Raw genomic sequence first — 60,948 nt, forward strand, 5'->3', positions numbered from 1 at the left:
CAAGGATACTTTAATTTTCCATTTTGGAAGTATCACTGATGTATCTGGAAATCTTAGACCAACTGTTTTCATATAGCACTTGGAGGCTCAGTTTTACCTCCAGTGGCTTGCCTATGAAAAACTTCTGTTGATTCTTGGTCACTTTGATGATGGCTATCTAGCCTCTTTGTTAGTCTTTTAAAAATATTTTGTCATTAATAATACTTATGTTGGTATCCCATTAGTATGCAACCTTCCAAATAAGTTCTTCCCCTTTTTAATTTCAGAAGTACCTTAGAAACCAGTCCTCTCTCATATGTCACCTGCCCCAAGGATGAAAGCCATTCTGAAAAACATTGAGTTTTTCTAGGTATTTCAGATAAATTCCTCAAATGTATGTTTGAACCCATATGTCTTTCTCTCATTCTTCATTGTCAAGTTTTTCTCTCTTTTCTTTCCATTCTCTGATTTCTTTCTCTGTGTTTTCTTCTTAGAATCAGTGTCATGGCGACTGAGGCTCTGTGATATCACCAGTGATCTCATTGCTTCTCCCCTACCACTCAACCTGTCAGCGGGTACCTGGTGCCTGAGCTCACACAGCTCACTCTGTGGGGGCCCTAGTCAAGCCCATTTGGACACTCCAGGACAATGCCAAGCTTCAGCCATTTAGGATATTTTACTTCCAAAGAGAAAATGGCCTTTGGGCCTGGAAGTCATTGCTAAAGGAAACCAAGGAAAACCAGGTCCTGATTAGGTTTTTGGATTCAACTCTGGGAAGAAATCAGCACTGGACCTGAAGGTCATTGGCAGGAAGTCATACACCTGTGGTCACCCAGACCTCCTCAGGCTTTCTTTTTGTTAGGGAAGATGATGTAGAAGGTACTGCAGCTAAGCCCATGGGCTGTGTTGGGTCAGGCTCGGCTTTGGGCGCTATGTCTCAGACACCCAGCTCCCTGTCTCTGTAAGTCTTCCCCAGGTCATGTGTAAAGGCCCTTGGGGTTGCTGTGTTCCCTGTGGAATTTGGGCAAAAGAGGAAGTGGCAAAACATACATACTTGGTCATTTCCTAACTGACTTTAGATCGATGATATCCAAACTTTTGGAGTGGGTATAAATAGTGGTTAATTTCACCTCGATGCCTCTTTTGTTCTCTCCAAACTTGCCCTGTACATTAAATGATGAATTTCTAAGTGAAAGTGAATTGATTTAATTTTGAGTCTTTTCTGGGACTTTGAGAGTCTCACATGCATCTTTGATATGATTGTTGATCTCAGATCTGAGTGATGAATCCCTGACTCAGAAGTTGGGCAGAAATAAAACTTTAATGCACTTGGAGGCAGTGACCCAGTTAAGCCCTAGTTTATTCTGACAATGCCTCAGTCATACCCATAACTGTCTTCACTCACTCCACTGTTTATCTACATTCACACTGTATTTAGAGCACTCTTTTAGAATTTCCCTCTGAGTTTCCTCAAATATTCATTTATTTTAAAATGCCTTTTTAATTATGTAAGTTAGACTACATATATATATGTATATATATTATATATATATATATATATATCATTATAAAAACCTAAAAAAAGATCAGAACAAAAAAATGGTGTAACATTAATATTTGGTACTTATCCTCCTATTTATATTTACATTAAAAATTGAATTATACTATAAATGTTGCTTTGGAACATACTAAAAAAGTATACAAGCCAGAGTGAATCTTTTGCCATGTTAGTAAACATGAGTCTATGTAATCACTAATGGGAGCATAATATTCCATTTTATGGCTACAGCATAATTTGTTAAAGCAAATTCTCCTGTTGGACATTTAGATGGTTTGCATTTCTTTTTTTCTATTACAATTCTGTGATGACGTTCCCTTACAATGAATTACTTTAAATGAATTCCTGGTCATTGCGCTGACCAGGAATTGAACCGCGACCTCCTGGATCATAGGTCAATGCTCAACCGCTGAGCCACACCAGTAGGGCCAAAGTTACTTTTTATGTAGACATATTTCTCACTCTTTCTTTTCATGTTTATACTTTCATTTTATGTTTAGGCCTAACATCTTGAGATTATATATTTATAACATGTAAGATGTAGAATTGAAAATGTTTCTATTTGTCATGTTTATATAAATGTTTATATAACTTTAAGGCTTTTATTTGCCATATTGCTAGGTTGCTCTCCAAAAGTGCTGTCCTAACTTACATTCCAACTAGCAGGTTGTCAGAATGCTCAATTTTCCTCACATTTGAAACACACACATGCACATGCACACACACACTATTATAATTCTTTCTAAAAATTACCATGATAAATATTTAAAAGTAATCTTATTATTTTAATGTGTATTTATTTCATTAGTAATTAAGCTCAATTTAAAAGAATATTTTATTGGTCATTTTGCCTTTCCCCCCTTTTTGCCTATTCTTGTATGTAATTTCCTTTTCTATTCATGTGTTCATTTTTATTGATTTAAAAAAATTACTTATATTTTATGAATATTAGCTTTTATTATTTTGCTTGTTCAATACATGTATAGTAACTCTTTATACCAAAGTTTTTTTTTTAAACATGTCTTTATTGATTTCAGAGGAAGGAAGGGAGAGGGAGAGATAGAAATATTAATAATGAGAGAGTCATTGGCAGCCTCCTGCATGTCCCTACCGGGGATCCAGCCCGAAACCTGGGCATGTGCGCTGACCAGGAATTGAACCGCGACCTCCTGGATCATAGGTCAATGCTCAACCGCTGAGCCACACCAGTCGGGCCAAAGTTATTTTTTATGTAGACATATTTCTCACTCTTTCTTTTCATGTTTATACTTTGATTTTATGTTTAGGCCTAACACTTTGAGATTATATATTTATAACATGTAAGATGTAGAATTGAAAATGTTTCTATTTGTCAGGAACAATCAACAGTACACTTTATTATCACACATTTTCACCTTTTTTCCAAATCTGCTAAGAAAGATAGATGGCGATAGAATGAATGAACCATAAGCCCCCAGAGGGAAATCATAATTAAAACAATCAGGAAAAGAGTATCTTACACTTATATTAAAGATGTTTTGGATGAAGTTTTGCTTATGTAAATAATTTATCCAGGCAATTGTTTGTCCATTCAGTTCATTTTACTTCTGTGAAATAGAACAAACTCCTCTTTTGTCATGAAACTCCCAGAAATCCAGCCCTTTCAAGTCCAGACAACCTCAAATACTTGATTCTTTCCTAAAGGAATATAATTACAGTTGCACTTAACTTTGATGACTTTCTAAAGACTATAAATGTAGCTCTATAAATTGCATCTTATTTCCTTATTAACTTTCATTATATTTTAGAGAGTTATCTTAAAAAACAAACAAACAAAGCCCACAGATGGCCAATGGTAAAAACAAAATGTTTAATCAAACCAACAGTTGTGATTATATATTTTAAATAAGAGAAGATCTTTAGAGACATTTTGAATAATGAAATATGTCACACTGCAAAAATACTGAAACAAAATATGGTTCTAAAACCTGTCAATTAACACTGAATTTGCAGCATTGAGAGTTAAATCCTGACTAATGCCTGAACCATTGCATTTGGCATCTATTTTAATCTTATTTTAGGTAAACATTAGTCACTAAATTCCAAATTCTTATTTTGGGTGCTCTCTAATCTACTGAAGTCAGCCCTTCACCTCTCCAGGTTCATTATCTGTGGATTCAACCAACTGAAGATTGAAAATACAGTATTCTGAAAAAAAATTACATTGTTGCTGACATGTACTGTGTAGTTAGACCTATGGCGGTTGCATCTGTACTGAAGGTGTGCAGGCTTTTTTTCCTTGTTCTTATTTCCTAAACAATATAGTATAACAACTATTCACATAACATTTACATTGTATTAGGTAGTACAGTTATGTACCACTGAACAACAGGATACATTCTGAAAAAAAGTCATTAGGCAATTTTGTTGTGCTAACATCATAGAGTGAGTACACTCACATGAACCTATATGGTCTAGCCTACTACACACCTATGCTATATGGTATAGCCTATTGCTCCTAGGCTACAAGCCTGTATGACATGTTACTGTACAAAACAACACAAGAGTAAATCAAGTACAAGAGAAAATGATTCAATCAAGAGACGTGGTAAACAGATATATGAGACTGCTACTGACGTAACACAACCTACTATTTTACAACTAACTTTTTTTATAAGCAGAAAGGGTACACTCTAAGGTAATGATAAAAAGTATAGTATAGTAAATACATAAACCAGTAGCATAGTCATTTAATATCTTTATCAAGCATTCACTGTAAATTGTATGTGCTATACTTTTATGACTAGCAGTACAGTAGGTTTGTTTACACCAGCATCACCACAAACACATGAGTAATGCATTTTTCTATGACATTGTGCTAGCTATAATGTCACTAGGTAATAGATATTTTTCAGCTCATTATAGCCTTATGGGACCACTGTCATATATGCAGTCCATTACTAACTGAAATGCTGTTATGTGGCACATGCCTGTATAGGTAACATAGAGATGATTTAAAGTAGAGGAGAGGATGTGCATAGTTATATGAAAAGGGACTTGAACATCCACAGATTTTGGTATCTGAAGGGGTGGGGTGGGGAAGGTGGGTCCTGGAACCAATTCCCTTTGGATATTCAGCTAGAGCAATTAGGTTGTTTCTTAAAATCCTTAGAGTGAAAACAAGAATTATTCTTTGGAAGTAGAGTGATAAGGTCACATCTGCAAGGTTGAACTTATTTCATAAAGAAATACTTCCTTTTAGTATACTTCCTTTTAAAAAACTCAGTTATAGGAGAAACAAGATGGCAGCAGACTGAGTGGAGGCTACATTGACTCTCTTTGGAGACCAATCTGGATTTACAACTAAAACGTAGAAAAACCAACCCGAAAACCAACTGAAGACTAGCTGGAGAGCACCCACATAACCAAGGGGGAAAAGTGGAGACCGCATAGAGACTGGTAGGAAGTGCAGACGCGAAAGGGCTGGCTGGATTCCCATAGGCAGCTGCTGAAGGTCCAGAGGGATATCTCAGGGTGGGGGGTTCCCACTGAGAACTACAGGGCCTAAACCCCAGGATGGGCTTCCCAGCCAACAGCACCAGAACTGAGAAAGATGCCCACATAACATCTGGCTGTGAAAAGAAGCAGGGTTTCTGTCTGGCAGGGAGAGGCAGCTGGAAATGCAGACACCCTCTTAAAGAGCCAACACACAACATTTCGTGTGTAGCTGCTCTCCTTGGGCTCTGGCGAAGGGGGAGCAGAGTGGACTGGAGCTGCATGAGGAGAGTCTGGGGTTGTGGGCTCTGGAGAGTGAGATCAGGGGACACCCATCTGGATTTCTGTGCCAAATTATTCCCCAGACTGTGGAGGACATTTTTCTCTGGTGGAAAATTTTTAGCTTTCGCCTGAGGGGGAAAGCAATTGCCCCACCCTGCTGGAAAACCTCTCTCCTTACCCTGTGGAGTTTCTACAGCCTGAGGCTCATTAAAAGAATCAGATTAATCATCCTGCAGGCAGAGGCAGACCTCAGAGTGTTTTGAGTCTGCCTGATCTGCTTCTGGACCTGGGCCTTGGAAAAGGAGACTTTGGTGTGCATCTTGGTCCTGTCCAAACTCACCCAGCCCCAGCAGAGGAGACCTCAAGCCTAGAGTTGTTGATAGCTTCAAACAGGGTACTTAGGGCCAGTCACAAACAGTGTTGGACATTGGCCTGTACCAGACACCCTCCACAAATACTGAGAGTCCTAGCAGATCTACCTAATACTTAGAAACAAATCCAAAAAGGTAACCAAAATGGGAAGACCAAAAAACAAGCCCCAAATGAAAGAATAAGAGAAGTCTCCAGAAAAAGAGCTAAATGAAGTGGAGATAAGCAATCTCTCAGATATAGAGTTCAGAATACTGATTGTAAGGACACTCAACAGCATGAAAAAAGATACGGAAACTATGAAGGAAATTAAGAATGATATAGCAGAAATAAAGAATACATTGGAAGAAATAAACAGCAGATTAGAGGAAGCTGAGGATGAGATCAGCAAGTTAGAAGACAGGGTAGAAAAAAATCACTCAATCAGAGATCCAAAAAGAAAAAACAATGAAAAAACAGAAGGACAGTCTAAGGGAGCTATAGGACAACATGAAACGTAATGATATTCCCATTATTGGAGTTCCAGAGGAGGTTGAAAGTAAGCAAGGATTAGAGAATCTGTTTGATGAAATAATGGCAGAAAACTTCCCTAACCTACTCAAGAAAAACACATAAGTTCAGGGGGCACAGAGACTCCCAAGCAAGAAGAATCCAAAGAGGCCTACACCCAGACACATCATAATTAAAATGCCAAGAATTCAAGACAGAGAATATTAAAGGCAGCAAGAGAAAAGCAATCTGTTACCTATAAAGGAGCTCCCCCATAAGGCTGTCAGCTGACTTTTCATCAGAAACTATACAGTCCAGAAGGGAACGGCATGAAGTATTCAAGGTAATGCAAAACAAGGATCTGAAACCAAGCCTACTCTATCCAGCAAGATTATCACTAGAGATAGATGGTGAACTAAAGAGCTTCTCAGACAAAAAAAGGCTAAAGGAGTTTATCACTATAAAACCAGCATTACAGGAAATGTTAAAGGGAGTGCAATAATTAGAAGTAGAAACAGAGAGAATCAGAAACATAAGCATAAAGAAATAAAATGTCAGTAGATAAGTATCTTTCAATAATAACCTTAAATGTAAATGGATTCAATTCCCCAATAAAAAGATATAGAGTGGCTGAATGGATAAGAAAACATGACCCAAATGATCCAAATATATGCTGTCTTGTCTACAAGAGGTCCATCTCAGAACAAAAGACACACACAGGATGAGAGTGAAGGGATGGAAAAAATTTTCCATGCAAATGGAAATAAAAAGCTGGGATAGCAATACTCATATAGGACAAAATAGACTTCAAAATGAACACCATAATGAGAGACAAGAAAAGTCATTACATAATACTAAAGGGATCAATCCAACAAGAGGATATAACCCTGATAACCATATATGCACCGAATATAGGAGCACCTAAATTTATAAAAAAAACTTCTGGAAGACTTTAATGCAGAGACCGACAGCAATACAGTCATAGTAGGGGATTTAACACCCCACTGACTTCACTGGATAGGTCTTCCAGACAAAAAATCAACAAGGAAACAGTGACCTTAAATGGCACGCTAGATCAGGTGGATTTAATTGACATTTACAGAACATTCTACCCCAAAGCTGCAGAATATACATTCTTCTCAAGTGCACATGGGACATTCTCAAAGATAGACCAGCATGTTTGGACACAAAACAAGTCTTTAGAAGTTCAAAAAGACTGAAATCATATCAAGCATCTTCTCAGGCCACAATGGCATGAAATTAGAAATCAACCACAATAAAAACACTCAAAAACATTCAAACACATGGAGGCTAAAAAATATGTTTTTAAACAACGAATGGGTTACCAAAGAGATTGAGAAAGAAATAAAAAACTTCCTGGAAACAAGTGAAAATGAACACAAAACAACAACTCTAAATTTATGGGACACAATGAAAGCAGCCCTGAGAGGGAAGTTCATAGCACTACAAGCCTACCTCAAAAAACAAGAAAAACTTCTAATAGACTTTCTAATCCTACAACTTAAAAACTTAGAGAATAACAAGAAAAGCCCAAAGTAGGAGGAAGGAAATAATAAAGATCAGAGCAGAAATAAATGACATAGAGACTAAAAAAAAATACAAAAGATCAATGAAACCAAGAGCTGGTTCTTTTTTCTTTTTTTAATATAACTTTATTGATTTCATAGAGAGGAAAGGAGAGGGATAGAGAAATAGAAACATCAATGGTGAGAGAGTTATTGATTTTCTGCCTCCTGCATGCCCCCGACTGGGGATCAAGCCCACAACCTGGGCATGTGCCCTGAATGGGAATGGAACCCCGATTGCCTGGATCCTGGGTCGACGATCAAACGCTGAGCCATGCCCGGCTGGGCCATGAGCTGGTTCTTTGAAAAGATAAACAAGACTGATGAACCTTTAGCCAGTTCATCAAGAAACAAAGATAGAGAACCCAAATAAAATCAGAAACAAAAGAGGTGAAGTAACAACTGACACCACAGAAATACAAAGGATTGTAAGAAAATACTATGAACAACTATATGCCACCAAGCTGGACAACCTGGATGAAATGGACAAGTTCCTAGAAAAACACAACCTTCCAAAACTCAATCAGGAAGAGTCAGAAAACCTGAATAGGCCGATAACTGCTGATGAAGTTGAAGCAGTAATCAAAGGGCTCCCAGCACACAAAAGCCCTGGCCCAGATGGCTTCACAGGGGAGTTTTACCAAACATTCAAAGAAGAATTAGCACCTACCCTCCTCAAAATATTTCAAAAAATCCAAGAGGAAGGAACACTTCCAAGCTCTTTCTATGAGACTAGCATCAGCCTAATTCCAAAACCAGATAAAGACACTACAAAGAAAGAAAATTACAGGCCATTATCCCTGATGAACATAGATGCCAAAATCCTCAGCAAAATACTAGCAGATCAGATCCAGCAATACATTAAAAAGATCATACACCATGACTAAGTGGGATTTATTCCAGGGGTGCCAGGCTGGTACAATATTTTCAAATCAATAAATGTGATACATCACATAAACAAACTGAAAGACAAAAATCACACATGATCATATCAATAGATGCAGAAAAAGCATTTGATAAATCCAACACCCATTTTTGATTAAAACTCTCAGCAAAGTGGGAATAGAGGGATCATACGTCAACATAATAAAGGCCATATATGACAAACCTAAAGCCAACAACATACTCAATGGGCAAAAACTGAAACCATTTCCCCTAAGAACAGGAACAAGACAGGGGTATCCACTTTCACCAGTCTTATTCAACATAGTACTGGAATTCCTAGCCACAGTGATCAGACAAGAGGAAAACATAAAAGGCATCCAAATTGGAAAGGAGGAAACAAAACTGTCATTATTTGCAGATGACATGATATTGTATATAGAAAATCCTGAAGACTCCACCAAAAAACTACTAGATTTAATAAATGAATTCAGCAAGGTAGCAGGATATAAAATTAACACCCAGAAATCAATGGCATTTTTATACACCAATAATGAACTCTCAGAAAGAGAAACTAAAAAAAAATCCCATTTACCATTGCAACTAAAAAAATAAGATATCTAGGAATAAACTTAACCAAAGATGTAAAAGACCTGTACTTGGAAAACTACAGAACACTGAAAAAAGAAATAGAGGAAGATATAAACAAATAGAAAAATATACCATGTTCATGGATTGAAAGAATTAACATCATTAAAATATCCATATTACCCAAAGCAATCTATAAATTCAATGCAATCTCTATTAAAATACCAACAGCATATTTCACAGACCTAGAACAAACACTTCGAAAATGTATATGGAACCAAAAAACACTCCAAATAGTCACGGCAATCTTGAGAAAGAAGAACAAAGTTGGAGGGATCACAATATCAGATATCAAATTATACTGCAATGCCACTGTAATCAAAACAGCCTGGTACTGGCACAAGAACAGACATATAGATCAGTGGAACAGAACAGAGAACCCAGAAATTGACCCACGCCATTACAGTCAATTAATATTTGACAAAGGAGGCATGAACATACAACAGAGTAAAGACAGTCTCTTCAATAAATGGTGTTGGGAAAATTGGACATGTACATGCAAAAAAATGAAACTAGACCACCAACTTACACCGTACACAAAAGTAAACTCAAAATGGATAAAAGACTTAAATGTAAGACATGAACCCATAAAAATCCTAGAGGAAAACATAGGTAGCAAAATCTCAGACATCTCTCATAGCAATATATTTGCTGATACATATCCCAGGGAAAGAGAAACAAAGGAGAAATAAACAAATGGGACTGCATCAAAATAAAAAGCTGCTGCACAGCAAAAGAAATCATCAACAAAACAAAAATAGAGCCCACTGTATGGGAGAACATATTTACCAACAACACATCTGATAAAGGGTTAATATCCAAAATATATAAGGAACTCATACAACTTAACAAAAGGAAGACAAACAATCCAATTTAAAAGTGTGCAAAGGACCTGAATAGACACTTCTCCAAAGAGGACATACAGATGGCTAAGAGACATATGAAAAAATGCTCAATGTCTCTAATCATCAGAAAGATGCAAATTAAAACCACTATGAGGTACCACTTCACACCTGTCAGAATGGCTCCATCAACAAATCAACGAACTACAAGTGCTGGGGAGGGTGTGGAGAAAAGGGAACCCTAGTGCATTGGTGGTGGGAATGCAGACTGCTGCAGCCACTTTGGAAAGCAGTATGGAGTTTCCTTAAAAGATTAAAAATTGACCTACCATTTGACCCAGTGATCCCATTTTTAGGAATATATCCTAAGAAACCCAAAACACCAATCACAAAGAACTTATGCACCCCTATGTTCATAGTAGTGCAATTTACAGTAGCTAAGATCTGGAAACAGCCCAACTGTCCATCAGTAGATGAGTGGATAAAAAAGCTGTGGGACATTTGCATCATGGAATACTATTCAGCTATAAAAAAGAAGGATCTTTTATTCTTTGGGACAACATGGAGGGAACTGGGAAGTATTATGCTAAGTGAAATAAGCCAGTCAGAGAAAGACAAGTACCACATGATCTCACTCATATGTGGAATCTAATGAAAAAAATTAACTGATGAACAAAATAGACCCAGAGACATAGAATCATGGAACAGACTGAGGGATTTCAGAGGGAAGGTGGGGAGGGGAGAGTGGATGGGGAGAGATTAATCAAAGAACTTACATGTTTATAAGCATAACCCATGGACACAGACACTGGTCTGGGAAAGGCCTTGGGGTGGGGTAGATGTGGGGTGGAGGGGATCAATGGTGGTAAAAAGGGGACAGCTGTAATATTTTCAACAATAAAGATAAAAAAACTTTAAAAAAAAAGAAAGAAAAGAAATTACGTATCTAATAAAAAATAAATAAATAAAAATTAAACAATTATATATAAAGAATTCAATTTTCTTTAGAAAATTTTATTTCTTAAGTAAGACTAATCCATATGTAGTGAGTGATATTTAAGATGACAATGGGCTTTACTGTTTCCTAACCAAAACTACTGCATTCTCTAGAAAAAGATCTTGCTTATAACTTATTAAGATAAGCTGTGATGGAACTTACTTTACTCTTACCTCTGATTTATGTTTTATGAACAGGTATTTTAGTCCCAAAGACTTTCCTTAGGGCAGCCTTCATCTCCTTGTTCCTGAGGCTATAAATCAGAGGATTGCACAGGGGTGTTATCACAGAATAAAACAAGGTCACAATTTTCTGCATTTCCACTGAGTGTCCAGATCCAGGACTCACATACATCACAATAACAGAGCCAAAAAACAGGATCACCACAGCCAGATGAGAAGCACAGGTGGAGAAAGCCTTGTGTTTGCTCGCTGCTGAGGGCATTCGCAGCACAGCCAGAATCACCAGAGCATAGGAGCAAAGGACAAAGAGAAATGTGCCAACTATGAAAATAGCATTGAATGTAGAGTAAATGAACTGTGTAGTCATGTCTTCTGAACAGGACAGCATCATCAGTGGGACAGGATCACAGATAAAATGGTTGATGGTGTTTGGGCCACAAAAGGGCAACTGTGAAATGAGAACAACTGGGGTTAGGAAGAGTATGAACCCACATGACCATCCAAAGACGATGAGGCCAGTGTATAGCTGTTTAGTCATGATATGTGGGTAATGCAGAGGACGGCAGATGGCCAGGTACCTGTCAAAAGCCATGATGCAAAGGAAGAAGCCCTCATCACACCCTAAAGAGAAGAAGAAGTAGAACTGTGCAAAACAGCTCACAAAGGAGATGGCCTTGCTCGTGGAGAGGAAGTTGGCCAACATGTTAGGGATGGTCGTGGTGTCATAACATATTTCCAGGAAAGAGAAATTCCCCAAGAGGATGTACATGGGGGTGTGAAGGCGCCGGTCCCACCACACAGCGCAGGCAATGGCTGCGTTCCCCATCAGGGTCAAGGTATAGGCTACCGAGAACAGCCCGAAGTAGAGGAGCTGCCTTTCTGGGCTCGAGGGAAAGCCCATGAGGATAAAGTGACTCACAGAGTGGGTGGGTTCTCTGCCGGACACATTCATTAGTCTGGAAGACATGGAGATGACATTGGTTACTGCACTTTAATGGAGTGTGCTGGTTCTTCCTGAAAACACCAAATTCTTTACAATTTTTAAAAATACACAATGAGATTTCTGTTAAAGCAACAAAACTGTGATCATCACCATCTGTTCCCAAGAGTATGACTTTGTTTTGATAAGATGCAAATAAGTGAAAACATGGCTTGGGGCAATCATGAAACCAGGTCAGGATACTGGATTACACCAGTACTAAATTTGTAATTTTGAGTATGTTACTTCTATTTATTTTCTCATCTGTTTACCATATAGATTATAGTACATGCAAATCTGTGTACGTAAAATTTCTCTCCAAAGCATTAGACAAAAGTAGTTTATTATAATTACTAATATTGATAATAATACCAAATAAAATACTACTTACATTAAGATATTTCAAAAGGTTCTGTCTCACTGAGACACAGTGAAAGGGCACAAGGAATAGTCCTCTTTGTGCTTGTTAATGGCATTGTAGAGTGATGACCCAAAGGGCTCTCTGGGTCCAGCATAGATGGGATATTATATGACCATACCCAACACATGTTTGGTATACAAGACATGCTTTCTCTCTATCCAGCTGTTGAATTCAGCTCCACACCATGGGGAAGAGCCTTACACTTTGGCACCTAAAATTTGTTGGTTGAAAACTTTGAAAAAGTCTCCTGTGAATGTCAGAACTAAACATGCCGCTTGGGGCATCTGATTTAGGGAGAACACTGCTCTGAGTGACTGGACTATTGAACGTGACTAGAGTTCGCCAATGTTATTCCAAAAAATGTTGTGAAGTAGAGAAAAATTGTTTTGATTTGTGTGCATGGTATTTCCATATTACTTTCATAGCTGCTTTCTATGTTTGGTCTTTTTCCCTTTTTACACATATCTCTGGTACACTTTTATACCCATTCTAAGCATTTTCTTTTGAGCCAACCATGAAACATGAAATGCCTCACTCATTTCTGCTCTCCCTTGCTCCCAGTTTGTTGTTACTCAATCAGAGCTTTTATACATCTTGTTTCCTCAGAAGCGTACTCTTGGCTTTTATGTTCGGCATCTAAAGTGGAAGAACTGCTGTTAATGTATTCTCGTTGCCCTTGGGGCTATGCAGATTGTATCAAGTCTGAAAGCAACATGGTAGGTCAGTCTGCTTGTTTCCCATAGCAATCACATCATACCAGGTGGCAATGCAGGGCAGGCACCAGAATTTATCAAAGTGTAAGAGGTTTTGTGTGTGTGTGTGTGTGTGTGTGTGTGTGTATTTTGTCCCAGAAAACATAGATTCCCCCTTGATCTGTTGTGATTGTGGAGTAGATTAAAAAATTTATTTAGGATTTTTTATTGAGAATAATTGTATGATTTTTCTCAGCTGAGGTTGCTGTACAGTATCTGAAAAAGAATAAATGTCATCTTCTCCAGAGACAGCAAGCTATGGAGCTAGTGAATCTTGACCATTTGCTAGGTTTGAAAAATAAAGTGCCTTTAACTTAAGAATATTTAAATTGTACTTAAGTATATATAGTGAGTACAAACTAGACAGAAGCAAAGAGAAAAAAGGCATAATATCAATGTTAATGTAAGAGGCAATTAATAATAGATGTTCCAAAAATACCCACAGATTATTCTGCTGCTTTTATTGAAGAAAATCTCACTTAGCTGCCACACAGTCTTAGCTGTTATATTCATAACTCATTTGACTGAATTTTTAATTTTTGAATCATTTAATTTTTGTCTCTTACACTCTGACCTGTGTCCTGATACCTTGTTGTACCCCACTTCAAGCACGCTTAGTTATTTTCACCCATAATTGGACCCTAATAGTGGTATATCAAATTAGTGTCAATACTCACCCTGATTTGGTCTCCTCTTACAGTATTTCTTGGGAGTATATAGTCACAATCCAAAGAAGATCCTATATATGCAAGAAACAGAAAGCACACGGATATCGAATGGTTTTGACATTTAAGGAAAAGTCATTTCACATAAAACTAAGACATGTTAAATTAGTGCTACATGTAATTAAGAGCAATATATGTGTTGGAGAGGTATGATGTAAGAGTGGTATCAGAGATTTGTCATATTTTCTCTATTGAACTAGTAACAAAATTGATTGTGATATTGATAATAAATCCACCTCCAGAAATTTATCACACACTTTCACACAAAATCCCCAGGCCTCTTTGTAAACAATACTCATTAATATTTAAAAAGGATAAGAAAGCTTTATAAATGTATTTCCCAAGATTCAGAGAAATGAGAAAAATTAATATTTTCAAACTTTTCTTCTGAATTTGATTTTAACCAGGTATTTACATTTTCAGAGCAAGAAGGAAGCACTTTCTGGCAAATCCATTTATGCAGAAAATTCACTTCTTATAATAGGGAATGCAAAGTTTTAACTCACTCCTTGGATACATGTTGAGAATAAAAGTCAGAGAGTGGGAATAAAATGTTACCCCACCGAGTGAAAAGCGTGTGAGGGACTTCTGGAGAATTGGATGATCCAGTTTGTAACCTTCCATTACTAGCAAAGAGTAAATTAAAGATTAAAAACTCATATTTATGGTAAAGATGAAAGCCCAGATGAAGGTATTTCTTAAACTTATTTCCTTGTCATGCCTTTTGAGATTCGGGACCCTCTCCCCTGATGAGAGAGTTTTTTAATTTTGTTTACTTACAATGAAATCCCAAGCCCTGCTATTCCCCAAGGAATAATGCACTTACAGAACAAGGTTTTTCTCTTCTCTTGTGCTGCTACTAACCAGGCATTGCAAAGGGGCCGTAGCAAATAATTAAATGGTAATAGAGCTGTAATAGCTACAATAAGATGATGTACCATTAGAGTCCCTGTTTCTATTTTGAAGAGAAACAATTATTTACCAATCAATATTCTCAAATTTGTTATTTAGAGACATTTCAGTTGCCATTTTATGATAGCCATTAGAAAAATGACATTTTAAGTGCTAAAACTGGCTGAGGGTTATTCAATAATGTTTATAGAGTACTTAACGGACACCAGGGATATAGCAAGGTAAACAAAATAGAAAAAAAAAATCCTGCTTACCCAGAACAATTCAATTGAAGGTGAGAAACAATTTCAAAAAATGAAATGAATAAATAAATAAGTGAATTATAATTTTTATTATAATTATATATTTTTTAATTTGAGAAAAATGAAGTGCAGGAATGGCATGGAGTGGAAATGGGCAGGACTTGGACTTCTAAATAGGGTTTTACAGAAAGCCTAACAGAGACATTAGCATTTGAGCAGAAGCTTAAAAAAATGAGGGAACAAACCAAGAGGATATCAAGAGGGATTTTAGGCAGAAGGAAGAGATAATGCTAGGAACAGGAAGTAGGAGTGTGTTTGTCTCATCAGGAGGAGAACCGGGAGGCTGGTGTGCTGGACTAGTGTAAATGGGGGAGAATGCCCCCTGTATGGTACTCAGTCTGTTATCTCCATTTCTTCTTTGTATAACATCTGTACTTCATCATACTCTTTTTTAATTTAAAAAGTATTTTTAGATTTATTGAGATATAATTGACATATAACAATGTGTGAGTTTAAGATGTATTTGATACACATATATAGTGAAATAATTGCCACCATAGCATTAGCTAACACATCCATCACCTCACAGAATTACCATTTCTCTTTTGTGGTGAGATATTTAAGATGTACTCTTTTAGCAACTTTATATAATACAGTGTTGTTGACAATCACCATGATGTACATTAGATTCTACAAACTTATTAATTTTATAATTGAAAGTTTGTATTTTTGGTAAACATTTCCCCATTTCCCATACCACACACCCACTGTCAACCACACATCTGTTTTCTGTTTCTATTCGTTCAACTTTTTTAGATTCTAAAGACAAGTGATACAACACAATATTTGTCTTTCTCTGTCTGACTTATTTCACTTAACATAATGCCTTCAAGGTCCATCTGTATTGTCACAAATGGCAAGATTTCCTTCTTATGGCTGAATAATATTCTGTTGTATGTATATCCAATATCTTCTTTATCCATTCATCTGTAGATGGACCCTTAAGTTGTTTCCACATCTTGGACATTGTGAGTAATGCTGCAATGAACACAGGATGCATGTATTTTTAGACTCTATTTTGTCTATTTCCACTCTGATCTTTATTATTTCCTTCTTTCTACTCACTTTGGGCTTTGTTTGTTGTTCTTTTTCTAATTTTGTTAGGTGTAAGGTAAGATTATTTATTTGAGATTTTTCTTATATCTTGAAGTAGGTCTGTAATGCTATGAATTTCCCTCTTAGTACTGCTTTTGCTGTGTCTATAGAGTTTGAATCATTGTGTTTTTATTTTCATTTGTTTCAAGGTAACTTTTGATTTCTTCCTTGATCTCATTGCTAAACCCATTCATTGTTTAGTAACATGTTATTTAGCCTCTATGTATTTGTATATTTTTCAATTTTTTTCTTGTAATTGGTTTCTAGTATCTTACCCTTGTGGTTGGAGAAGATGCTTGATATGATTTCAATCTTCTTAAATTTATTGCTAAACCCATTTATTGTTTAGTAACATGTTATTTAGCCTCTATGTATTTGTATATTTTTCAATTTTTTTCTTGTAATTGGTTTCTAGTATCTTACCCTTGTGGTTGGAGAAGATGCTTGATATGATTTCAATCTTCTTAAATTTATTGAGACTTTTTTTGTGGTCTAACATGTGGTATATCCTGGAAAATATTTCATTTACACTTGAAAAAATGTATATTCTCCTGCTTTTGGGTGAAATGCTCTAAAAATATTAATTAAACCCACCTGGTGTAGTATGTCATTTAAGGCCACTGTTTCCTTGTTGTGGCCTCTATCCATTGATATCAATGGAGGATTAAAATCCCCTACTGTGACTGTATTACTGTTGATCTCTACTTTTATGCCCACCAATATTTGCTTTATATATTTATGTGCTCCTGTGTTGGGTGCATAAATGTTTACAAGGGTAATGTGCTCTCTTTGGATTGATTCCTTTTATCATTATGTAATGTCCCCTTTTGTCTGTTATTATAGTCTTTATTTTAAAGTCTATTTTGTATGATATAAGTTTTTCTACCCCATATATTTTTTTCATTTGCATAAAATATCTTTTTCTATACCTTTACTTTCTGTCTGTGTGTGTCTTTCATTCTGAGGTAAGTCTCTTGTAGACAGTATATGTATGGGTCTTGTTTCCTTATTCATTCAGCCACTCTCTATCTTTTTTCTTTTTTATGAAATTTATTGGGGTAACATTGGTTCACAAAATTATACAGGTTTCAGGTGCACAGTTCTACTACATATCATCTGTATACTGTATTGTGTGTTCACCACCCCAAGTCAAGTCTCCTTCCAGCACCATTTATTCCCCCATACCTTCCTCCACCTTTTCCCACCTTCCCTACCCTGGGAATCACCACACTGTTCTCTGTGTCCATGAATTTTTTCTCTTCTTTTTTTTTTGCTCACCCCCTGCACCCCAAACTCCTCATCCCAAGAGCTGTCAACCTGCTCTCTAATCTGTCATTTTTTCAATATTAAAATTGCATATTTGTTATCACAGAATGATTAAATATCTACATTCATAATTAACTTTCCTAAGGAAGATTAAGTATCTTTTTAACACCCCTCTATAGTTTTAAGCAACATTCCAAAATAGTAAGTTTGAATCCAAGTAATAACACATAAGTCCTCAGTTATAGAATAGCTTGATTTCCTTTGGAAAAAAAGAATGCTTTGGGATGGTTTTTCAGTACATGCACCAGAAAAAAAGCAAAGTAAGCCATAAAAACTGATTTTTATATTTGTGGACCAACTTTTTAAGAATTTTACTTATTTTATTTTTTCCATCACCATTTATACCCCATATCCTCCTCCACCTTCTCCCACTCCCTCCTCCCCTAGTAATCACCACACTGTTCTCCATGTCTATGAATTTTTTTCTCTTCTGCTTTTTTCTTTTTTGCTCACTCCCTGCACCCCCTATCCATCCCCTGAAACTCCTCCTGCCCCCACTGCCAAGAGCTGTCAGCCTACTCTCTACCTTATGACTTTTGATTGGAGTATTTAAGCCATTTACACTTAAACTGATTATTGGTAGTTATGTATTCCCATTTTATTCTTTATAATTATGTTCCTCCCCCCTCCTCCCCCCTCCTTCTTAAAGAAGTGCCTTTAGCATTTCTTGTAAAACTGGTTTGGTAGTGATGAACTCCTTTAGCTTCTTCTTGTCTGGGAAGCTCTTTATTTCTCCTTCAGTTTTAAATGATAGCCTTGCTGGGTACAGTAGTCTTGGTTGTAAGTCCTTGCTTTTCATCACTGAATATTTTGTGCCAATTCCTTCTAGCCTGAAATGTTACTGTTGAGAAGTCAGCTGACAGTTTATGGGAGCGCCTTGTAGGTAACTATCTTTCTCTTGCTGCTTTTAAGATTCTCCTTTTGTCTATAACCTTTGCCATTCTAATTATGGTATTTCTTGGTGTGGTCCTCTTTGGGTTCATTTTATTTGGGATTCTCTGTGCTTCTTGGACTTATGTGTCTTTTTCTTGTGTGTCTTCTTCCTAGTGAAGTTTTAATCATTATTTCTTCTAATACTTTTTCAACTCCTTGCTTTCTCTCATCTTCTGGTACCCCTATGATGCAGATGTTGTTACACTTCATATTGTCACAGAGGTTCCTTAAACTACCCTCATTTTAAAAAATCATGTTTTCTTTTTGCTGCTTTGATTGGGTAGGTGTTTCCTGCTACCTTATCTTCCAAATCACTGATTTGATCCTATGCTTTATCTAACCTGCTGCGGATTCCTACTAGTGTATTTTTTATTTCAGATATTGTATTCTTCATTTCTGACTGGTTCTTTTTTATGGTCTCTATGTCCTTTTTTAATGCTTACTATTTCTTTGTTCAAGTTTTCATTCAGCTCATCCATTTTTCCTCTAAGTTCCTTGAGCATCCTTATAACCATTGTTTTGAATTCTGTACCTGGTAGATTGCTTGCCTCCATTATATTTAGGTTTGGGGTTTTTGTTTTTTTTTACTTGCTTTAAAATAAATTTTATTTAAGATCTGAAATAAAGTTCCTAAAATATCAACTTCTCCAGAAAACCATGGCTACACAATAATGCATTGCCTCTGTCATGTTAGAACATGCATTAGACTCAAACACAAAAACCATGAGACAAACCACCATCCTTCAACAATTTGAGAAAAGGTAGAATGCCCAAGAAACAACACAGATAGACTTGTAGAGAATGGCCTGTTTTATTTTATTTTATTTTTTAAAAATATATCTTTATTAATTTCAGAGAGAGTAAAGGAGAGGGAGAGAGAGAGATAGAAACATCAATGATGAGAGAATCATTGATTGAGCCCACAACCTGGCCATGTGCCCTGACTGGGAATTGAACCCCGATAGCCTGGATCCCAGATCCATGCTCAACTGCTGAGTCACGCCCAGCGGGGCGAGAATGTGCTGTTTTAATTCAAGCACCATTAAAAAACAGAGCACAAGTGCATAGATTTTCTGGTATATACATTAAGTTGAACCTTTGGCACTAAGAATCAGTGCATTTTATCATGTAGCATTAACACATAATTAGAAAATTATGTAGTGTCAAAGGGACAGAACCACCAGTATTCAAGCAATGTGGTTGACTAGGGAAGAAAATGTTCTACTGACTGTCTTTTCTTTGTCTACTTACTGCACACACTAGTAGCAACTTTGAAATGAGAAAAGGAGCTTGTACTCTTTTTTCTTTTCTGTTTAAAAAACCCCCAGAAAAACTGAAATATAAACCCTGTTATTCATTAACAATTTTAAAGAACATCAATTATACAAAAAAAAGACTAAGAACAAAAAGAGTGTTTACAGATAAGACATAATAGTGAGTGGTCAGTAGACCTTCACAGGGCTTTCTGGTGGTACTCAGCCAAGCCACTTTGTAATCACTGACAGCAAACAGAGATGCAGCATTCTTTGCCAGATATTTTAAAAAATTATACAAATAGCCCAACAATAATAAAAGGCTCTTCTCATCAAGGGGCATACATACCAACATTGCTCTGATTCTTATGAATAATCTCAGTAAGTATGGCACTCAATAAACCTGGGACGTTGGTGCATCAGGGTGAGCCAAGATTTCAGCATACTGCAACCTCTCAAATTTGTAGAGCAGCTGAGTGCCCAACATCACAAAGTATTCTTTTATTCCCCTGATTACTTCATTCACTGCATATTCCTTATTGTCGACATTTCCCTGTGATTTCTTGCAGCTTGCATACTCTTCCAGAATGACATCTACATTTTTCTTAAGGAGTTGAAACAGCTACTTCTGCTTCATAGGTAAGTACCAGTCCTCAACAAGCCATGCTTTTAATTCTTCAGGAATTGTAACTTTAACTTCCTTCTTATTCTTAAATGCCTCCTTACTTCTGACAGTGAGGTCAGACCCTGGCCCTTTTCTTCTGAGGTGGCTGAAAGGCTTCACTGGTACTGCCACCATCTCCATTTCCAGGAGTCTTCTGTTTGTTCTTTCTTGTCTTCCTCATGGATCCTGAAGGGGGTTCTCTGCAGAGCGAACCCCCCCCCCCCCATCTGCCTGGGAGGGCTGGTTCCAGATTCTCCTACTGTGGGCCAGCTGTCTTCTTTCCTGATTAGGCCCCCCTCATCTTACTTCTCTGCATATTGCTTCTAGTTGTTTTTTTTGAAGTTCTCCAGATTGTTGTCCAAGAGTTTGAGAACCTTACTTTGTGGAACTCATTCAATCCTATTTTTATTTCAACCAATAATCGTTTTCCTTCTTGCTCTTCCAAGAATTCCTAGTGTTTTGCCAGATGGAATCTTATAGATCTTTGGGGATGGTCTGGAAGAATGAGGTGGGAGATACAACACAGATTCTGTAATCAGGATCAGATCTTCTGATCCTTACTATACAGCAAACTTGCTTTTCTGATAATGGCCTGCAATGAGAATCCAATTCTTTCCAGCAGCTGATGTGTGATCACTGCCTTTCTTCCAACAGCCATCTCTATAGCTCTTTTTCTGGGGATTTCTCCTGTTCTTTCATTTGGGGCATATTTCTTTGTTTCCCCATTTTACCTGCCTCTCTGTATTTGATTTTGTACATTAGGTAAATCTGCTATGTCTCCAAGTCTGGGTATGGTAGCCTTATGTAATAAGTGTCTTGTGAAGTTCAGTGGCTCAGTCTCCCTGATCACCTGAACTAGGTGCTCCAGAATGTCTCTTGTGTGGGTTTTGTGAGCCCTCCTGTTGTACTTGAGTTTTGATTACTGTTGGCTCATTTATGGGTGGGGTTGACCCTCTAGCTGGCTGACTATGAAGATTTACCCTGACGACAGTATATGAACCACTGCGTGGGGCTGACCCCATGAAGCAGAATTTACCCCAACATTGTCTGGTGCCTGCTGAAACCTCCCTTTGGGTGTGCCACTTTTGGAGCTACTTGGGTCATGCTCTCATGTGGTCTAAAACCTGCCACTGTGTGTGTTGGTTCTGGGGCTCTTGGGTGGGACTTTGGTATAGGGCAATGTCAGATGCTACCTGTGACCATCCCTGAGCTACCTGTTTGGAGTTACAAAGTGATTCACAGTTTGTGATTGTCTCTGCTGGGTCTGGGTACATGTGGGAGGGACCAAGCTGTATACCAAGGCTGGCTTTAACCAGTGCCAAGCCCAGGGTCAGGTCAACAAAGGCACAAGGCATCCCAAGGTCTGTCTTTATTTGCCAGCTGCCTGTTAGGCTCAGTCACTGATAGAGCCTCTGGTGGTAAGCGAATTATGTGAGGTAGGTCCTCAGTCACCAGGTAAGGGCAAGTAGTGTTCACAAGGTTAATACAGATTCAAACTTGGCACCAGTGCTTGGTCTGAGGCCACTCAGCCAAAGTCTCAGGGTACACCTAGGCCAGCCACCACTGGCTGGGGGCCTGGGGACCTTTGAGTGGGGCAGGGTCTCAAAGAGTCATCAGAGTGAGACAAGCAGAGTACATTAGGCTAAAACAAATCAAGATTTTGCTGTGTAGATGAAGGATTCTGCACAAAAACAGTGACACTGGTTGGGCATGTGAGGGAAAAATGACCCCTGCCCTAGAGCCACACAATTAAGTCTCTCTGTTTATATCTGCCAGAACCTTCCAAGAAAGTCTTCACTATGGACCCAGGTTTGCCACAGCCAACTGACTCCTCAACAGCAGGCAAGCTCAGCAGGGTGGGGCTACAGGGAGTGGAGAGGATAGAGCTAGAGCATTGACCCTAGACTGATGCCTTATGGAGGGGAGTTCTCCACCCAGGAAATGCATCTGTGGGCAGTGTGGGAAGACTCAGTACAGGGACCTTGGTGGTTATTTCTCCAACCCTCTCTCTAGAGCCACACTACCAGACTTTCCTTGTATGATTCCAGCTCCCTCTGAGCTGCCTTCCCTCCACTGGACCCCTGGGTGAGTGGCTGCAAACCAGATTTTGTTTCTTGGCACTTTAAGAGGGTGCTTGGGTTTCTGGCAGATTCCCATGTCTCTCTGGCAAACAGAACCCCCTGCACATTTTTACAGCTAAATGTTTTGAGGATTCCTCCTCTCAGCTCTGGTGCTTCGAACCGGAGAGCCTGGGTGGAGCTGAAATCCCTTGCTCCTCAGATATCCTACCAAATTCTCAACCACAGCACATGGGTGTCAGGCCAAATCTTTTGTGTCTCCACTCTTCCTACCAGTTTTGATGTTGCTTCTGTTAATCCTTAGTTATAAGACGCCTGTTCTGCTAGTCTTCAATTGGTTATTCAGCTTGATTGTTTGATAATTAAGTTGTAATTCTGGTTTGGTCCTGGAAGGAGGTGAGTGTAACTTCCACCTACTCTGCCACCAACTTGGATTCTCTAAATCAAATTGTTATGCATTTCCCCCACTTTTTATATTCCTAATCTATTTCTAATGATAATATAACAAAATCTTATTTTTCTCATTTAATAGCACATCTTAAGTCTTTACCCATATGTTGGAACAATCTTTAAAACTATTTAGTTTAGTACTGGTAAAACTTTCTATCATGTATACATACTAAGTGGTCTTAATTTATCAATTGGTGGATGTATAATTTGTTCACAATTTCAGATTATTCATCAGGGGTGATTTTCTATGAGGAAGTTTAAAGAATTGAAATAGACAAAAGGAAATGCAGGTGATATAAGGAGAACTGGTTTGAGGAGAGACCACAAAACCAAGAAGTGGAAACTTCTGTCACATTTGATTTACTAATGTGATGAGTTTATACCATTAGTGTGATTAGGTGGATATGAACGAGGTCCCCAAAACAGCACATGCTGCACTGACACAGAATCTTGTGTTCCACATGAGCTCTAGGCAGCAAATAAATTTTCCAAGAACATTTATAGGAAATACAAAACATATTTGTTTTTGTACATTTTATGTTTGCACTATTTTGTCCTTGAAGGCATGTGTTCAGTAATATACTGATTCTGAACCAGTTTTAGCTGCTGAAGTATCTTTTTTTTTCATTTGAAGTAGTGGATTTATTTGAGTAAAAAAATTTTTTTAAGAGAACACAAATAAATGGAAGGACATACCATGCTCATGGATAGGAAGGATTAATAGTGTTAAAATGTTCATACTACCCAAAGCAATTTACAGATTCAATGCAATTTCTATCAAAATACCAATGTCATTCTTCTCAGAACTAGAGCAAATAATCCTAAAATTTTTATGGAACCACAAGAGACCTGAATAGCCAAAGCAATCCTGAGAAAGGAGAACAAAGTTGGAGGTATCGTGCCTCCAACCTCAAACTATACTATAAAGCTATAATAAAACAGTATGGTACAGGCACAAAAATAGACACATTGATCAATGTAACAGAATAGAGAGCCCACAAATAACTCCTCACATATGTGGTCAATTAGTCTATGGCAAGGAGGAAATAATATACGTTGGAGTAACGACAGTATCTCCAACAAATGAGGTTGGAAAAGTTGGACAGATTCATGCAAAAAAATGAAACTAGACCACTCTCTTACACCATATACAAAAACAAACTTAAGTCCATATACATTCAGGACTTAAATGTAAGATCTGAAACCATAAAACTTCTAGAAGAAAACATAGGAAGTAAACTATCTGACATAAGTCTGAGTAATATCTTTTTGGATATTACAAAAGTAAAAGTAAAAACATGTAAACAAATGGGATGAAATCAAACTAAAAAGCTTCTGTACAGCAAAGGAAACCTTCAATAAAACAAAAAAGTAACCTGCTGAACCTGCTGGTTGGGAGAATATATTTGCAAATGATGTATTTGATAAGGGGTTGATACCCAAAATATATAAGAAACTTACACAACTCAACAAGAAAAACAACAATCTGATTAAAAAATGGGCAGAGGACATGAAAAGACATTTCTTTGAAGAAGACACACAGATGGTCAACAAACATATGAAAAGATGCTCAATATCACTATTCATCAGGGAAATGCAAATCACAACCACAATGAGATACCACCTCACACCAGTCAGAATGGCTGTTATAAAAAAGTAAACAGATTTAGCTGCTGAAGTTTCTTAAGTGGCTACTTCAGCTAGCAGAACATGGACTCCAGGCCAAGGTCTCATTATGTTGATTCAGCTTTATTTCCTGAAGCAAGATTCCCATCACTGTGAGGGAAGAATTAGAAATAATGGCAAATCTCAGAGGGGTGGAGGAGGGCGGATGGGTGGAGGAGGAGAGATTAACCAAAGAATTTATATGCATATCTGCACAACCCAAGGACACGGACAATGGTGGGGAGAGGGACTGGGGAGGGGGATGGGAATGGGTCAATGGGGAGAAAAAAGGACATCTGTAATATTTTAAACATAAATAAAAATAAATAAGTAAATAAATAATGAATAAGACTTATTTAACACTGTCAAGTTGAGATGTTTGAGTTAACTTTTTTTTATTTTGATAAGAAAAAAATAAGATTACCATGATAAATCTGTAAAACACATCAAGAAGCAGAACAAAATCACTCATAATTTTACTAAAAAATTGCAACTGTGAAATTTTTTGTATATTTCTTTCCTGTGTTTTCTTAATTACAAAATAAGTTTGAAAACAATTATGTAGATTTTTATTTTGGAAAAATAAAAATTTAACAGCATTATGTTAACATTTTCTCAACTCATCAAATATATTTCAAAACATGATTTTTAATATTTGTATAATAGTCTATAATTTGAATGTATGATAATTCACTTAATTACTCTCCAATTATTGAACATTTGAAGAAGAACTGGAGGAAGCAGCCGGAGAAGGAGATGGTGTTGGTCTCAGAGAGGAAGTTGGCTAGCACGTTGGGGACAGTAGACGTGACATACTAGATCTCCAGGAATGAAAAATTGGCCTCAGGGTGTACATGGGTGTGTGGAGATGGGCGTCCCACCTCACTAAACAGATGCTGCAAAGGTTTCCAATTAGCATGAGAGCGTAGATCACAGAGAAGAGTGAGAAGAGGAGGATCTGGAGCTCCTAGGTACAAGGGAATCCAAGAAGAATAAATACCCTCACAGCGTCCAAGTGATTATTCCTTCCTGGGTTTTTCATTTTCTTTTCTCCTAAAACTGCAATAATAAGACATTGCCGTGTTACAAATGACTACAGAAGTTTTCTTGTTAAGATGTTCTCTGAATTCCTTTACAATTCAGTTAGCACCACAGTTTTAGATTACTTAAAAGTTTTCAGCATTCTTTGCCGCAATGGGATAGTGGGAGAAAAATGAAAAAACTTGGGGGTGTGGGTGCTTACAGTCTTACCATTGTGATCACTGTGCCCATCATGGTCCATTAAACACCTGCCTTTGCTTAGTGTCCTCAATACTACATAAAACAAGGAGATGCCATTCAGAGGCTTTTTAACATAATTCAGAAACCTCAACCTGGGCCAAACATAGGGAGGTTTAAACAATTGTACAGTTCAAGCTCTGTGTAAATAGAAAACATTGCAAGAATGGCCACAAAGCAAGTTTGTTTACAATTGTAATCTTCAGTGGCATCACACGCATGGTTTCAGATGGGGTTTCTTTCTGTGTAGCATCAGGAATATTGGAACAGCGGTAAGGAAAATGACTTTTAATCAGTGATCGCTTACAGCAAGGTCAATTCCAACAGTCAAGATCTTATTTGGAAAGGTCTCCGTGAAAGGAACTCCACAGTTTGCCTTGTTAATTTCTCTCAGTGTTTAGTGACATATACACAAATCTCTAAAGTGCTGTTCATTCTTAACCTGGTCCTCTTTGCGGTCAAAATTTGTTGCTGAAGAGGAGTAAGCTCTATGCATTGTCACCTTGAATAAGCGTTTTACATGAAATTGGTATGAACGAATGAAAGGTTCAGGCTACAGGCTAACATGATTCTCTTTTTAATGAAATTCTCCTTAACTACAGTACACAGGCCTCAGGCCTCAGTTGAAAATGATCAGATGTCGATGAAGTACCTCATGACTACTCTATACACATTTTGCCACACAGAGCAAAACAGAACAAAACTAGTGTTACATCATTGAAAGCTCTCTGAGATTTGAATTATATCACTGTCCATGGACTATTCATTCTCATTTCTCTCTCTCTCTCTTTCTCTCTCTCCGTCTCTCTCTCTCTATATATATATAATCTGAGACTCCTATGTTAGAGTTCCTCCTGATTGACCTGACCTATAAATGCTTTTTTAGGACCTAATCCTTGATGTTTTCCCTTCTCCTACTATATACTCTGTAAGTGATCTGTCCCTTTGACATAAGAACCATCCATGTGAGATGAAGTCAAATTTTGTCTCCCTACCTATGAAGTCTCTTCTGCAACCTGGATTTATCCACCCAACTTCTTACTCAGCATCTCCATTCGATATATAACATAACTAAAACATAACGCGCCCAGTCCTAAACTTCTAATTCTTCCCACTTCAAGCTGGCTGATTCTTACTGCTTTGTCACATCACTAAATGGCACTTCCATTTGCTCAGTTGCTCAGGCCACAAACTTTGGCTATATCCTTACCACCCCTCCCAATACTCTACATCCAAACCATCAACAAATCTGCTAGGCTTAATGTTCAAAACATTCAGAATCTGGACAATTTTTAGCAGTCCCATCAGCTTTCACCTTGGTCCCCAGTACCATGAAAGCCTCAAACTACTGCCAAAGCCTCTTAACTTACCTATTTCCAGATTATTTGCTAAGAGACCTGCATAGTACCTAGTCTGATAGTTTAAAAAATCTGATGATGTCAACTACTTGATTTCGATCTTTTAAACACACTGAAAATAAACCCCGAGTTCCTTACCACAGCCTCTGAGGACAAAGAGGTCTTCCTCCCTGCCCTCACTTCCTACCACCCTTCCTTCTCCTGACGCCATGCCAGCTGCCTGACACTTGCCTATGTCAAGTGTGGCCATATCAATGCCTGGAATGCCCCTCTCTCCACCTCGCTAGTATTCACATGCCTTAATTTACTTTGTTCAGATCTCTGGAAAAAATCAGGGACTCAGAGAGGCCTCCCTAGTTTAGCCCATCTTTGCTACTCTGTTTTCCAATCCTGTTTTAGTTTTCTTCAAAGCATACATCACTACATGGCATTGTATCCTATACTGAGCATGTAGTTTCTGTCTCAACCACCTGGAACTAAGAGGAGGACATTATTTTGCTCATTGAATTATTCCCAGAGTCTAGGATAGTGTCCGGTATATTATAGGTGCTCATTAAATATTTGTCGTCTCCGTCAGTGAACATGCCCTGTACATAACCAATTAGGGAAACAATTTGTTGCAGTCAGAGAAAAAAGCTAAAAAAAAAAAAAAAAAAGAATGCAAAGACTGGAATCTCCAGTTTGCTAAAAAAACAAAAAAGTTTTTAAAGAGCAAGGCAACAAGGACTTTGTTATGGGGATACACCTTCAATCTAAGTAAACAGGAGGATATCATGACAGGAGCCTACTCAAGGCGATGCCATCCAAGCCACCTCTCTCTGAATTGCTTCATCTTTCTTTATGTCCCCTGCACCCCCTCTGCTTTGTGCTCTGTGCTTTCTTATTGTTGCTAAGTTATAATCATACTCTAAGGGTGTGTGTGTGTGTGTGTGTGTGTGTGTGTGTGCACACTGTTTTTTGCTGTCTTCTCAGTCTGTTTCTATATCTAATTGTCAATATCTTTAAATATTCTCATGGAATGTTTTTATAATCTTCCCCTCTTATTTTTAAATAGGTAGGTGAACTGCTTTAGATTTCTCCCTCTCAAAGAAAATGTGCTTCTATATATTCTGTAACTGACATTTCTTTCCCACGTGGTTAGTCAATGCACTTTCGTAGGAAAACGTTCTTCTCTTATGGCCTGGTATTCTCTTTTGCTCCATATTCGGGGTCAGGAAATCTGGTGTATGTCACTCGGACAAGTAATAGGGCATAGAATAAAGCTAGCATTCCACATTTTATTTCCTGGAACATGTGGTTTTGTGGTTCAGTTAACATCTCAGGTTAAGTAAAATACTGTTATTTTTGTTAAATATATTACTTATATATTTATAAATAAAGCACATATAACATTTCTTGAGACCAGTACTGATTCTGGAGACTATGTTATATAATTGAGAATCTAACTGACTTTCAATATCAGGAAGCTATTCTAATTTACTTTTTTTTTCAATCTTAGGCTATTTTTGTTTATTTTAAAATTATTTTTCAATTATAGTTGACATACAATATTATATTAGTTCCAGGTGTACAACATAGTGATTAAAGATTTATATACCTTATGAAGTGATCACGCATCTAATGCCGTACACAGTCATCACAATATTCCCTATGCTGTACCTTATATCCCATGACTATTTTTACAACAAGCAATTTGTACTTCTTGATCCCTTTCACCTTTTTAACTCTAATTTATATTTTATTTGGAGAAAATTCAACACTTTTAGAGGAAGGTAAAAAAAGACATTACCAAAAAAAAGCTAAGCTGTGCCTTACCTGAAGCTGATGTGTGAGAATTATAGAGTCCAATAGAGGGCAGACGTGCAAATTTGGGTTTCTCTCCGGGAATGTGCAGCCAGCCTCGGTCTCCTTGTTCTCTCATTTCAGCAGGAGAAAGTGCACAGCAAAACCAACACAACGGTGTTTGCATTCAAGTTTCTTAGAAGGCTTTCAAAAGGGGGTGAATATTGGAAAGTAATACCAAGTATAGCAATTATTTGAAGCATACACAATGGGCATATTGTTTAAACAGCTTGAAAAAGTGGTTGGTTACATGCAGTTGTAAAGGGCACTGGGGTCTTTCCTGATTTGGGAAAGACCAATTACACCCCTGCCTCTAAAGGAGAGTATGCAGCAAACACATCCTGAGCCGTGGCTGTTCTGTCCCCGGCAGCCCATCTTGGAGGGGTGGTGACCCAGAGCACTCTGTGTGAGCAACAAGCCTTAAGCTGAACTCCAGGCCCCATAGGCTTTTTAATAAATGTGTCAAGGCTTGTTTCTGACCCTCCTGGATTACCCAGCTTTCCCAGTGGCCTCAAGTAGAAATAACAATCAGAAAATTTGGCCTGATCTCAGAGAGTGTTTCTTTAACTGAGGTTTAAATTGGTCCAACCTCCAGGGGAAAAGGCAGAGATGCTGAGGCCTGGGTCTAAGCTGAAGAATAAGCTGGCCTTAAGGCTTGGAGCAGAATATAAACTATACAAATATAGAGAAATGAATTGAAAAAGAATATGAACTATAAGCAGAAGTATCGGTACATATTTATAGTAATATATAAATTTCCCACAGAAGAGGTGATACTGGATTTAGAAATGAAAACGTAAAAACAAAGGGTTCTACGAAGCCAAAAAATAGGATAGAAGTTATTGCAGAGAATTTACAAAACAATTTAAAGGCTCACTCCATCTATTTTTTTCTTTCCGTGATGCTAAGCATGTACCAGCCCCAGGTGTGCTGCGGTAATGTTGGGAATGTTGCATTAAATGACTGTTCCGTGAGTACTTGACTGTCCACTGTTGCCTCGCTTGTTTTGTACATTTGTTCTTTTAATCTCATTTCAGCCAGAGAAAAGCAAACCAAACATTTAAATCAACATTTTGCCACAACTAATAGTGTGACTTCAGAATGTATAAACGGAGGGAACGATCTCATCCTGTTTGATTCTGCAGAGAGCAGACACGCAGGCCTTCCTTGTTCTGGGTCCCGCAGTTCAAGCAGCACAGGGGCCAACTGCAGGGCGTTTGGAGGAGTGCAGCTCAGAGGGCTGAGAAGTACAGAAGGAACTGGGATATTTAAATTGCTGAACAAAAAACTCTGCGGGAACAAAGGAAGGGCAACCATTTAAGAGCAACACAATTGGTCCCATTTAACCCCCAAAGTTTGGAATTAAAAGGAATAGTTAGAAGTTATAGGGAAACACATTGTAATTCAATACGGAGAGTAACTGTCTTACAGAGAAACCTATCCAGGGATGGACCAGGCTGCTTCAGAAGACTGCTTTATAGCATGACTTCGTCAGATACAGGCTGGGACAGTGGGAGAGGGGATGTAAGCACCAGAAGCAAATTTCTTTCAACCCTGAAATTCCATGATATGCATCTAAGATGAGTCAAGAAGAGATGAAAACTATCCAGGTATCCTCAATGAAATAAAAAAGCATAATGGGAAATGTGAAGGTTAATGAGAACTTGGGGTTTCCATCGACACTGACAAAAATGAATCGTATTTTCCAAGGGTCATTAGTTGACAGCAGACAAAAGTGAGGACAGGGAGGAAGGAATTCTGGGTTGTGGCTTGCTCAGCAAAGTTCCAGAGTTATGCCATGGGACACAAATAGTCTGACTCTATTAATTGAAGAAATTGGTATTTTTTCCTGGGGGGAAAAAAAGTGTGAAACGCTTTCACTCATTGAGCCAAAATTTGAGTGGCTCCTTAGTTTGACCTAAGACTGTGAGGGTTGTTTGTGTAGGAGATTTTGGGAAATTTCCCAGCTGAGCGAGGAAAAAAGCTATGACCACGAGGTGGCAGTAGCACACATAAGTTTTATTTGGTGATTGACAGATTTGCATGCAGGGGAAGGTGTTTGCCACATGTTTGCCCTTTCAACTGTGTAGCAAGGTAAGTTGTCATTGGTCAGAGATCATTGAAAGTCAGAGTGCAGAGCTGGACTACTGGATTGGGACTCAGAGGCGCTGGGGCCACATTAAAACTTTATGATATAACAGCTGTACCAGGGTCGCAAATCGCTTAACCTTTACGTGCTCAGGTCCCCCACCAGTAATATAGGATCTCCCCCAGGTAATGCTGTTATTGTGAGAGCCTAATGAGTTAAGAAAGCTCTTTGAATTTTTGAATCTTTGGTGTATTGCAAAGATGGTTTCAATTTAGCTTAAACACAAATACCTCATTGATTCTTGCCTCATTCCACTGAAATAAAGTACTTTTTTTTTTTTTTTTTTTACAAATACATTAGGCAGAATCAATATTATGGAAAATGCAGTTGTGATTCTAGAAAACATTTTTATGTATTCTTTTTCAGGGGATGCCTTGTGTTGAGAGGACCAGCGGGTATCAGAACTGTTTATTTAATGAATATCTTGTTTCCAAGTGCTTTCTAATATGTTATCCCATTGGGACTTGGTTTCTTTTTTTTTTAAAAAAAAAATATGTCTATTGATTTCAGAGAGAGGAAGGGAGAGGGAGAGAGATAGAAGCATAAGTGATGAGAGAGTCATCATTGACCGGCTGCCTCCTGCACACCCCCCACTGGGGATTGAACCCACAACCCAGGCACGTGCCCTGACCAGGAATAGAAACGGAGTCTTCTGGATCCTAGGTTGATGCTCAACTGCTGAGCCACGCTGGGCCGGGCAGGATTTGGTTTCTGCGTGTGTCATTTTTAGTGTGGAAAGTGAGCCTGAACTGAGCATTGCCTGTGAGCACTGCCTTTCTTAGCCTGCCCCCCAGTGAGGTGACGGCATCCAGGCCTCTGCTGGGAGTTATTCTGGCTTGGCTGAAGCTCTCTTTCATAGTCCTAATCCTCTCTCTCTTGCCCAGCTTTCCTTAGCCTTTTCCGCAGTTGTTCACAGAAGGCATCCCACTCAACCCCTGCTTGGGACAAATCAAAGTAGTCTTCCTTCTGCAGCCACCGGCTAAGGCGGTGGTAGCTGTGCAGCTGCCTCCGATCAATAGGTTCCAGAAATAAGAGCAGAAGGCAAGCAGTCCCAGGCTTGGCCACCAAGTTGTGGGTGGCAATCCTTAACTCCAGATTGCACCAGGGACTTCCCAGGGCCTGGCAGCTGAGCACACAGAGGGTGGCTCTGCTGCTTTCCATGCTGGTGGCTGTAGCATTTATCCTGTCCTGTCCAACCCCAAAGTCCCTCTCAGGCAGGCACAGCCTCAGACCCCCACCGTCTGGAAGAGGCTTCTCCAGGGCAGGAACCAGTTCTTGCAGCACCCAGGCTTGGTCTTGCTCACAGTAGGATACAAAGACATCATAGTGGAATTGATTTCTGGGGTGCTGCCCACCCCATTTCCACCACCAAGCGTGACACAGGGTCCGGAGGTGGAGAAGCCAGGGCCATTTAGGACAGCTAAGCAGTGCAAGGAAGGTCAGCAGGAGCACCAGAGTGAAGCTGGTTAGGAAGGCCTGGAACTCAGGATCGTGTGAGCAGTGGTCAGAAAGGAAGGAGAGCAGTGGCGTCTTGGAGCGATCAGAGGCATTGGCCTTGCAGATGGATTTCTCCAGCCCATACACGAAGGTGTTTGGGGCCCGTGTTGCCCAAGGCCCCACCCAAGAGCTTTCACACTGGCAGGTGAAGGTGATATCTGAGAAATAAACATATTGAGGCATCTGGGGGATTAGTTCCTGGAGGCTGCTGTCCAGCCCCAGGGCCCATTCAGAATTGAGCAGCAGCAACCGAAGGAGGCCCAAGCCCCTGAAGCTGGAGACGGAGAGGTTCCCAAAGTTCAGATTGCTCAATGCCAGTACCTGTAACTGAGGCAGCTCCTTCAGTAGCATCTCCAGCTTCACTGATACTGGATTATAGAGGAAATCCAAATCCCCCAGCTCCAGCACTCGCAGCCTGGGCATCCCCAAAAGATGCAGATTTTCTGCACCATTATGATCAGACCAGAAGTGCAAGTGCTCCAGGAGAGGAAGCTGTGGGAAGACTCTCTGATGAGAGAAAATGTAGGGGCTGCAGCCTCGCAGAGTAAGGTGACGCAGGGAAGGGAAAAGGAGTGTGGCGTTGTCCGGATTCAGCAACACATAGGTAGCTTGCAAGGTAAGGTTCTCCAAGAACAAGAAGGGCTCTCCACTGAGGACCCTAAATGTTATTAAAGTCTCTGCCCGTAACTCCAAGCTGAGCAGTGATGAAGGCCAGGGAGGATAGATTTCCAGCATCTTAGAAGAACCCAGCTGCAGATGGCTCAGCTTCTGGGGCCCCTGGAGCTGTCTGCCTGAGATATGCTCTAAATGGGTGCCCAGGAGGTTCAGTGAAGTAAGGTCAGGAAGAGAGGAGAGCCAGCCTGGCATCAGCATCTTAATTTGGTTCCAACTCAGGTCTAGGGTCTTCAGCCACCTCAGTCCTTCCAGGCTCTCACTGGATAAGTTGGAGATGTTGTTACCACTCAGCCAGAGCTCCTGGAGCTGAGGTAGAGAGGAGAAGGCCCTGCAGGGCAGAGTGCAGAGCTCATTGTGGGACAGATCTAGCACTCTCAGATTTGAACTGACTAGCCCTTCCGGGAGCACGAAGGTCGGGCCCAATTTATTCATTGACAGATTGAGCCTCTGAAGTTGGGGCAGGGCACTCAGGAAACTGGGGGGAAGTAACTGAAGGCCATTGGCATGAAGGCTGAGGTGTTCCAGGGAGCGGCAACTTAGGAGATCCCCATCCTCTAGGTTTCGGATTTGGTTCCTTCCAAGGTCAAGTGTACGAAGTGCAAAGTAAGCTGTCACATTCCCAGGCAGTTTTTTTGCACCTGTCCCTACAAGGTAGAGGGAGTCTAAGTGGAGAAGCCCTGAGCCCAGGAGGTCTAATGCACTTAGTGCGGTGCCATCCAATCTCAGGGAATGGAGCTGGAGGCCATGCAGAGCTCGGCCACCCACCTTGTTCAGCTGCAGATTGGCAGACAGATCCAGCACCTCCAGGAAGGGGGACCATGGGCTGGGGCTGGCTGTGGGAGAGGAGCCAGAGACAAGGTTTGGGAAGAGCCTTTGCAATTCCTGCAGCTCTGTCAGACAACTGTCTCTCAGGGTTAGACGACTAAGGTTGATGGGCAACTGGACGTTCTGGCTATAATTCATGCAGTAGCCATGGAAGGAAAGGGTGTTGAGGAATCTGAGAGGCTCCAGGGCATCTGGAGAGAGAAACAAACTCAGGCAACAGGGAGCATGCTCAAAGGAAAGGTGCTGCAGGTGGTCCAATCCTTGAAATGCCCCAGATGTAATCCTGACGGCACCCAGCCGCAGCCTCAGAAGCTGTAGTGTGGGTAAGTGTCCAAAGGCATCAGCTGGCAGGATGGGAACTGTTCCCTGGAGGCACAGTGCCTCTGTATCCCGGGGCACTGCTCTTAGGGTCTGAGCCAGGTCTTTAACACTGGAGCATGATGCAAAAAGGTGCAGTCCTGGGGCCAAGGGACAGAATGGGATGTAGTAGGAGATGTTAGGCAATAGGGAGCTGTCTCCTATGGTGCAATTGGGAGCAGTCCATGCCCGGCTCATCAAGACGAGGCTCCTCAAGGCCAGCAGTAAGAGAGGGAGGACAGTGAAGGAGAACAGAGGTCTTTCCATCCTTAGTCTTGCTTCTAGGGAAAGAGGGGAAAGAAGAGGAGTGTCAGATCCTACAAAAGCCAACAATTCCAGGCCTGGGCCTTCTGATACAACACAATATGTATGGGACATTTCTGTGATTACAATATAAAGGAGACATTTGGCCAAGCTGGGGACTCAAGTTGTGAGCACTCAAATGTGCCTCCCCGCAGAGAGAAAGCCAGTGGAGACAGAAACAGAGACAGAGCAGCAAGCAGAGCCTGTGGCATGTGAGAGATCTCAGCAGAGAAATTGGTGACACTTCCCAATTCGCCTGCTGGGGATGATCAGCTCAGGTTTCTAATTTCTTTGGAGGGGTGCTGTGAGCTATGCCTGGGCTCCTTCCAAGACCAGGCAGCAAATTTACTTATCACAAAGTAGACTGGAGGGGAAACAAATGGTAAGGATACAAACATGATAAGACCTGAACATACACTCTTATTTGATCCTTAATCGTGTGATATACGTGGGCCAAATATATCCTTATTTTACTCATGAGGCAATTGAATGTGAAAGAAGTTAAGTGACTTGCCTGAGGTCACAGAAGTGCAAGTGGCAGAGCTGTGACTACAGTCCAGGTATTCTGCCTCCAAGTTGGATGGTCTTTGCAAGCAAAATTCCTCAGGTAGGCTTAAAGAAACATGCTAAGTGAATTCTACTGTTCAGTTTATGTTGAGTTAAGGAGGAGAGACTCAAAAGTTCAAGTAAAATATAAAGTAGAGAAAGTGAGTGGGAGAATGAAGTAGAAAAAAAAAAAAGCAGTAAAAGGTAAAAACAAAGCTGTGATACTTTGTGTTCAGAACATAGTGCAGAGGGAGGAGGTCCCATTGACCCTTTCTCACTGCCGACATATTCCTTTCCAGTAGTAAGGCCTCCAGTTCCCCAGCATGAAATGAGCAGTAATCATATGTCCACAGTCTAGGTCCCTGAAAATATAGAAAGAGGCAGGAGAGCAGACTGGTCCATGGTGAAGGGCGCTGTCCTCCTGGCAGGGTTTGGGATGATTCAGTAATTCATGCCTTTGGACAGAGGAGGAGTTGGACACATCCCCTTGAGTTTGCCATGAGGATAACCTGCCATGGTGATCCCATAAAGCTGCCTTTCTTCAAGTCCTCTTACTTCAGCTACTGGAGCATCATAGCTGCATGTGCCTCAGACTTCAATGAAAAGTTCAGAGGAGGCCCCAAGGGCCTAGGGAATTCATCATCTGGGTGACTCCACCTTGCAAAACTATCAGTCTCATTATGGATGTCACTCAATACACCACAGTGCTGCATCGTTCTATTTCAATGGCTACTCTGGAATTTTCCAGGCTGTTTCTTGAGCCCACACTGTAGTCCCTGACTTGTCTAATAGCATGCTCTGTTACTCTTGGACTAGCCTCTCTATCTTAGTATCTAGGGACGTTTTAGGGTCTGGAATAGATCTCAGCCCAAGGAGACACAATGGCCTTGGGGCAGACATCCTAGGGATGCAGAACCATCCTGGGCTGTGGAGTGGGCCTTTGTCCTTAGGAAATCAGCTTTGATGGAATTACTCGAGGCATCACTTAGATTGTCCACAATGATAGTTCCTCGTTTGGCCGGTTTGGTTGTGACAAACTTTAACCCAAATGTTCCCCTAAAGTTCTGTGTAGCTCCTGCCTAGCTTGAGGCCTCCAGGCTCCCCTGAAAAGGATTTCTAAGTACGGATTCTCTAAGTAGAGATTCCCCACTTTTGCTTTCTTCCTTGCTGATGTCACTACTTGCTCTCCCACCTTGTCCACAAAGCTTACCTGGCACAGGCGCAGCAGTGTGTTTACCCCTGAGCAGAGGAAATGGAGGGCAGTCGCCACAGGTTGAGATTTCTCAGGAAGGATTCTGTCTCGTCTTCTCCTTCAGGAAAGGCGTAAAAGCCATTTCCTCTGTGATTCTGTCTTCCTCAGTGGCTGTGCCCTCTCTCACACATGGGTGTGACACCCCTGCGAACTTGAAGGTGGGCCCAGCCAGGGCAAAGAGGAGAGAGCTTTGTTAAGCTCTTAACTTCTCCCCAAAACAGCACTGTTTTCCCTCTCTCTCTCTCTCTCTCCTCTCAACAACTTTTCCTATTTTATGATTTCCTCTTTTTCAGCCTGGTTAGGGATTTCAGTTCTCACTATTGTTATCATATCCTCTTAACACCTGAAAAAACAAATTCCTTCTCCATTTCCCAGGAGCGTTTTCTTTCTATCTTGTAACAAGAGTGACCCACTATTCCACCACTTTTACCTCTGTCCTCTCAGTGCTCTCAATAGTCTTAAAATTAAGCTCCTTTGCAGCGGGAAGGTTGAAGAGGTACCTGTCATCTTACCGGAGGGACCTGGACCTTCAGACTGAGGTCAGGAGTGCAGGAGAGAAGAAATAAGGAACAGAAAGGTTGATTTCTATCTAAATGGTTGGGTTTTGTTTTCCAGAGGATGTGAGCCATTGAGAAATTTCTGGAAGTCATGAGATCAGAGCCAGGACTGGGTTTAGTAATTTAGTATGCCCCCAAAAGAGAAGGGTCCCCCACACTCCAATTCCTATCGTGCTTGACTTGACTGAAACTCTTTTTGGATATGTAGATTTTTTTGGCCTTTGTTTTTGGAGTAACAATCACATAAGCTTGATTATGGCAACATTAAAATATTTCTCTTATCACTTGTCCCAAGCATTCACTTTTTTTTTTTTTTTTTAATATCTTTATTGATTTCAGAGAGAGGAGAGGGAGAGAGAGAGATGGAAACATCAATGATGAGAGAGTCATTGATCGAGCCCACAACCCGGGCATGTGCCCTGACCGGGAATCGAACCCCGATCGCCTGGATCCCAGGTTGAAGCTCATCCGCTGAGCCACACCCGGCCGGGCAGCATTTGCTTTTTAAAAGTATCACATGAGTTGCTTTTGTTTGTTGAGGATTGGAGAAACAAACTGATGTTTATTTTTTCATACATTCATGAGTTTTGACTGAAATCTTAGGCTCTCTAGGGCCTCACTGTATTGTCCTTATTAACATTTCTGTCTTTCAAAACTTTTCTGTCTACTAAATCTGTCTCTCTTTTGGTTTATTTGGATATGAAGATTTGTTTCAACATCAACATCCTAAAGAGGTAGCATTGAGAAAAGGGGCTCTTTCTAAAATGTCATCATTATATTTATTTCCTTATTTTATAGCTAATACATGTGTGTCATAGTATGTTAGCTGCATACTTACTCTCTGTTTTATTATTTTCTGACTAATACAACCTCAGTTCTATTCTGGTAGCAACGTGCCCAGCTTGAAAAATGAAGTGGCACAGCCTCCGGTGCATGGAGGGGCCATGTGACATACTTCTGTTCCATCGAAAGCTTTTGCTGTCAGAAGCTTCAGTTGCCATCTTCAGATAATAAAGTGATTTTGAGAATGACAATATGTACTAAGAATGGTTTATCAAAAGGCCAGGAGAACCTGAGTCCCTGATGGCATCTTAGAACTGCTTATCTCTGGATTGCCTGTCTCTACGAGTTTACGTGGGAGAAAAACAGTAAGTATTTTTCATTAGCTGCTGTTACTTGGGTTTCTATGATAGGGAGCTACATCTAAGTCCAGTGTCTAATGCATATGACATTTCTGGGTTCCTGGATAGATCTTGAGTTTCCTTTTTGTTTTCATCACTCAAGTGGGTAAAATGTGGATTAACTGAATTATTTAATACAAAATACTATTCATTCTTTCAAGTCTGGATTCTTTTCTCCTTTTACAGTAGAGGAATGATCATTTTTTTAAAAAGTGGCTCTGTTTTTAAGGTGATTTAGAGTATATCTCTTGATAGATAAATGGCTTACATTCTTTAAAAGAGATGCACATTTGAAATAGGTCGTTAAAAAGAAACAAAAGTAAATAAAAGATAGGTGTTCAAAGCATAATAATTCAAACTCTCTTTTAGTGAAAATTTGTTCTTGTACTAGTGGCAAGCTGGGGGCTAGGGGGAGAGATGGAAACATCTAGATAGAAGGTCCCTGGGGAAACTTTTCCTGTTCGTAAGGATTCATTAAAGATTCATTTTATCTCATGATATGTCTCCTTATTTCCTCTCTTTTTCTGTCCTGAGCATCTAGAACAAAACCTGTAAAGCCAGAGTTTGTTGCCAAGAACCGCTCTTTCCTTTAGAGAAAGAGCTGATTCTGAGTGAAATAAAAGCAGTAGGGAGCCAAGTTTACTCCTTTCCACAAAGTGACCACCATGGAAAAGTCTTTTGAGAAGCTATGGAAAGGTGTGTGCTATAAAGCTTACCAAAGACAGTAGCATTATTTTTTCCTAATGCATAAAGTAGAGGGAAAGCTTAGGTAAGTAATATGCCTAAAAGTATTGCTCTAAATGATATATCCTTTCTAAACATTAAGTGATTTTTTTGTTTTGTTAATCTTCACCCAAAGGTATTTTTTTCCATTGATTTTAGAGAGAGTGGGAAGGAGGGAGGGAAGGGGAGACGGGGTAGAGAAACATGGATGTGAGAGAGACCCATCAGTTGGTTGCCTCCAGAACACACCCCGACTAGGGCAGGGATTGAACCTGTAACCCAGGTACCTACGCTTGACTAGGAATTGAACCAGAAACCCTTCTGAGTAAGGTCTGATGCTCTAACCACTGAGCAACACTGGTCAGAGCTAGACATTAAGTTTTAAACTCCCCATCCTTTGTGCAATAGATGAAGTATACATGTTTATCATGAAAAAGTGATAAAAACGGAAAAAAGAATCTAAATTACTCATAATACCATCACTCAATATTTAAGTAAGCTTATATGATAATAGTGTTTTATGATATGCCTTTTTCACTCAGTGACATATTTTACCTATTAAATATTTTTCATATAAACCTTCATGTAATTTGTGCAGTTATTGTCTTAAAAAACCCAAAAGTGTATCTGTTACCTGCATTTCTCTTCTATAATATTCGTGTCTGAGATTAATTCAGCTTTTTGGCTTGCCTTGCCATGTAGTTCTGAAAGTAGCTGCGCAGGACATGCATGGTTTCCAGGAGAGAAGTTGTGGCACAGCAGAATTCTTAGTGACATTGAAGTCAGCAGAACTGGTTCCTTATTTATGTGACACTGGACAACTTAGTTGGTTTCTTTGGGTTTCATCTATGAAATGAGTATGAGAAAATCTTCCCTAATTATGTCACAGAATTTGTGAGGATGAACTGGGAGATTGTCCAAATCTTTTGTAAATGATAGTCTCACAAAAGAAAGATGTTTATAATATTAACGGAAATCAATTTGCATACACTTTATGAATAAGATCTTATTCTGATTAACCTCACTTATTCATCACAGTGGCAAAAGTATTGTCATTAGCTCTATTTTATAGATTTAAAAATCAAGAAAGGACAAGTAATTTGCATAAGCTCACACAGTTAGTAATAGTACTTAAGCCTGAGACCGGCCTATCTGATTCCAGGGTGTTGGCCCTTCTGCTCTATGGTAATAGAAGAGTATGGGCCCTGTAGTTTGCCTGCCTGGGATCAAATGCCAGCTCCAAATAAGTAGGTTACTCTTTGTGCCTGTTTCATCCTTAGATACAATAATTCTGACTGAAATTGTTGGGTTGTCATGAGTAGTGCATAAAGTAACATATGTAAAGACTTAGAATGGTGCCTGGCACAAAACAAGCAGCTCACAGTGTTAATTATTATTCCTCTCAATGTTGTCATTGTTGCAGTGGTGAATTTGCACATCTAACCTTGCTAAACTAATAAATTCAACTTCTCAGTTTCTTGTAACATTGTTTTCCCTTGTGCCCCATGCCCTTATTTTTCCTGAAATCTTGAACATAAATAATGTTTGTTTGATAAATAAATATTGCTTTGTGAGGGAGTTAGTTGCAATTGAGGGAGATTCAATGTTTGGTCAGCTTAACTAGGGTTTGAAGGCAGCTAATAAACACCATGACTCATATTTGAAAGTAAAAAATACTTTCCATTTTCATTTCCTCTGAGGAAACCATTAACCAGTACAATTATTTTAAAATATCACCTTGCTGTGCCCTTTTGAAAGCTTAAATGCTCAGAACCAAAAGAGGAACACTATTTTCTGACAGCCATTCCTAATGCTCTCTCTCTCTCTTTGGGATGCATTTGGCTTTGAAAAACTATCATATATAAGTTGTAGTGGTATGTCAAATAATTTAGGAAAGGGTTGTGAACCAATCCTAGTGTTTGGGGTTGTAAAAAGAGGGCCTGCACAAACATATTAACTTAACAACCCAAGGCAGGGAGTGCTGACATTATGGTGGAAATAATTCCGGCTGTGACTACCTATTCTTCAGCCCTTTGCTTAAGTGATTTCAGGAAACTTAAAAGTCATGTATGTGGAGTTGGAAAACATCCTCACCAGTCTCGCTAACTGAGAGATAGATATATGGCAGGACCCTGATAAAATTCACTAAGGAGCTGACACCTTCTCACATCAAAGCCTTTAAAAGCCAGAAAAGGCAAGGGTGTGGTTTCTCCCCAGCAGGGTGCACCCCGCCTACGCTGGATTTTTAGCCCCTGAGATCTTATCAAACTTCCAACCGACAGAGCTGAAAGATGATAAATTTCTTTGTTTAAGCCACCAACTTGTAATTTGTTGCATTACCGTGGCAACAGAAAAGTAATCGTTATCTAAAATGCAACAAAAAAGTAATCGTTATCTTTGGCTTCACTCATTGCCCTTGAAAAGCTATCTGTGGGCTTCTCTGAGACCTAGGAGCAGCATGCCTTCCTCCACAGAGGACTGGGGTCTGCCACTGCCGGGCACCCGAGGACACTATTTGCTAGGGACATCCTTAAGCAAGGCCAAGTCTGAGATTCCCACTATGTACAGCAAGGCTGCCGCATTTATGAGGGATTCCCTGTAGCCCTAACTTCTGGAGGATTCTTTCCTTTCCTTTCTCACCCACCCCCGCCCCATACTCACTGGCAAGGCAACCTTCCCTGCAGCTCACCAGGACTGGGGTGAACACACTTAGTCCTATTTTCCACTTATCCCGAAGATGAAGCTCTTCGTACCTCAGCTTCGGGTGCAGAGTGTCTCCTACAAGGCTCGCCGCCTGGATGGAGACCCTGGGCACGAACTTGGGTCTTCCTTGCAAAGCCTCTGAAATGGAATTTGCTGTGGTTGAGAATGTGCTCAGGGCAAACGAGGCCTGACGCTGCAGTGGCTTGCTCAGCTCTCTGATTCCGAATTACCCGGATTCTCCAACATTGTTATTCCCCTCTACCTGTTAGCTTCCTGATGCACTTCATTCGTCTTTTTTTCTGTTGGTAGTAGGTCTAAACAATTTATTTTTTCATTTCTAGTAATTAAGGCAACTCCTGTCATTCCTACTTCTAAAAAAAAAAATCTTAGTTTGCCAATTTCTCTTCACTTCTATTGTTTTCTCATTAATCCATTGCCTAAAAATGTCTAATCTCTTTAAAATATCTAGTCTATCCATTTATGCCTATTTCCTTTGCTAGATCCCTAGAGTAAGCTATTACTGGTTCTCTATTTTTTGGAAGGCAGCCAGTTACCTGCTTTCCTGTTTTTCCCTATCTGACTTTTCCAGGGATATTATAAAATATATTTATGAAATAATTTCTGTTTTCTTTTAAAAATCCTTTTAACTTTTTCAAACTCTTCTTAGAATAAAGGACAAACTCTCACTATGACTGCAGGTTCTGACTTCTGGCCACCTTTTCAAACTCACCCTCCCTCTTGTTCACTGTATTTCAATCACATGCTATCTAAAGTTGGTCCCTCTCAGTTGCCTCCTATCAAATTCATTCATAGCTGTTATCAAAATCTGTAATTATTTTGTTTGCTGCCTGTCTTCCATACTAGAATGCTTGCTCAGTGAGATCCTGCTGATGACAATAAATTTATAAATATTAATATAATTGGATATTACATATCAATAAATATTATAAAAAACTTAGCAACTAGACAAAAAAGATGAGAATGCCCTGTTAAAGGATGATATGAGAAGCCCACCTAAAGACAAGGTTAAGATCTTCTTGTTTGGAAAATATGCACTGGATCCAAGAGCAGCCCTTGGATCTAGAAACATCACGAAAAGTGTGTCTTTAAGATACTTTGTGTCTCCTTGACTGGCCTGATCCTAGAGGGTCTATAAATAATCAGAAAAGACAGATGAGATTGCTCATGTGTCAGAGATTGTTGGCCATTTATCTATCTAAAATGTCTTCATCTTTCAAAAGTTAGAAACAGAAAGATCTGTATCTATAATCAAGAGCAATTGCTACTTGGAGACTGGTAAGGCCTGATTATCCTGGGCTGTGTATATTTTAGACAAGAGTCTGAAAGATCTGGCCTATTTCAGTCTTGTCGCCAGGGCAAATCTCTGGCTGCCATCAGCCTCTCTCCGATTAGAGACAGGGATCCTGTCCATGTGCCCAGTGTTTGCAAAGTGTCAACAGTGAGGTAGAGCAGTGAGTGGACTTGCAGGTGTCTCTTCTCTTACACTGAGGCTCCAAATTCTGGAGTGAATGGCAAATAGAAGGGGGCAGAGCCATCTAGTCTGTACATATTATGTCTGAACAATGGGTAAAAATCCACTTTTAAAAATTAAATAAGTATGCACTCCCAGGAAAGGGCCTCCCTGCATTGTTCAATTTTTATTATTTTCTTTTTCTTTGTGTTCATATTTGTTTTCACCTATGGCTGAATTTGTAAACTGAAGCTGAGAGTTCTCTGTGTCTGTAAATCATAAAATGTTATCCTCCTTGTATGAGAAAAACTCATAAATTAGATTATAAAGCTTCTTTAATTTAATGGAGCTCCAGTTCCAATTGGTTACAGAGAATAGTAAATGTTTTCATAAATTTAAATTAAGGGAAATGATTTTTCCAGAGAAAAAAGGAATTGAATATCTAGTAATTTAAATGTTAGCTTATTAAGTAAAAAAACAAACAAAAAAAAAACCCCACCAAAAACTTTGTAACTGAAACTGCTAGCTCAGAAGCATTTATATGTAATAATCCAAGTTCAGGTACTCATAATGAACTCTTGGACAAATCACATTGGTTTGGTCATTTTGGTTTAGAAAGAGCTGCATCTTTTTCTCTATCCTTTTAGAGCAGGTTGGAATGGGACAAACATGGATTTTATCTTTTGTGATATTTTGCTTTGATTTCACCTAGAAAAACTGGTTAATCCGAATTTAATAAACTTCTTCTACTGATCAGATGAGCTAGCATTACTTCTGCATATCTGACATTATTAAAAATGTAAAATTATGTGTTCAGCTAAGTTGAATTTTATTTCTGATAAATGTTTTTGTTATTAACAATAATTGTGTTGATCTGTAATGTTATCTGATACATGCTTTCAAATATCCTTTGTTAACTTTAAGACGTTGGACTAATACTAAAATGATAATTAATAAAAAACTCTTTAGATACCTAGACAATTTTTAATAAGCTAGAATGCAAAAACATTGATTATCAGGCATAGTTTAAATTTGCCTCCTGTTTTTGTCTATTATAGAATAGCTAACAGATAACAGTTTGATAGGGTGATTAGCTACCTTTAGAGCATGTTAAAGCACATATTTATTTTGGTCTCTTTACAAAACGTAAGCGGGAATGTGTGTGACTATAGGCATTCATAAAATGTGTGCTCATTGCTCATCTACTGAGATGCTTGTATGTGACAGAAATTCTCAAGTATCAATTCCTATTTTCTTCTATGCTGGAGAGGAAATAAAAGTTAGCTTCTGTGTTTGTTTGAGCTGCTGTAACGAAGATACCATAGGTGGGGTAGCATACAAACAACAGACATTACTTTCTAGAGCTCTGGAGGCTGGTAAGTCCAAGATCAAGGTGCCTACAGATGGGTGTCCTGTGAGAACTTGCTTCCTGGTTTATGGATGTTTCTTCGCATGGATGAAGGGGTGAGGGAGCTCTTTGGGGTCTCTTCTAATGACAGCACTATTCCCATTTCTAAGGGATCCACCCTGTGACCTAATCACCTCCTAAAGCCTTCACTTCCAAATGCCATCACACCAGGGGTTAGGTTTCAATATATGAATTTTGAAGAAACACAAGCATTCAATCTATAGCAATTACTTTGGTTAAAAGTTATAATTAATATGAGTGGTTGAAACTCTACTAAGTACATCAGTGGCAAGGAAATACAAATGTTTATGCAAAATAATGAATATGTTTTTGTTTTATGTTTATGTTTTAAGAGCAAAGAAGAGTCATTTGTCTCAAAGTATAAGTGTCTGGTTGTGTCAGGATGTGAAATAAAATGATAAAAGATAAAAGTTGAGATGAAAGAGAAAATTATAGAAGTCTTAAGGAAATTAAATTTTATTTACCTTAAAGTACCTACAAATAATTTTATCTTAGAACAAATTTTATCTTGGGTTAATTTTCTAGCTCTGTTCACTGGAAACTTAATGATGGTAGAATGCCAACTATTTATTCTACTAGGAAATATTTCTTAGGTAAAAATGAGTTAATTGGTAAATTTTTATCTAGTGATAAGTCAAAAATTTGGGCTGTCCTGAGAGCAATGACTCCAGTGACTGAACATGTCTCTTTCAGGGATCTTGGAAGCTAATCTGAGTTGTGACAGGAATTGACTCCTATGGGGCCTGATCTTTTAAGCCAAGGTGAATCCTACACACTCACCTGTGTATATCTTATCTTTTTCCCTCTCAGCTGTCACTTTGCAGAAAAAAAGGAAAAGTCCACAACTGGGCTGCCATGACGATTCCTTCTGCAAAAGCCAACTGTCTGATACTATTCCGCTGCTTTGCTGTACTTCCTGTCTTTATCCTAAGTGAAATTCAAGTATAAATGTGACCTTTTACTGTAATGCTAATATTGTCTAACAAGTTCACTTAAGGGTCATCTAAGTCTAGGGGATGTAATTTTGCTTAATTTAGTACTTATTTATGGGATCTTGGACATTATACAATTACATAGTTAGATGTAGTAGAAAACTGCTAAATTGTGTTAATTTTCTTTTTAGTATGGCAGAAAAGATAATCCCAAAGGTTAAGGTTGTATTACACTTTAGGACATTAACTGATTTATATATAACTTAGAAATTTTACTTCAGTATTCTTTTTTAATACTCTGATCATATAAAGTCACACAAGTCTTTTGAAATTGACTTTCCTATCTTACCATCCCTCATTAAAGAGTTAAATGCAGTTTTTTAAAAAAATATATGTTTTTAGTGAGTTGTTTTTCTTTTTAGAGGGAGAGGGAGGGAGAGAGAAAGAGAGAAATATCAATGTGAGAGAGAAACATGGACAGGGAATGGAACTGGCGACCTTTCAGTGCACAGGATGACACTCACCCAATTGAGCCACACTGGCCCAGGCTAAAGTGCAGTTTTGACATGTATTCATCATCGATTTGTTTGAGAATTATGTTTTATAACATTTAAGAAGTATATTTCGACAGCAGCAATTTATAAAAATATTCAATTACTAATGACAAGAGCAGTGTTTTCTGTTTAGGATCCATTCACAGGCACCAATTAGATAAGCTGCTGAGGTGTCGCCAGGAGGCTCAGGTGTTGTATTAAGACTCTGTAACACCTTCTACAGCTTCCAGGGATAACTTGGTATTTATCATCCAGCCTAGCCCTCTCCAGGATGCATGATTGAAACAGAAACCAGTAAGAATTGTTTTACTCATGTACAGACTGACATGTGGAAAATTGGTAGCATACATAGTGTCAAATTAATCAATCCAAGGCAGGTAGAAGGGGCGGGTTGTGTTATGCAACAGGTCTGGCTGTTTCAGAGCCTGCAGGGCCTAAGGTCAGCTTTCTAGTAAGAATTGAGATTCAGACAATTCCAACAACAGCAATCTTGGGAATCCCAGGGCTCATTAAGTTGAGCAGTGGCCTAAGGACTATAAAAGCCTCACACAGCCAGAGCCCTAGGGATAAGAGATCTTTCCAATCTGTACAACCAGCCCTCAATTAGGGCCTGACTTATAAGAAAGCAGTCAGGCACAGACTGGGCAACTGATGGGCATCTGGGAACTTCTCATTTTGCTGGCCTGAAACCATGGAGAAGGGGCTGAGGGATGAATAATAGGGGAACATATCCCTTCCTTAAACCCACATAGCTCCTGACATGCAATGATGTAAGTTTCTTAGATATATTTATTCAAAGATCCACTCTTGTTCCTCTTTCTGCCTCTGAAACTACTTTTATACCCCCTGTGGTCTGTATTTTTTTTCTGTATACACTCTGACATTCATCATTTTTAAATTTAAGAAATCATCAGAGTTTTCTTGTCCTAGGTTTATACTCTCCGAAGCATTCACAGAACAGTGAAATTCCTATAGCAGCAGGGAATCCTAGTACTGGTGGTACCTTCGAAGGTGGTTACAAGGTTTGGATATGATAGCATCAACTTTATATAACAGAAGGCACTGGATTCATGAAATATTGTCTTAAGACTACCTAATTCTACAACAGTCCTTCTTAGATCTTATTTTCCATTTCTTAAATTATTTCGGTTCCTTTTTGTTAAGTCTTCACTTCCCCCACATGCAATTAAAAATGCAATAATTCAGGCACAGCCAAAAATGTTTAGAGCAGGAGGATTACGCCCTTCTCAATGGGGAGTACCATGGTGAGTACCGTCTCCAATGAATGATGTCTATTTCTTGATGTTTCAGAAGAAATTAGAAAACACATCAGGTACCTTCAAAAGGAGTTCACAGGGCACTTAAAGTGACTGCTTACCATCATTGTTTCGAAGTTTCTTTTTCTGAGAATGTTTTTAGTTCAAAACAGGCAAAAATAAACAGGCAAACTAGCAAAATATAATATACTCTATTTGAAGAAAACCCTAACAACTTCCGTGAGGAAAACTTCACTCCCATTCTTACTATATTCTGCAGAGATCTCTCTGGTTCCCTGCTTGTAAACACTAGAGAATAGCTGCTCAGCCACCCACAAAGAGTCCTTGGTTGGGTAAAGGGCTTGACTTTGTTTTCCCCCCTTCATGCTGCATGTGGGTCTTTCATTTTCTTGCTCTGTAAGCAGGTGAAGAGGACAGTCACATACGTGGTGTGAGAGAGAAATCCAGAAGTTCCTTGGGCCCCCAAATCTCCCTTCTGCTTGCTTATCTTGAAATAATGTATACAGAGAAATTTCTTGGTGCTAAGAATTTTTCTTTTTGAAATTCAGGTACTTTTCTGCATTGTCTATGTAAATCCTTGACACCTAGTTTGAATAACTATCAGATAACTTTCTCTGAATGATGTGAGAGAACCAAGTGCAACATTGAATAGGTAACTGGGACAGAGGGCAGAAAAATACAAATTTTGTCTCAATATTTTGTCTGGAGCTAGTTCTGTATCAAAAACATCCTAATCTGGACAGACAGCATCTGCTAGTTCTTAAGCACTTCAATGGAAAAAATGTACCAGTGTTTCCCAAGTTTTCATTTGAAATTCAAGATATTCCCACCCCATGTTGGGGGTGAATGCAGGTGTGGGGCAGGAGTAATGGGTAAGCAATACCTTAGTGTGTTCTTTATTTCTCTTAAGTGGACTTATGGGGGTTGAAAAGTCCAAAAGCAGTGCCATTCTCATTTCCCTTACCATCCTTTCCTACACCAGGGGTCATAGTGCCCCTCTTTTGCACATGCCTCAATGATATGGATCACCGCCCTTGGTCTCTTATTTTGGTAATTAGTGTGTTCCAGCAACTGTCCTACTCATCCTAAGTTAGATGCTTCCCTAAACTTTAAAGGCAAAGATTTCATTTTTTCTTATGCAGTCTCTACCAGCTTCCTAACTTTTTTCACCCGGGATAATAAATAAAGACAAAGAACGTGAGCTTCTTTTGAATCCTTCCTAAATAATTTGTTTGTAATATGCTCATTTATAATAACTACTAAACTTTGTACAATATAGCGATTCACAGCACAAAGTATTTTTCCTTCAATTTGACAACTTATTATGCAGCAAGCGCTGTGGCATGAGTACAAAGACAAATAAATAGTTCCTCATTTTGAGGGAACTAGTCATTTTTTGGGTAAGTGTGTGTTGCTCAAAGGCAGACTACATTTGATTCTCCAAGCAACTTTGGGAGACATTATTATTCCTGTATTAGACTGAGTAAACAAAGAATAAAACTTGGGCTTAATACCTTGCCTGAGGTCACTCCGTTGGTGAGTCAGAGCAGGGCATTGGATCCAGATACTTCATTCCAGAACTTCTGTCCTTAAAGAATATAATTCTGTTTATTAAAAAAAAGAGAGAGATGATTTTCATGCTTTCTTCACCTCATGCCCAGGCCATTGTCTCCCTTCCTAGTTTGTTGTAAATGCAACTGAAAAGCATCACAGGAATAAAGGGTTGGAAGAGAGGCAAAGTGGTCCTTGTTCTGTTTATACAGAAATGTACATTTCCTACCTCACAGGACTTGCTTAAGTTTTTGTAGTCTTGGAAATATGATTTACAAGCACCAGAATCAAAATCTGATGCTTTTTCCCCTTTTGTCTAACTTAAATCTCTCTTGTTCCAATTTAATTCTTCTAGGTCACTTGGTATTCTTGACTTAATGAAAAAAAACAATTCAAAGGTGACAGAATTTGTTCTTCTGGGCCTATCATCCTCATGGGAGCTGCAGCTGTTTCTCTTCTTAATATTTTTGTTGTTTTATGTGGCTACTGTCCTGGGAAACCTCTTGATAGTGGTAACAGTGCGAGCTGACGCTCACCTACACCTATCTCCTATGTACTATTTTTTGGGCTATCTGTCCTTCATTGACCTATGCCTGAGCTGTGTAACTGTGCCCAAGATGTTAGGAGATTTCCTACATCAGGGCAAGGCCATCTCTTTTTCCGGATGCCTGGCTCAGATCTACTTCCTGCACTTTCTAGGAGCCACTGAGATGTTTCTGCTGACAGCCATGGCCTATGATAGGTATGTTGCCATATGCAATCCTTTGCACTACCTCACAGTCATGAACCGCCAGCTGTGCTTCCAGCTGGTTTTTGCCTGCTGGTGTGGGGGTTTCATCCACTCTATCACACAGGTCACACTGGTCATCCAGCTGCCCTTCTGTGGCCCCAATGAACTGGACAACTTCTACTGTGATGTCCCGCAGGTCATCAAGCTAGCCTGCGTGGACACATACGTGGTAGAGGTTCTGATGGTCTCAAACAGTGGTCTGCTGTCTCTTGTCTGCTTCTTGGTCTTGCTCTTCTCTTACATTGTCATCCTCATCACCCTGAGAACCTGCTTCCGCCAGGGCCAGGGCCAGGGCCAGGGCCAGCGCAAGGCCCTCTCTACCTGTGCCTCCCACTTGACAGTAGTCAGCCTGATCTTCGTGCCATGTGTATTCATCTACCTGAAGCCATTCTGCAGCTTCTCTGTGGACAAGGTGTTCTCTGTCTTTTACACAGTGATCACACCTATGCTGAACCCCATCATCTACACACTCAGAAACGCTGATATGAAGACAGCCATGAAGAAGCTGAGCAAAAGGCATGTGGCATCCTGCTGCTATGTTGAAGGATGAGCAGGAAGAGGTGATTTAGAAACAATACTCTCAGGACACTCTTAACTCATCCTGCACCTGACTACATGCATGAAAATCAATTTGGTGACTTCGGTAGAAAGCAGAAACCAGCATAAAAATTATTGCTCTTGATTATTGCATTGCTCTTGGTTATGTTGGGAGGATAGGTGACTGTCTCAGGTGTTAAATGTTAAGCAGGGACTAGAGGAGTGCGAACTACCCCACAAATAACAATAGTAACCTATCGAGTCAAAAGGGAGCCTTGAAAGATCAACTCTTCTATCCTTTGTCTATTAGTAGTTAGTCTTTCTTTATTTAATTCACTTTACTTTTAAACTCTATTCAAATGAAAGAAGATATCACATCTCTTTTTTTGTCCTGTTCCTCCCTGGTTTAAGAATTCCCAGTGTCAGGAAGTTCCTTCTGATGTGTCATCAGAGTCTTTTCAGAAGCAGTGACTTCCTTTAGTCCTGTCTCTAAAGAAGCCTGAAAACATCATTAATCTCCCTGTATAGTACTGTTCACCCAGGAATTGTGCCAAATTTTAGAAATGCAGCTGAACAACTCACAAAGTTTATGCGTGAAGGAAAGGGAGTCTGGGAGTATTGGGTGATGTTGGCTTTTTAGTATTCTGCTTTACAGGCTGCCCTAGAAGACAGCCATTTCACCTCGAGGTTTTCTTTGAATGGAATTATAGTGAGCGAAAGTTGATAAGCTGGCTCTTCAACTGAATAGAATGTTTAAGAGCTACAAACTCAAAAAAAAAAAAAAAAAGAAAGAAAGAAAGAAAGAAATGAGCTGTGACCTGGTCCCTACCCTTGAGGTTCTCATAGTTGTTAACTCTGAGCTGCAAAAGTGCTTTGAGGAGTAGATAATATTATTCGACTTCACCTTTACAAATGAATTCAGATTCGTTGAGGTCACTTAGAAAAAATGTAATCAACCAAGAAAGCTAGTAACTTTATATAATTAAGATTAAGCTACTATTTTTTCTCCCTAGAAAGAGTATTTATCCTGAGTACATGGACTAATTACTTAATTTCGACTGTATCTGTATAAGAGCCCCAGGACTAAGACTTCCCTAAAAGAGTTCCTTTAAACATTTGAATTTAAGATTATCTATTTTTTTTTTTAAGATTTTATTTATTTTATTTTATTATTATTATTTTTTAATACATCTTTATTGATTTCAGAGAGAGGAAGGGAGAGGGAGAGAGACAGATGGAAACATCAATGATGAGAGAGTCATCATTATCGGCTGCCCTTTGCACACCCCAAACTGAGAATCGAGCCCGCAACCCGGGCATGTGCCCTGACCAGGAATTGAACCACAATCTCCTGGATCCTAGGCCCATGCTCAAAAGTTGAGCCATGCCCGGTCGGGCAAGATTATCTGTTTCTGACACAAGGCTCTTTGCAACTTTATGGCTATAGAAAGGTATTTATTTACTAAATAATAATATAATGATGGACTTTTAGGAAGATTTTTATATTTGTTTGCTTTATTCCTAATCATTTGTTTTTGGAAAGACTTTTCTGATTGCTTAGCTGAAAAACATTCCTCAGGGGAAAATAATGTCTAAAATTCTACCTAATACTAGGATTTAACTATGTAATTTGCAATACCCTTCAACATGTAAGAGCTTTCTTTACCCTGGAATAAAGAATGGACTTTCATTTTTGTGCTGGGAGTTAGTGACTTTATGTTTAGGAAAACATATGTATGCATGTATGTACACATGTATGTGTGCATGTATGCATGCATGTGTGTGCATGTATTTATGCATGCATGTATATACATATGTATGTATTGCTACAGAGGACTCTTCATAGACCAGGAACAAGGCTACCACTTGGGTGATTTCTTAAGAGGATGAGTGAGGGTGAGCATGGCATCCCTGGTATGGGGCACTCTCTCCTCTTGTACTCCACAGAGTTTCCACAGAGATCCATGGCCTACGGAGAATATCCAGAAGAGCAGACAGGAGGAAGCTGCCAGACAGAAAGCAGCTTGTGTGTTGACAGGAAGGTTGAAATGATGCTGTGAGTCAGTCAGGCTCATTGCAGGAACAGGTTTTCTTTTTGTATCAGTTCTTTATATATTTTGTACATTAACCCCTTGTTGGAGCTGTTGTTTGCACTTATCTTCTCCCATTCAATTGGTTTCCTTTTTGTTTTGTTGGTGGTTTCCTTTGCTGTGAAGAAGCCTTTTAGTTTGATGTAGTCCCATTCATTTTTTTTTTTTTTTTTGCCTTGTTACTACACAAAACTGACCTCAACAAATTTAATAAGATTGAAAGCATACCAAGCATTTGCTCCAACCACAAGTCTTTGAAATTAGAAATCAGCTGCAAAAAGGAAGTAAAAACCCCACAAATATGTGGAGATTAAACAACATGCTACTAAAAAAATGAATGGGTCAAAGAAGAAATAAAAGACATATAGAGACGAATGAGAATGACAATACAACATACAAAAACTTCTGGGATGCAGCTAAAGCAGTAATAAGAGGGAAGTTTATATCATTACAGGCCTATCTCAGGAAACAAGAAAAACCTCAAGTAAATACTATAACATCACATCTTAAAGAGCTAGAAAAAGAGGAACAAAAGCAATCCAAAGTTAGCAGAAGAAAGGACATCATAAAAATTAGAGCAGAAACTTTCCAAAAGACAAAGAGCCAAGGGAAGAAGGAAGGCAGCAAATGGTTAGCACGACTCCACTGTGTAATCAGGTCTTTGAAAAGACAATTGATTGTAAATTGAAAATCTGCACTAAAATGACCTGCTAGAGGCAGTCCTCTCAGCCATTTGCCATAGAGTAAAAAACTCAAGTACAAACTTTCACAACTTTTTTCTTCTGTAGTGACCTTTACATGAATTAAACTACCCCACCTGACATCTGTTGAGAAGATAAATACCTCTGGTTAATAACTAATGGGTTCATCCTGGTTTCAGTTCTAGTGCTAACCCATTAATAGAGAAAGGCAACAATTCCAGAAAAGAAACTGTAAGGATGACACTTTTTTTGTTATTGTTCTTAATTCATTTTATCATTAATATAGTTTAAAGGTAAAGAAGGTCCCCTGGACCTGCCACAATGCTAGATTAAAGAAAAAGGCTCAAAATATGGCAAAGATTGCTACAGCTACCCAAACACGAGTTCCTCTAACGTTCAAGTTATAGACACCAATTCTGCTCCTGTTAGCTACCTTGGTAAAGACACTCTATATATGTGTGAAATCTATATGTTGCCTGTCTATTTGTGAGCCTTCAAATGATGTCACACTTGCTAATTCATGAATTCTTTATCTTCGCGTTTATGCTCCAACAAAATGATGGCTGTTTAAATATACTACAAATGAATTTTGCCAGCCAACTGTATGGCAGATGTTATTTACTCCCAGAACAACGGTTAAAAGACCAAAGCAGCACATCAAACAAATAAAAATGTACTGTATTGAGTTGCATTTCACAGGCAGCATCCTCTATCATCCAGCCACAGGCTTTGCGCTATGGTGATGATGGAGGGGCATCGTCACTGAGTGTAATGGCCCATCAGAAATCTGCTTGTCAAAGTAAGTAAGATTAAAAGAGATGCAACTGAGTATATTCTACCTGGAGTGGAAACAGGGAACTGTCTATAAACATTTATAAAATCCTAAAAAATATTAGAGCAGAATTAAATGCAACAGAGAACAAGAAGACCATCATTTTAAAATTTAAGCAATTAAAAAAAAATGGGGGGATAGTTTTAAATTTACAGAAAATTGCAAGGACAGAACAGAGAGTTTCTTCATACCTCACTCCATTTCCCCTATTGTTGACATCTTATACTGCTCTCCTACATTGTCACAATTAATGAACCAATACTGATACCTTATGATCAGCTAAACTCCATATTTTATTTATATTTCAACAGCTTTTCCTTACTAAATAGGCTTACCCAAATTATCTGGTTTTATTATCATGATAGTTATTTATTGTCCTTGTGCTCTTTATGTTCCTAAGAAGCATTTTGTAATTATTCCATGAACAAATGCAGGCACCTGGTGAGCTTCTTTTACTTAAAGGAAATGACAAAATATATAACGTCAATACAGTGCAGTCTGGTTCCTATGTCTTAAGCAAATGGCTGTTTAACTTCCTATCCCTACCCATCTCTTCCTCTTCTTTCTTCAAGTCTATAGTTTCTTATCTGCAAGTTCTTCCTTACCCTAGACTGTGTTACAAATATTATCAAGGAAATCTCTAGGAGTATGGGTGTGCGTGGGGATAAGAAAGTCTAGGAAAATACCTACAGGTCTCCATATTGACTTATTTACAGTGCCTCTCTAAACCTTGGGCCCAGTTCTAGCGACTAAGCTTGTTCTGAGACCAAGTCTCAACCCTAGTCCCCACTTAGTGCCCCAGCCATGTCTTATAATATGAACCTCTGAACTATCTGCAGTTTCCCCATACCTTCCTGCCTCTGAACATGTTGCTTCCTCTGTTGGTTACCCATTTTTCACCTTCAATATCAGATTAAAGGTATTAACTTCTAGGAAATCATTTTTGATTCTGTCCTTGTAAAGTTTAGACTGCCCCATTATTCAGTGATTCAGTGGTCTGTGTATCTAGAGTATTCAGCACACTGCCCAGCCAAGAATAAATGCTCATTAAAAAAAAATTGAGATAGAACATTGTGCAAGTTTAAGGTATACCATGTGTTGATTTGATACATTTATATATTGCAATATAATCACCACCATAGCTTTAACTAACACTTGCATTGTGTCACATAATTATCATTTCATTTTTGTGGTGAGAGCATTTAAGATCTAGTTTCTTAGCAAGATTGAAATATAGAATACAGTATTGTTGGCTATAACCACTGTGCTGCTCATTAGATCTCCAGAACTTACTCATCTTCTGGTTGCAAGTTGGTACCCTTTTAACAGGGCCCCAATTCTCCTTTCCCCTGGTCCGCGGTAACCAACATTCCACCCCTGATTCTACAAGTTTGGCCTTTTCAGATTCCACATATAAATGATATCACACATTATTCCTCTTTCTCTGTCTGGATAAATGTTTTTTAAGTGAAGAAAGGAAAGAAATAAAAAGGAAGGAAGGAAGGAAGGAAGGAAGGAAGGAAGGAAGGAAGGAAGGAAGGAAGGAAAAAATGAAACAAGATAAAGAAGGGAGAGGAAGAGAGAGTCCTGTGACACAGTCCTTCATCTCAAAAGGAATTTGAGTGGAGAACCCAGTAAAACCAGGACTGCCACAGTTAGCCATTTCCTTGTACAAACAGCCCCTTTATTTATAACCTGGAGAGTCATAGAATAATAAACTGTTGACAACAATAAAAAGCACTTTATGCTGCAACATAATTTTTTTGCCTCAGAAAATCAGTAACGAGCTGAATGTTATTTGGGTTACTATATTTTTCCTATTATATGGTTGTGCCATTCAAACACACAGGGCTTTAGGCTTGACCTGAAAGTTCACGCTATAATTTAGTGATACATTTTATACTTGATTTTGGAAGTATCATCCTCACCTCCAGCAAGCTCCCTTGACCTAAATACCTTAGAAACTCATTCATGTAATAGGACTGAGGCAGTATCTTCACAGTGCCACTAAATTAAACATTTTGCTTGCCTACTAGAGCTTTTAGCAAATTTTAAAATAAAGTATTTTAATAGTTTTATAAACCAGTATTTTGTTGTTGGGTTAGTGGTTCAGTGTAGTGATACTGAGAATCACTCTCTCCCCTTCCCTGAATAAATTGTGCAAAACAGTAGAAATGGCCTCAATATTTATTAACTAGTTACTTACCAAGTAGCCTTTAATATACAAGGAGTTGTTTAGTGGTAATTACACTTGTACTGTTTCTGCCTAACAGTTCTCTCCAGCAGCTACCCAATCACTGGCCCAAGAAATCCCTCAGGGTTGTGATGAGGCATAGAGGTTGTTTACGGTTTCTGTCTCTTGGAAGCAGGAACATGAAAAGAAGTTCTTGCAGACCAAGATCAGAAGCCATGGTTTGGTGATAAACTCATAAAATCCTGAGAGGTTGGAGAGAGAGAGACTCAGGGCCTCTTCTTAGGCTATAGGTGTAATCCTTTTGTGACATGTGGCACATACATAAAAGAAGCATCCTTATACATATCTCAATTTATTTAGTATGAATATCTAGTTATAGATCACATTTCTATCTCAGAAAGGTTTACTGATCCCTGATGATCTCAGGTTGTCCACATCTACGGAGTGGGAGTGGGACCATGCTCGAGAAGACCCCTGGAGTAAGTTTTCCAATTGGAATAGCAAGTTAACACCTTATCTATCACCTATATATCGATATATATGTCTATCTATATCATCTATTATCTTTCTACTTAATCATTCTATCTATCTTTCTTTTATTTAAGGGGATGTATATTTTATGGGTTCTGGAATCAGAATACAACAATCCAGATAGCAGCCCCTTCACTGACTGTTATATTGGTTCATTTACTAAATCTCTTCAAACTTTGGTGCTCTGTACAAGAGATAAGAATTATAATGTTGCTGTGAGGATAGATGAGGTAATGTGCTAATAGTTTAGCATACAACCTTCATATAGTGAAGTGCATAATAAATGTTAATTATTAATAGTATCTCTGCAATGAAAATGGGCAGATACTGTAGTTCATTATCTCAGGAATAAAATTATGTATGAATTTTTAATATTTTCTATTAGTTGTTTATAAAACTTTTATATAATAGCTGACTAGATCAAATTATAAATTCTACATACTAGAGAGACCTTACTTCTTAGATTCAAATTAGAAAGCAAAATACTTCATAAATACAAAATAAGTTATATTGAGGATCTCATTTTATTTCTGCAACAGCTCTGTGAGATAAATTATTTTATCATCCATTCTATAGATGAGAAAACTGAGATTCAGAAAAAAATAAACAGATTCAGCCAAAGGCACCAGTTGCCGAGGGTGCTCAGACTTAACTCACTCAGCCTCCGGGCAGTGCTTTTCCTATTGTCTGTGCAGAAAAGAGGGCTACCTAGTAAAGATGAAGAATCGCTGGTAATTTGCATGATTCAGAAGAGTCACCTTTATTCTGAGGAACTTCTTTAGATCTCGTCTCATAATTTATCTTTTCAATAATTCTTTCCTGATTGTTTTTATCCAATAGTTTCCTTTGTATGCCTTAGGCATTCGTGTATATAGTTTGTAAAACAGTATCTGACACTTATTTTGCAAATGCCATTTATAACATTATCTGTACAAAAAATTTTATTCCTATGATTGCAAGGATGGAGAATTATCTGGGGCCTTTTCCAGGCAAAAGGATTGAGGATGGTAGAAACTTCAATAATTTTAAAACTTTACAACTCTTTAGAGCAACATAGGAAAAAGTATTTCTCTTTATAGTTTGACCACTCCTCATGTATTCCTTATGGGCAAGCAAACTTGAATTTTTACAGGCAGGTCAAGGCTTAGGACTCAAACTGCTCCAGTGTTGATTACTAAGCATAGGTTGCTATAAGCAGGAGGCCATTGTATATGTTGTCCTTAGTCACTAAAAATGATTCAATTTTTAATTGTATTGAAACTTCCAACCTAATTTAGAAAGGAAATGGAGTCTTTTTCACTTAATTAAGTAGAATGTTATTCTTTTAAAGTTGATTTGTATATATTATATCAAAAAGATGCTAGGAATCTTAGACATCAGAACTCAGATTCTGACTTCTTGCTTTTATCTCCAGCTTCAGAAATTAATTAATCCATTTAATAATTAATTTAAGTTTTTCATCCCAAAGAGAGTTTCTGATATGAGAAAGAGAGAGGAAGGAGGGAGGAAGAAAGAGAGAGAGATGATTTTAAAAACTCCATTAAATCCAAGAGAAAAAAATTCATAGTCTCTAGATTCTTGTTTGGAAGAAAGAAACTATAGATCTAAATGTAACAGATAATCAAATATAAGTCAATAGTGTGGTAAGAAAATTAATGAGAGAAATATCCTTTAACTATATTCAAGAAATATGAGTAATTTTTTTCTCCTATACTTAGCACTACTTAAATATTTCTACAGAACTGTTCCTATTAGGCCTTACCACCCTTACAATGATTTATAAACATTTATTTATTTTTGCAGAGAGCCAGAGCCACTCCACCAGTCCTACCTGGGTCCCCATGGAAGTGGCCAACAATGTCACTGAGTTTATATTCCTAGGACTTTCCCAGGATCCTGGAACGCAAACGATGTCCTTTGCCCAGTTCCTCCTCTTCTACATCGCACCCTGGTGGGCAGCCTCCTCATCCCGCTTACTGTCCTCTCTGTTTCCCGGCTCCACACACGCATGTATCTCTTCCTCACTAACCTGTCTTTTGTGGACATGGCCTGTTCCTCAGCCTCGGTGCCCAAGATGATCTCAGACTTTGTTTCTGACAAAAAGACTATTTCCTACTGGGGCTGAGTAACTCAGATGTTAACCTTCCCCTTTTTTGGCTGTGCGGAGATTTTCGTTTTGACCCTCATGGCTTTGGACCGCTGCGCTGCCACCTGCCAGCCTCTCTGCTACACCCCCACCGCGAGGGCCAGGGCTTGCGTCCTGCTGGCACCCCAGTCCTGGCGAGGGGCCCTGGGCCACTCCTCTGTGCAGACCCCCTGACCTTCCAGCTGCCATTCTGCCATGCTCAGGCCATTGCCCACTCTTTTTGTGATTCCCATCCAATCCTAAAACTTGCCTGTGCTGACACAAGCCTGGCAAATATGCTGGTGGCCGCCAATAGTGGTGTCAGTTTCCTGGGGGTCCCTCCTCCCTCTGGCCTCCTACACAGTCCCTCTGTTCAGCCCGCACAGAGCCGGCGCGAGGCTCTCTCTGCCTGCGGGCCTCACTTGACCGCAGTGACTTTCTTCTCTGTCCCTTGTATCTTTATTTCTCTCCGCCCACCCACTGCTTTCCCTCTGGATAAGGCTGTACCTGTGCTTTGCACACCAGCACCCCGTGCGAAGCCCACTCATCTGTGCGCTGAGCAATGGGACTGTAAGTGCCATGAAACTGCTGTGGTGTCGCGGGGCCTCCTGGAGGGAAAAGCAGCCTGGATAGGTTGTCAGAGCTGCAGAGTCAGAGAACTAGCTGCTACCTTCAATCGTCCATTTCATGAAGCAGTTCTAGGGCCTGCCACGTGTTAAAATCTGGTTAGATTTTTAAAAAATAATTCAGCATTATTTTCTTATTAATTAATGTTTATTCTCACTAGAATTTGGAATACATTATTTATAAGTCTTAATAACACTTTCAATTTTTTCATTGTCATGATTATAATTTATGGCCCTAATATGCTCCAGACTCTGTTCTGGGCATGTGACATATGCTTTCTCGATTTTTAAAAAATATATATCTTTATTGATTTCAGAGGAAAGGAGAGGGAGAGAGAGAGATAGAAACATCAATGATGAGAGAGTCGTTGATCAGCTGCCCCCTGCACGCCGCCGACTGGGGATCGAGCCTGCAACCCGGGCATGTTCCCTGACCGGGAATCGAACCCCAATCACCTGGATCCTAGGTCAATGCTCACCTGCTGAGCCATGCCAGGCTGGGCTAGATTTTATTTCATAACAATTCTATATGCTCTTAACATCTCTAACTTTTAAATAAGAAAACCTATGTTCCCAGAGGTAGGAACTTGCCCAAGGAAATGGAGTTAGGAAACCTTCTAAATAAAAATACAGTTGGAAAGAAACTCAGATTTTTCTACCATTTTTGTGATAATCTGGTGGATTTATGGATAATCTGAAATTTTCATTATTTGTGTATCTTTATGTGCATTTAATAAAAAGCTGAAGGAAACTGAATTGACATTTTCAACCATTTAAAACAGAATGCAAGCTAAACTTTTTGAAAATATTTGTGTTTAACCAAATTCTCTAAAAAAAACCTCATTTGTTCAGATTTTCACTGTGAGGCCATTCAAAACAAATTACACTTCAGCCCTCTCTGAGTCTCCATCTGCAACTTCAGCAGTTTATGGAGAATACCTGATAGACTTTAATGAATCGCTGAGAGTGCCATTTTTTTTTAATTACAAGGTAATTCTCATCCTCACCTCATAAACATCAAGTATGGTTACTGAGAATATAATAAGGTGATAATTTTCGGAAGATAAATTTCTGAAAGATTTGAGATGGAGATCAGGCTGATAGAAAATTAAGATAGAACCTAATGTTATCATAGAATATTTCTAGATGATATACATCTATATATTTCTAGATGAGAGACACAGACAAGCATTTGTAGATTCATAGGTAGGAGAGTCAA

At 39.1% G+C, this 60,948-nt stretch overlaps 3 protein-coding genes and 2 pseudogenes across 5 annotated transcripts; 2 read left to right on the plus strand and 3 right to left on the minus strand.

Moving 5' to 3' along the window:
- Nucleotides 1–11,286: 11,286 nt before the first annotated feature.
- Nucleotides 11,287–12,255, minus strand: LOC308549667 (olfactory receptor 11G2-like; the record flags this gene model as incomplete). Its single annotated transcript, XM_081122622.1, has 1 exon — nt 11,287–12,255. The coding sequence occupies one exon, from the start codon at nt 12,253–12,255 to the stop codon at nt 11,287–11,289; it is 969 nt and encodes a 322-aa protein (XP_080978748.1).
- A 7,931-nt stretch (nt 12,256–20,186) lies between these two features.
- On the minus strand, nt 20,187–20,831 carry LOC308549730 (mortality factor 4-like protein 2 pseudogene; annotated as a pseudogene). Its single transcript has one exon. The product of its transcript is annotated as a mortality factor 4-like protein 2 pseudogene (transcript).
- Nucleotides 20,832–32,331: 11,500 nt separating this feature from the next.
- LOC308546550 (toll-like receptor 11) lies at nt 32,332–35,091 on the minus strand (the record flags this gene model as incomplete). Its single annotated transcript, XM_081115640.1, has 1 exon — nt 32,332–35,091. One exon carries the CDS (start codon nt 35,089–35,091, stop codon nt 32,332–32,334), a length of 2,760 nt encoding a protein of 919 aa, XP_080971766.1.
- Nucleotides 35,092–49,854: 14,763 nt separating this feature from the next.
- Nucleotides 49,855–50,643, plus strand: LOC308549818 (olfactory receptor 4Q3-like; the record flags this gene model as incomplete). The annotated part of the gene is made up of 1 exon (XM_081122849.1): nt 49,855–50,643. The coding sequence occupies one exon, from the start codon at nt 49,855–49,857 to the stop codon at nt 50,641–50,643; it is 789 nt and encodes a 262-aa protein (XP_080978975.1).
- Nucleotides 50,644–58,819: 8,176 nt separating this feature from the next.
- Nucleotides 58,820–59,822, plus strand: LOC308549869 (olfactory receptor 4S2-like; annotated as a pseudogene). Its single transcript has one exon. The product of its transcript is annotated as an olfactory receptor 4S2-like (transcript).
- Nucleotides 59,823–60,948: the final 1,126 nt, after the last annotated feature.

The sequence above is a fragment of the Miniopterus schreibersii genome, assembly GCF_964146895.1.
Source record: "Miniopterus schreibersii genome assembly, chromosome: 1".
NCBI classification, from domain to species: Eukaryota; Metazoa; Chordata; class Mammalia; order Chiroptera; family Miniopteridae; genus Miniopterus; species Miniopterus schreibersii.